This window comes from Panthera uncia, chromosome C2 (genome assembly GCF_023721935.1).
Source record: "Panthera uncia isolate 11264 chromosome C2, Puncia_PCG_1.0, whole genome shotgun sequence".
Taxonomy (NCBI): domain Eukaryota; kingdom Metazoa; phylum Chordata; class Mammalia; order Carnivora; family Felidae; genus Panthera; species Panthera uncia.
In genome coordinates this window covers 57,821,227-57,887,080 of record NC_064810.1, presented here as the reverse complement: position 1 = coordinate 57,887,080, position 65,854 = coordinate 57,821,227, and the positions used below count along the sequence as shown (strand labels likewise).

The window sequence follows — 65,854 nt, the reverse complement described above, 5'->3', positions numbered from 1 at the left end:
TAAGCGTCCGACTTCGGCTCAGGTCACGATCTCGCGGTCCATGAGTTCGAGCCCCGCGTCGGGCTCTGGGCTGATAGCTCAGAGCCTGGAGCCTGCTTCTGATTCTGTGTCTCCCACTCTCTCTGACCCTCCCCCGTTCATGCTCTGTCTCTCTCTGTCTCAAAAATAAATAAACTTAAAAAAAATTAAAATTAAAAAAAAAGATATAAAATAATACATTAAATATTTTGTGATATAGAAGTCTGTAATATCAAAATTCTAGCAGTAAATTTCACAGCTGTAGAGAAAGTTTGTGTGCTACTTTCAAGGCACTTTGCTTAATCTGACTTCTTACCAAAGCAGGGCCTCCATCTAAAGCAGAGGAACAAACTAAAACTCCCCTCCTCACAGACAGGACACAGTTTTCCCTATCTTTTTGAAACTGGCCTCAAAGCAGAAATTTCAACCAATACAGAAGAAAAGTACTCATCACAAAGGTCCCTCGTTGTAATTTTCTATGGTCCCTGCTTCCCAGTATTCAGGTAAAGAGCAAATAAGTAAAGGAGATTCTACCTACACCATTTTGTGGCAAGTACTTGGCCTGCTTGGAGTGTTAAATTTGCTTAAAGATGGGTACACAGAAACCTTAAAAAAGGGACTCATACAAAGGGCATTCAAGCACTTAGTCTAAGAAAACAACTCACCTACAAAAGGAAAAAAAATCCATGCATAATAAAAATAGCAGGGAAACATTTAACTTCTTGGCAACACTGAAGGATAAAAAAGAGATTTCTGATAGAAAAAAATGGGTGACCCAAGAAATGTTTTCCAGGGGCACCTGGGTGGCTCAGTCAGTTAAGCATCCAACTCTTGATTTCGGCTCAGGTTATTATCTCACAGTTCATGAGTTTGAGCCCCACGTAAGGCTCTGCTCTGACAGAGCAAAGCCTGCTTGGGATTCTCCATCTCCCTCTTGTTCTCTGCCCCTCCCCCACTCACTCTCTATCTCTCTAAAAAATTTTAAAAAATAGAAATATTTTCCAAGCAAGCTTTTCTTTATGTTAAATGACTATGTTTGAGCAATATGACAAGAAAAAGCGTGCAGTTAGTAAATAATTGTTAGATGCTAAAAAAACAAAACAAAACAAAACAAACAAAAAAAACCAAGACCTCAGGAAGTGAATCAGCCAAAACCTCTTTCAGAAGAGAAAAACCTCTTTTGTGTCAGCTTTCAGCTGAGAGAAAAATTAGCATTAAAAAGTTATAAATGAGGAAATTATGTCATGAACAAATTAAGTTTAATTAGCTGTGATAATTGGGATTACAAACTAAAAGGCAAACTATGAATTCTTGAAAGAAGAGTTATAGCACAACAACAAAAAATTTAATGAACTTCCAAATTGCAACATGCCTATGACAGCTTCCAAAAGGAATCACTATTTTATGCTCCACTAAGAAAGCACACTGTCAATTAAACATTCTTTTTCATGACTCAGGAGTTTTACTTTCTTACTACTTTATTTCCTTAAAGAGCTTTTAAAGACAACATTTTATATTCTGGTTACATAACAAGGAAAGCTATACGTTAAATAAACTAATTAAGCTATTTCTAAAGAATCTTCCCATCTTGAGCCAACGATCTTTGAATCACTTTCTGGCGCAGAGCTGCAGATGTCTGAAGTTTTCCAGAGTTCTCTGCGCCCTTGAGAGAACTGATGATGATGTAGCATTCCTTAAGTTGCTCGACTGTCTCCAGGGTTTCCAAAAACTTTCAAGCTGTTGATAACCATTTTGCAAAATTCAGTGCTGACGTGTTCCTGATCTTACTAGGAGGGATCGTTGGAAGATTTTCAGACAACAACCAGAGCTCTCACCCTCTCCTCAAATGGTTTTTAAGTGGTTTGCCGACTGAAATGTCATCTGGTCACACCAAATGCCCGCATACACAAGCAAAGACAACTTCATCACCACCGCCGCAAGGTGGCAGCTAGTTTAACCTGCCATTGTTTAAGGCATTCGAATTTCAGAGATGGTAACGGGAAAACATGAATCTTAGAGTAGATGAAATACAGTTTAGCAGACCTAAAGAAAATTCTCGAGCTTATTAACGAAAACCGGGAATTGGGAGGACACAATATTCTATGTTCCTCAACTCTCAGTGAAAGGAGTCAATGACTGTATTTTAACTTTTGAAATTGATAAATGTGTAAATAAGGTTCTAAGTTGGCTTTTTTTTTAAGTTTATTTATTTATTTTGAGACAGAGACAGCGTGAGCAAGGGAGGGGAAGAGAGAGGGAGAGAGAGAATCCCAAGCAGCCTCCACGCTGCTAGCACAAAGCCCGACTCAGGGCTCAAACTCATCAAACTGTGAGATCATGACCTGAGATGAAACCAAGAGGGGGACATTTAACCAAATGAGCCACCCAGGCACCCCTAAGTTTGTTTTTTTTTTAATGTAAAAGTAATTACTAGTGATGAAATAGATTAGAAAAGTGAGTGGAATAAATTTCAAATATTACAAGAAACTTTTGAACTGGTTCAAAATATCAAACCAATACCAACTTTCTCAAAGAAGTTATTGCATACTAAAGGAGCAGCCAAAATATACTTAATAATACAATAAAAAATATACATTTAACAATGGAGAAAAACCTATTCTTACTTTCTAACAAGTGTATAAAAAGTAAAAAATAAAAAAAAATAAAAAAAAAAAAAAAAAATCCCTCAATCCCACAGCCCTTGGCTCAAAACAGATTAGTTAGAAAATAATCATAGTACCATATTTTAAAGTCTTTGGGGATTGGCCTAATATGTGCTCATTCCAAGAAATGTTTCTACTAGTTATAAAAGTGTTCATTATTGAACAAGAAAGAATGAATGTATTTCAAATACATAAGATGGAAAAAGAACATAAAACAAATCTTAGAAAAATGGAACATAAAATAAACTTCAATAAAATGAAAATTAGAAACTGCTGGTTGACTTATTTAAAAAGACTATAGAGAAACCATTCACACACACAATTAAGGAAGAAAACAACTACAGTAACAGAGGAAATTAAAAGAATTCTGAGAATAATTCATAGATTCCTATGCAAGTAAATTTGAAAACCTGGATGAATGACTTTTTAGCAAAACATAAGTGACAGAGAGTAGACCCAGAAGGAGGACAAGGAATAAATAGAGAATGTTGTAGGGGAAAAAAGTGCTCCTCAAAAAGTGCCAAGCCTGGGCAATTCTGTGGGTGAGTTCTTTCAAAACTTTAGGGAACACATAAGGCTGACGTTTTAAATATCTTTCCAGGGCACCGAGGCCAATGGGAGTTGGCAGCCTGACCCACACCACATCCGTATGGGATTGTCAGGGACGTGGGCTGATAAATCCCGGCAGGATTAAGTGCATTACTAGCAATGTCAGCAGGCTTCAGTTATCTTGGCAAAGACTGGATGGAGCTTGAAGCAAATAAAATAGCAAGGGAGGGCAAAAGTTCTGCAGGTCTGGTAGGGGGGGTTATTGTGATTTTATTTGAGCAGAGCAACACCTTCTCACTAAATTCATATTTGCAATGCAAGTCGGTTGGTTTTATAGCTACATTTCTATTTTAATTTATAAATTTGTTTTGGTTTTCATATAAAAACCATAAGCAAGTAAGTTTATACTTCATATTATGTTTGTATGAATTTAAATAACAGCAAAGGAGAAAAAAGCCAATGCTGATCTCTGTGAGAATTTTTTTTCCTTTTAAAAGAGGATGTATTACTCAATTTCATAAAGTCAGCTGTAGGTGTTAGAAGGAGGAAAGCCAGTGTCTTTCCTTTGAGTCTGGCTTTCTCTGCCTCTTCTCCACGCTGGAGCAGTAAGAGTTGGTGGGAAAAATCAGCACAAACATAAAAAAGAACTGAGGAGGACCTGGGCTGTGTTTGGTCGAGCCTGTTGGGCCCGTTCAGAAAAGTGAAGGGATTCCCTGTAGCTCCACATAGTCTAGTCCAGCTCATGCAACAGGGCTTCCACATGGGGATTTAGAGGCAAGCCTTGGAGTTATAAACAAAGTCGTTTAGTCCTGAGTCCCCTCTGCATGTGGACCATGAAAACCTACAGCAACGGGACACAGCTGGCCACAGATCTGGGATCCTGGCTTTAGGCCATCTTTCCCTCTACTACCGGCATCCACATCCTGCTTCCCCTCAGGACTCGGGTCCTAGGACCAGTGACAGAGCTGGAACTAGGTCACTGCAAGCCACACTTGTGGTCCAACCAAAGGCTATTCAGAAACTACGAAGAAAGCAGATTCAGCATATTAGCTGTAGGTCATAACTGCTTAGCAGAGAATCTAAAAATAAGAAGGGACTTCAGAAATCACTTAGGCCAACTTCTCTACCAATGACCGAACCTCTTCTAAAGCATCCTGATGGTACGATCTCTCCTGAAAACTTCAGAGATGGAGAATTTACTAGTACTCTCTACCACTCTTCAGGAGGGACTTTTGTACTGTTGTAAAGAGTCATTTGTTAGGAAAGTCTTCATATAAGGAAAGAATAGCTGTCAACCTATAATTTTCACTATAGTTTGGTTCTTTAGACTAGGAAAGACTACTTTTTCCACGTGACAACTGTTCTTCTCCCCAGGTCATACACTTGACTCCAATAGCACCTGAGATGAAAGGATGTGGTTTCTGGACCTCTCACCTTCCAGTTATTCTCCTTTTAAAGCAGTAGTGCCCACAAAGTAGTACAGTGCATCCACACCAGAACCTCACATTTTAGTTCCAGCTCTTTCTCTCTCATTAACTGGTCAGTTAACACAAGTAAACCTATAATTACAGATAAAGTACTTGTAAATAAGAAAATCAAGCTCTGTGGACCAGTGACATCTACTTAATGTATTTAATGCAGGCAATAACTTTGCGAATAATGTTATAATTTTATCTGTTCCATAATATGATTCGTGTATTTCCCAAAAGTGAGGTCTTCCTATACTTGATTTCCTTACCTTTAAAATGAATTGCCACGAGGCGCCTGGGTGGCTCAGTCAGTTAAGCGTCTGACTTCAGCTCAGGTCATGATCTCACAGGTCATGGGTTCGAGCCCCTCGTCAGGCTCTGTGCTGACAGCTCAGAGCCCGGAGCCTGCTTCGGATTCTGTGTCTCCCTCTCTCTCTGCCCCTCCACTGCTCATGCTCTCTCTCGTGCGTGCTCAAATATAAACATTAAAAAAATAAACAAATAAAATAAATTGCCATAATAGTGCAATCTCCTTCTTTGACACCATGGAGGGGTATACTTATGATTATTCTCAGAGGTCAAGATCGACTGAAAAAGAAAGTCTTAAAAGTTGTTTGAATTTCTTGCCTCAGTACATTTTTTGTAATGAAAAGTATTCCATGTCCCATGTCCCATGACAGAGTGATGACTCAAGATATAGGTTTAATAATTATTTTATTTATAAATCTCCACCAACTCTTGCCTGTCATATTATTCCAGGTATCACAGATGGATTATATAACAGTATTTTCACATGTTCATCTGCATGAAAATTAGGGGAAAGAAGAGATGTACAGACTGCATGAAAATGACACCTTAAAGTTCACATCTATAGTGTAGTGTTCTGTAAACATAGGCCTGTGAGCCAGCTCTGTCCAATTGCCATCCAGCTGCATGATCGTGGGCAAGTCACTTCTGTTTTCTCACTTTTAAATGATCTATCATCTGGATTCTCTATCTCATACTCAATTGACTGCATGCAAAAATACCATGAAAATACCATGCACTTGAAGTATGAATATTACCGTAAAGTACTTTACGTATTACTAGGCTTCCTCATTTTAGAGTAATACTATTCATAATCAGTGAAAGTCATTTGTTTGCAAGGTGATTGTTTTAAAAGGAATTCTTAGGCATTAGTCTTACTGACAATCTGTTATGATTCTGAAGCCAGTGGCTTGATTCTTAGGGATAGGATATGATAGTAAGATATATAACAAACATGAGTTCTGACAACTGATACAATGAAATGGCTCATTAGTTCTCTGAAATCTAATAATCTATGAGAAATGAGGTCAAATTGAGGGGAAAAAGTCCACCATGGCTTAAGTGACTTAAAATCCAAGTGAGAATTGTGGTAATTGGGAACAAACATTCACCTAAATTGAAGCTTATTTGTATAGAAAAATATATCAAAAAATAATCACTGAAAATCAAATTCCCTGTGAATTTTTAAAAATTAAAATTCTAACCTTTCAGCTCTGAAAAACTGCTTCTTCAGCAAAACATTCAGCATAGACTATATTGCCCTCAAATCAATGTTGTAGCCAGATAGATGGTAAGGTCCTTCCACCAAATTTTTTTAGAAAGAGTCACATTACTTTTTAATAGCAAAATGAGCTTCTCTTGGGCTTCAAAATTCAAGGGACAACCTAGGAGATATTTATAATGATAAATAAGGGAAGACTTTGGCATGCAGAGTAGAATTACATCATTATGAATATCTGGCAAGCTGATCTCTATTTGTACATGTCTAGGGTACAGCTAACGTGATTATTACAGGTTTTTTTGGAACCCTGGAGGACGAGGAAAATAACCTGGGAGATAACTTGTAACTTATCAAGTACCATTAATGCAGTCTCCATAATATTTATTACTCTCGTGTCAGTTCCTTAGAACTTTTTAGCCTTTGGGTCCTCTAAGCCATGGATGGAACTGTTTAGGGAGTGGTTACACATATGCAAAGAATTTTCTACTTCAGAAATATTCGTGTTTATCAAAGTGAAAAGATAAATATGACACATGCTGAAAGTGTGCAAAAAAGTTTCTGTGAGCCGCCAATTATTTGGGTACTAATTAGAAAGTATCTTCATCTGAGTCAATATCACTTTTTGGTTTCGTAAGCCTTTCCAGTTCTTCTCCATCCTAAAAAGAAATATGAAATCAGTAATTAATTAAAACAAAACTAGAAATGTAGCATTTGTAATGATTACTAAGGAGAAACCTTACTGGCAAATGTATTTCATTAAACTACAAATATAATCTAGTCAAATGAAATTCAATAAATACTTATGTTCTTAGAAAGTTCATTTTTGACACATAAGGAGATTCACAAAACATGGACAAGCAAGCATCTCAGGACTTGAATTTCAAAGTTGACAACAGGAACACAGTAAGGCGCGCCCTCTGCTGGTCTTCAAGGGAAATAACTAGTGGTTAAAGAAATAGGTACAGTATAAATAAGCTAGGCTACTATCTAAATTGTTACTTTTTTTTACCTATAAAGTAGGGCAAGCAGTGTTATCAGACCACTGGAAAAGAATGCAGGACTTTTGAAACTATACTCTGGCTGAGATAAGGGCATTTGGGACCCATGCTTCTAATTTATTTTTTAAAGCACATTTATTTACTTTGAGAGAGTCAGCATGAAATGGGGAGGGGCAGAGAAAGAGGGAGAGAGAATCTCAAGCAAGGCTCCATGCTGTCAGCACAGACTCTGAAGTGGGGCTCGAACCCATGAATCGTGAGATCATGACCTGAGCTGAAACCAGGAGTGGGACGCATAACTGACTGAGCCACCCAGGCGCTGCTGATTTTTTCACCTTAGGGATCTGTTGTGCCACCACCTCAGTGACATTGCTGATGGAAGCTCTGCCATGAACTCTAATGGGCAAGAGATTGTTTTCCCAAAGAGTGAAATGTTCATTTTGTGAAGTGCTTGGTATTTTGGGTGTATAGGAAAATTGTAAATTTAAAGCTAGAGGAGTTGGTTTCATCTTTTAAATATATATCTAACTCCTTACTTCAGTCTCCAAAAGATCACTGTTCATCTGTCAACACCATGCCTGACAGACCTTCCTAAAACAATTATAAGCAACTGGAAGAATAATGCTTATTCAGAATAACGACATAAGTAGGTTTCTAGAAAATATTTTTCTCTTATGAAGATAGTTTTGAAAATCACCTTCATAGTGAGTTGAGGCCTACCCTTCTGGCACCGTGTGGTTTACAAGCAACTACAGATGGAAAATCAAGGAGCTTACATCTAACAAGACCTACTAATGTCGAAGATGATCAACTTTTCTTGCCAATGAGGCATATTTCTCTGACTATGGCAGAGTGGAAAGAGTAATGGACTAGGAGTGAGACCTCATGGGTTGATCATAGTTTTTTTACATACTATCTATAACCCATTTAGCCTGTCCAAATCTGTTTATTCACTCCGCAAACCAGAAAGACTAGACAAGATAACCTGTGTGCTGTCTCCCAGCTCTGTGGCTCTATAATATTCTAAGATACAACTAATGGATAAGGTCCTCGAGGCTCTGATTCACACTCTTTCTCGACCACTGATGGCATTATCACGAGACCTTGCACATGTAAGTCCAGTGAATGTTTGCTGAATAATTTTTAAAAGTCACAGAAATCTAATACACCCTTTGATAAATAAGCACTGATCGATTTCTTTTCTATGAGCATGCACTGAATCTGGGAAGAGCAGGAGAAAGGCAGCATCTCCATAGACTTACCCCACTGGAGCGCTCCCAAAGGCTGCCACTTAGATCTCGGATCCTTTCTTGCCTAGGTGCATATTCCAGACCTTGAGGCTTGCTGGCTTTGTAAATAAATATGGAGAGAAGAACCGACGGTGCTTCTAAGAAAAACTCCAGGGAGGGCCTGAAGTCAAAGACCAGGACAGACACCGCTGTGATGATGACAGTGGTGACCTGGGCCATCAAGACGTGGAACATGTTATCTAGGAACTTCAGAATAAAAGCCACTGAGAGGCCCTGGAATGCAGTCACAAAAATAAGGGTGACTGAAAACACATTGTGGCCATAGAAAACCCCACAGTTCTTAATCTGTTCACTGTTACTGCTCTGAAGGACCAGTGTCAGTCCATTAAAAAGAATGCCAAAGAAATAGAGTTTGCTATTCTGTATGAAGATGCTTTCAGTGAGCTGGTTCCCTTCCTTCAATATCTTTTCATTATAGATATTGGCCATTGAGGAAATAAAACACTGGACTATAATAAGCACATGGCCCAAGCCGAGACGGATGTGACTGAAAATCATAGCTGTGGTGTTCCACTTAGTTTCAGGAAAAGTCCATGCCTTTGCTGTGCAATTGACTTTTCCGGGACATTCGCTTCGGAAGAGAAGGCAGGAATTGGATGGGCTGAAGAAGGCATCATGATGAAATCCATGTCCTGCCAGGTTATGCTGTGAAGTTTCAGTCCCAGCAGTGAGAGCCACAATAGACAAGAACAGAATCAGAAGGGAAGCCCACTGTATCCAGTTCAGGTGCCTCCTGTTCAGAGAGGAAAAACAGGATATTACTACTTTTTCCCCTCCCTTCCCATATTGACTGTTTCTACTGAAAACTCTGACACTTAACTACTTGGCTGAATAAACTGTACCCAATTTTTGCTAGCATTCCCAATTCAAGTTCAAAGAAGACCTTTTGGTGTCTCTGCTTCTTAAACTTGGTATTTTTATTCTTCTTTACAATAACTGTCCCTTAATACCATTGCAAGTTTCCTTTTAACCTACAGGTTTAACTAAGTCTCTTTTCTACCTCCAGAGCTGATCTTAGATCTTTGTAAAATAACTTTTTATCTTGCTATAAAGTAAGTTATGGCAGGGATTCTCAACCTGGTTTCCCTGAACCTGAATGTGATGAGCTTCAGAAATCTGTGAGTCCTTGCAGTGGGTGCCACATCTATACAGTTGAGTTCCTGTCTCTGCCCCTACCAATCCCACGAGACCCTTCAAAGCTCTGTCAAATTTCAAAGGTGTTCATGAACCAAAAAAGATTTAAGGAGGGAGCTAGCTCCTAGATCCATGGCCTAATCATAAAGCATTTTATAGCAAACTCCTGTTTGGGAAGGCAAGGAAAAAATATTTTTAGTGTTTCAGTTTACAAAGTCTTAACAATGCTTTATTTCTTTATTTATTTTGTCTAACCACAAGCTTGTGTAATATAAATGACACACATTATTGTCAATCTATTTTGTGGGTTTATTTAGTTCAACAGACATTTAGTAAGCAGCTGCTGTGTGCCTGGGGAGATAAAGAAGACTTGACCTCCATTCCCAAGGAATTTTAATAGAAGAGCCATGAAACTAAGTAATGACAATATAATGTGTGACAAGTGATACACAGAACAACTGGGGTACAACGGGGGAGGGAACACTTAAGTATGCAAATAGAGTCAGGTATTGTTTCCAAGACAAAAGGACACTTGAGTTGACACATGAAAAATAAACTGAAATTTGCCACATGAAAAGGGAGTTGGTGATATATCCAGGCAAAGGGAAGAGTCCATAAAAAGGCAACAAGAATGTACAATGTTAACTAAGAAAAGAGGAGTAGCTGACTCAGATTGGGGTCGTCAAGGAATAAAATCTTCAAGTTTAAAGATCTATCAGGTGAAGGAGAGGGTGCTTGTGTGCGCGTGCAGCGTGCGCACGCGTACACACACACACACACACACACACACACACACACACACACACACACAGAATACCAGAAGCAAAGGCAGAAGTGTAAAGCAGCAGATAAGAAATAGAAGTTACAAGATTTTGGAGCATTTACTGAGCGCCTACCATGGATCAGCAATTTCTGTTCCAAGGAAAGAAACAGTACTTTAAGACTGACTTCCCTAAGGTCATGTACTTACAAAAGAGCAAAGAAGGGATCTGAGCGATGGTCTGCATGTTTCTTCCTGGACCAATGACCCTCTTAAGTATAATGAGTTTTCAAGGTTCATATACAGGCAGATGTGTCTGATTTCACTAATGCTTCCATAGAGCTTCATGAGTGGAGACTGATAAATGCATAGACCAGCCTAGATAGCAGCACCATGTGCACAGGATCATGCTTTCTCATGTATACACTTTCAAAAAGCCAGATCAAGCATTTAGTGATGGGGCTAGCATAGCCCGGAAGGTCCAAAATTGTGAACTAGTCACATAAATTTCTAAAGGTGTAGCTGGTACACATTAAGTGGTAGAAACCAAATTGATTGAAGACAGGAAAGACAGATGAAAAGTATATGCCCAATTTATAAATATCATCATGTAACTAATTATTGGACATCCAGACAAATGAGGCAAAAACAATCTATAATTCCTATAGAAGTTTTCAATTCTGATAGCTGTAGACTTTCCACTAACATGGACATTGAGAAAAAAATAATCTAAACAGTCTTAAACAAGTTAATCAGTACCACTGCAAACATTCATTCAAGGTAATGTTCTAGAAGGTAAAAATTATTAAGGGTTAGGCTGAAAATGGTAGATTTTCAGCAAAGAAAATAAAGCTTAATAAATTATCCTATGAAGTCAGCTGAGGATAGGTGCTCTTACAAATGACAGTGCGTGACAGTTTGCTCCTCAGTTTAGTGGATGAGACAGTAAAAAACTCACCTGATCCCTCCACTGCCCCAGTAAACCACCTGTAAACCGTTTGGATTGCTGCTCAGAGTGGAACATGTACAGCCAGAAGGCTCCTCTACCTGAGGGCCTCGACTCCCAAATGAACTGCTTGCCCACAGAGAGACCTGGTTCCTATGTTTTTGCCAGTGACCTCATTATTGTAATTAGATATTTTAATGATTACATAAATGACAAATTATGAGTGAAGGAAAAGGACTGCTGTTTTTATGAAAAGTTGAATGCTCTGGGAAAATTAATTAAAGGCACACTACTCACAAGATAATCTGCCTTCAAACTGGGTACAGGTGAGCTAATTTTAAGATTAGGAAATAAAAATCTACAACAATCTACTTTAAAAGTATTTTTAAGAGCTTGCTCAATTTTTTTTTTTTTTTTTAGTTTATTTATTCATTTTGAGAGAGACAGAGAGAGTGAGCAGGGGAGGGGCAGAGAGAGAGGGAGAGAGACAATCCCAAGCAGGCTTCACACTGTCAGCATGGAGACCAATGTGGGGCTCAAACTCACAAAACATGAGATCATGACCTGAGCTGAAGCCAAGAGTCGGACACTTAACCGACTGAGCCACCCAGGCGCCCCAAGAGCTTGCTCTATTTTAAAGAAACTAGAACCAGGAAGCATGTATGATGTAGATTGAATGTAGCTTCAAGAAAGAAGCCAGAGCACTTGGGTGGCTCAGTAAGTTAAGCATCCAACTCTTGATTTTGGCTCAGGTCACGATCTCAGGGTTGTGAGACAGAACCCCCTTCCCCCAGCCTGCTTGGGATTCTCCCTCTCTTCCTATTGCCCTCCCCATGCTTGCACGTGCACATGTTCACTCTCTCTCTCTCTCTCAAAATAAATAAATAAACATTTAAAAAGAAAGAAGCTAAAACACTCCAATCAGCAAATCCCACACATTCTCAAAGGCCTGAGCTCTTCAGAAGAATGATGAATGGACATTTACATATCTTAAACTGTTTAAAGTATGTATATTTTAAACATGATTCACCATTTTGAGTACTCTTAGTAACTCAACAATTAAGTCCAAATTGTATCAGATAAGAGCATCCCTACCAAATTTGGTGATAGTAAAACAGGGCACAACATGAAAATAATTAAATGGAAAGACTCAGATGACTTTTTAAAACAAAATTGTACACATTTCTTAGTAGCACAGAGTGACCAGTAGCAGATTTATAATGAGAAATTATAAAAAAGAATTATCAAATGAATGATTTTGGAGAAATGCTTGTACTACCGAGTGGCACTGTTATTTCTCTGCTGATTTTGAAGAGTAAATGTTACCATAACTTCTAAGACACCCATCATCTGTGCCAAAATGTTCTTCATTGATTTTTTCCCAACAGCTTTCCTTTGAAGATATCAGAGAAACGTATATACATTTTTTTAGACAAAAATGGTTACCTTTTGCCCCCAGTTCTCAATGTTCAGGTTGATACTACCATTTCCTAAAGACTAATTAAACAATATTATACAACTTCACCAAGCCTTAAACAGCAAGCCAGCAAGGCTTTGAGGGATAACACCTGCAACCAGTCTCCACTGCGGACCAGTGGCTATTCCTCAAAGAGCAAATGCACACATTCACATGGGGTTTCTCTACAACATATGGTAAGACATTTGGACGGTGATCTTTTGTGTACCGCTTCCAAATTCTTCCAGGTAATTCTTGCATTAGTCACTGGGCTTCTTTTTCCCTACCTTGTAGCCTTATACTATTTGTCTGCATGGGAAAGGTATTTGGTGGCTCCGCTAGAGTCAAGTATAAGACAATGGCTTTCATATTCATATTCACCATGAAAAATGAGTTACTTATGGCAAACACATTAAGAATATGACAGAACTCAAGCTTCTACTCCTGGGTCAAAATTTTATTGCTAAGGGCAAAAGAAGAGTAGACTGAATAACAAAAACCAAACAAACAATATATACCACCACCAACAAAAAGATCAAAATAGAACAAAGTTGATTTTAAAATATAATAATAGGGGCGCTTGGGTGATTGAGTTGGTTGAGTGTCCAACTCGCGGGATCAAGCCCTGCATCAGGCTCCCTGCTGAGTGTGAAACCCCCTTAAGATTCTCTCTCTCTCTCACTCTCACTGCCCCTCTGCCCTGCTCGTACATTCACTCTCTCTCTCTCTCTAAAAATAAAAAAGAAATTTTAATTAAATAAGATAAAATAAACTGTAATAATAGATAATACAGTACTTGGAAGACATTCTCATAAAAGACAGTATTAGATTAATTATATTATTTTAGCACTGTTAAGAGTAGCTTCGGTGCTAATTTGTGACTCAAATTAAGACTCCCTTTGGGAGCTAAGTTAGTACTTGTAAAAATAATAAAAAAAATAAATGATTTTATTGTTTGTTTAATATAAATAACTTCAAAGGATTCAAAACATATTAACAACAAAGCAAACACATGTCTAAGAATATTACTGTTCTATTAAGAGGTAAAATATGTGAAAAAGCTTTTTGGAACTTTAGTTCATAACGTTAATTATTATTAAAACTAGCAATAATATAATATTTATTATAACTAATAGTATTATAAAAGCAAACATTTAAAGTTTAAGTATAACTAGATTTAGATTACACTAGGAATTAACTTCCTTTTCCCCTTTCCTTCCTTCCTTCCTTCCATCCATCCATCCATCCATCCATCCTTTAGAGAGAGACAGAGAGAAAGAGAGAATCCCAAGCAGGCTCCATGCTATCAGCACACGGTCCAAAGCAGGGCTCATCCCATGAACTGTGAGATCACAACATGAGCTGAAATCGAGTCAGACACTTAACTGATTGAGCCACAGGCACCCTTAACTTTCCTAATACAAATAGTTAAATGCTTAAAAATTTAATGGGCCATCTCTGCCCATATATTAGCTCTCTCAGCCTGACAGGGGCAGTTCTAGTTGGTCTCTGCCTCTAACCCTGCCACCCCACATACTCCCTTCTCCATGGTCAAAACCACCTATAAATGCTGCAAAATACCCAGTGGTTCTGCGCACAGACACCGCTTGGAACAAATCTACTTATGAATGGGGACAATAACTCCTACCTCCTGGGGTTGTTGTGGGGGTTAAGTCTAGATAGGCAAAAGGCCCTCGGATCAGCCCTTGGCTCTGAGGAGTCTTTGGTGTGATTATCTTGTCACTGTCAGCTGAAAGCCTGCTCGCACTGTTGTCTACCAACCAGTAAGACCAGCCCTGGATAAGGCCTGAGAGGCCCCTCACCTCAACCTCAGAGCCACAGCTCAGGCTCTGGAGTAAACTTATAAATAACAAAAACAAATAAAAAAAAAAAAAACAATAAAAAATATTATATACAACTACAGGCACAGCTAGAGCTATGGGTTAATTCCAAACCTAGCAATACATACTTTGTATTTTTGCTTTGGAAAATTTCAATTTTAAATTGATACAATTTTGATCTAATACTTATGTCTTGTGTAACATAAGTACACCACTACGTGTACCCATAAACTGTCATTTCAAAGGAAAAAAATTTAAAAACCCAACATGTTTTTGAGACCCCTTTATGAGATGCCCTTATTAAATAATGAGCCTTTCATTATATGTCAGAGCCCATTTTTTTTCTTCCATGGACATGCATCTTTAATTTTATCACAGGAATAAATATAAAGATATTACTATATATATATATATACATACACACATGCACACACATATATGTATATATATCTACTTATGAATGTATATATATATATATACGTACTTATATTACTACATGTATATACATACATATATATATATATATATATATATACACATTTTTTTCCCTCAGAAATCAACTCTTTGTCCTATAAAGTAGCTTTTATGTTGATTTTAAAGACTTCAAAACATTTTTGGAATAGCATTCTTTCACTTGCTAGTTGAATTATTTTCACAATTCATAAATTAAATAAAGAACCTGATGCAGAAACAAATTTCAGGGCCACCTCAGTTGGTTAAGCGTCCAACTTCAGCTCAGGGCATGATCTCATGGTCCGTGGGTGGGTTGGAGCCCTGTACTGGGCTCTCTGCTGTCAGCTTTCAGAGCCTACTTCGAATCCTCTGTACCCCCATTTTCTCTGCCCCTCCCCAACTTGTGCTTTTTCTCTCAAAAAAAAAAAAAAAAAAAAAATTCAGTGCACTCTAATATTTAACCTGGATGAAATATAATGTTCATTTTTTTCCCATCTCTCACATCAAGCATTAAATTGAATGCTTCCTCAGGGTAAAAGAAAGTCTTTCAAGAACTCCATATAATTAATGTACTGAATGCATCACGTATTCAACAAATATTTATTGAGTGCCTACGTGCCAAGCCATTCACCCTTACATACACATAAATTATGAAAGCACATAGTATGACATGGCACATTGAGAATAAGAAATTAAAAGGGCAAAGTGAACATAAAATTAAAAAAAAAAAAAAACAATCACAACAAATATAACAAGAAGTTAATTTTATTTTTATCATCAAGTAACAACTTAAACTGGAGTTAAGTGCCCAGATCCCATTACACCTTAGAATAGTCTGGCCTTTACATGGTGGCAGAGACTATTTACTTAAAAATGTTTACTCTATTCAAAGGTCCTCCTGGTGACAGGAAACACTGGTGACAGCATTTTTAAAAGCAAAAATCTATCATTCTTATTTATTGTAATTTTGACTAGATTTCTCATGTAAATCTTCTGCCAATTAGAGCTTAGATCATGTACTCAAGTAGTTTGATAAAGAATTTGCCACTCTTTACATCTCCAAACTACAAGTAACAAACGTACTAACAATATTTAGGAACTTCTTGGTTCCCTACTAAAGTATAGAGATTCTGAAAAAGATAAAAAAGAAAAGAAAAAAAAAAAAAAACTCATGAATTTGTTGAAAAGTTGGCACTGAAAATTAAAGTAAGCTGGACAATTATTTATTTATTTATTTATTTTTGAGATACTAAGAAAAAACTTTTCATACATCTAGTTGCAATGATTTAGATAGGCCAGCACTGGAGCTGCTTTCCAGATGGGTTAAACAAGTTGCCCAAAGCCAATTAGGAATAAAATCCTGGCCTTGGGATTCAGAGGGTTCAGTGCTCCGGGTATATGATCTGAAACAAGGCTGTGCCGTTTTAAAGTATGATATATGCTTTCAGAGCAAGTTACTTACTTCAGCACTATCCTGAATAGAAGAGCTGTTGTTATAATGCTAAAATTTGAGAAGATAACAGCCATGGCCTAGAAAGAAGGAGAAGATAGAATTACAATCCAAACAAAGTAGTGACCTCAGAAATCTCCCAGCCTGCTGGTTCACCTGACAAAAAAAGCTTTTTGGTCAAAAACCTGAGGGGTTATTAGGGCAGCTACTTCACTAGAGGATGAAATTCCATTTTTATTGCTTGTTAAATTTATACAGATATGATCAAATTATTGGACAGACTTTGAAAACTTGTTTAAATTCAGCAAATGCCTGTGTAAATAATCTGTATGTGCAGATCAGGGAATACTTATCAACTCTAAATGTTTAGGTCTAAAAATAATAGTGACCTTACTTATGAAGCATACTTTTTCAGGCTCTTAAAGTGCTTTATAGACTTTTAACACCGTTTCCAGAGGTAGAGAGAAGGCAAGTACTATTAGGCCCATTTATACGTTAAGACAATAGAGGTAGAGGTTTTTAAGCATCTTTACTGTTACAGGAATTGAACCGGTTCTCCTGGTTGAACTGCAGTGATTCAATACCAGTGATTCAGTCCCAAACTCATACCTGACAGTCCTTGGGCTTATTCACATTGCTCTACACACTTAGAAATGTGGTAGCCAGATTTCATAAAGATGGGTTTTTATGAAGTCAGTCATATTTCACATGAGAGTATTAATCTGAACATGTATATAATTTGGCTCAAAAAGTACGAAATTTCATCAGTGCTCCTCCATATTTGGATCTGACAACATTAAAAAAAATTAAAAACAAATCCTACTCATTTACTTCACTCTACCTTCTTCCTTGCTGTCAGTTTAAGTTCACTAAACTCCAAAGAGTATTTTTCACTAGTCTTATATAACCAGCAAGCATGGCTACCATGCAGGTAAATTAAAGAAATAAGAGTGAACCCAATAAAAACCAGCAAAAATTCCAAGAATACATCATTGTTGTTTTTCTACTGAATTTTTTATGAGAAGCACTGTTTTAGGAATTTCACTGTGTCCTCTGGAGACAAATGTTTGTGAACCCCTTGGTAAAAGCAGAGAAAAACCTAAGGAGGAAAGTAAGTGGCTGGTAAGAAGAGGGAGGACACAGTAGCTCTGATCAACCACAATAATGGAGCGGATGCACCTAACCAAGCAGTCTGGCTGACCTGATGATGAATTTAGAACCTACTTTCCATGCAAGTGCACAGAATAAACAAAACACCAGAGCTCTTTGCCCCAAAATTTCTGTGCATCTCTATTCAATTCTTTCCAACTAGACTGGGCACAGCAATACACAGAAAATGCCATGTGATTTCTTTTGTAATATCTGTGGTTGTGCACAATCAGGAAGGAAGAGCAAAGTAATAAGGTGGAAGAACAAGGAAGCTGCAATCTTGCTTTCATGCTGGGGATATAGGAAAGGGATATAAATTTAGAGCTAATCTAAATAAAGTACAACAAATATGTACTCATTGATGCAAATAATTATGTTGTTGGGTACAGGAATTCTCAGATCTGAAAAACAAAGTGGAAGTAAGAATTTAAGAGAGAACACATTCTAACATTCAAAACACTTACTAATAACATGGATCACATAGCTGAAAGGAACTTCAGGCGATCGATCACCTGGCCCCAGTCCCTGCCTTTGGGTTAGTATGGTAATGTTATTCTATTTTACAGATGGTCATCTTAGAGTAGTTGGGCTTGCCTAGTTACACAGCTTCTAAACTGTGCAAAATAATCAAATACCTGTTGTCTAGTTAGTGCTCTACTGATCCTTTTCTTCTCATCCCACTCTCAAACTGATTTCGCTATAAGTAAAAGGCTTCACATGGAGAACTAGGACCAATAAAAATCCTATTTATTATCAAAATGCCTGAATTTATTCTTGAAAGAAACTTAAAATACATTTTGGCAACAATGGCAACAGAAATCTTCATTTTATAAATTAAGGGAAATAAATACACAAATTCCCCCAAACTGAGTAACAGGTAAAAGCAAAAGCCCAAATTTTAATTCTGATTACTAATGGATTCCTAAATTGGCATGGAGAACACCAAGAGAGATGAGAAACATCCCTAGTGTTATCAGTCATAGATAGCATTTATCGTTGGGAGAATGTATTTTCTACCCTTAAAGAACTCGTTGGTTAAATGATAGGACTGACAGAAAAAGAAAATCATACAAACAGAATACATTTACTACATTAAAGCAGGTGCAGGAAAAAGTAGGGCACTGAGTATACAATTTTCTGAGAATGTGGGGCACCTGGGTGGCTCAGTTGGTTAAATATCCAACTTTTGACTTCTGCTTAGGTCATGATCTCATGATTTGTGGGATTAAGCCCTGCATCGGGCTCTGTGCTGACAGCACGGGGCCTGCTTGGGATTCTATCTGTCCCTTTCTCTTTGTCCCTCCCCCATCCCACTCACCTGTGCACTCTCTCTCAAAATAAATAAATAAACATTTTTGAAAAAACACAGTGAGCAGCAGATTGGTAACTCAGTATTCAGATGATTCTGGTGAAACCTCAGGGAGACCACTGAGAGTAATGAAAAACTAACACTGATAAGGAAAATGATAAAAACATTAGTTCTGGGATTCATTTCTCTGTGTTTTTCTAATGCTATTTTCTATCATATTTACTTACAGGCTGAAGGTAGGAAATGACATAGAAGACAATTAAATTATCCAGGAAATAAAGAAAGGCAGGAATGGACCACTTCATGAAATTAGAGAATTCTTTCCAGGAAGCACATCTCAAGTTTCTACTTTGATGATCTTCTAAAGAAAGAAAGACAGTAATAAACAAAGAATATTGATGAGAATGCCCATATTTTTAGACAAAGCAAGTTGTATTTGATTACTGATACAATTCTTTGAAAGAGGTTTTATGAACTTACTTTTATCAGTGACTATTAGCCTTAAGAAATTAAACACAATATAAGATTTCATTTATGGTCTCTCTTTCTTCAACTCCCCACCAGACCTCATCACTGACAATCAGCAACACCCTGAGGAATACTGATTCTCCTAATTCCTGTTAACTTGAGATAGAAACACCACTTAGAACAACTCAGGATACTATGGTTTTATTTACTACTATGAGAGCCTAAAGCAAAGAAAGAAGTTAGAATCCAGAGAAAATAAATCAAGTATTTATGTTGGGATTTTTCCCCCCAGGGGGAATCAGGAAAAGGAGTACCAGGTGAAGATTTATACATACAGGAGCAGAGAAAATTAAATTTTGCTAATCCTGGTATGAGTTATGATCCCATCTCCAGAGTTCCAAGAACTCAGGAAGGTACTGTAACCAGAGAATATAAAATAACATGCAAAAATAGAAAACAATTTAAGTCCTGCAAATTCATGAGATTAAGAAATATATTCCACCAACTAGAATCTTTGCACAAACTGACACTTTTAAGAATAAAACAGAAATCTTCTTGGAAAAGACTTTTAATACTTTGAATTCTGTTTACTTCATATGTGAAGGCAGATCACAGAACAGAGAAAGGTAAGGCTCAATAAATGGGGAACTAAGATGAAGAATTAATACACAGGAAGAGCCACAAAAGGCTAGATGCTTTAGATTTGAGGAAGGGATGAGTATCCCTGCTTGATAATTGATGAGACTGGAACTCAGAGAAGTTAAAATAATCCCACCCTAGAATATAGTCTCCAATCCACTCTGCTACCTCCCTTGCAGGAAATGGGGACTGTTTTTGCAATGTGCTACATATCAAATCAGACAGCAGTGATTTAGAAAATCCTGAATTTGAGTAAAAATGAACTTGCTGTGTGCTCCAACAAAGGAACAAGTAACAAGGTAGAGCGATGGCCAAGACATGAGGAAAACATGGGCTGGAGTCCTGGCTCTGCCCCCTCCTACCTACCACTGCATAACATCTGTTCTTTTGAGCCTGTCCTTGCTTTTGCAAAACATGGGTAACTGTACGTATGTTTGTATCTTAGTGTCCTCATATATAAAATTACTGGGCTAGACTAAATGACATAAAATCTTCCTTTTAGTTTTCCTAAAATGTTTTGATTCTGTGATTTTTAACAAGTATAGGGGCGCCTGGGTGGCTCAGTCGGTTAAGCGTCCGACTTCAGCTCAGGTCATGATCTCACAGTCCATGAGTTCGAGCCCCGCATCGGGCTCTGTACTGACAGCTCGGAGCCCGGTGTCTACTTCAGATTCTGTGTCTCCCTCTCTCTGACCCTCCTCCGTTCATGTTCTGTCTCTCTCTGTCTCAAAAATTAAAAAAAATCAAAAAAAAAAATTAACAAGTATAGAGTTCAAGACTTCAAGACTCACCTTTCTTTAAAATCCATAATGACACAAGCACACAGAAAACCAGTTTCACCAATTCTGAGCACACGTTCACAGTAGTTGGAAGATAATCATACTTGTTCTCTGAAATGTAACAGGCATTTTTTAACTATAAATTTTGTGCTATATAATGCTTGTATACAGGTAATAATTTATATCTGTTTTTAAACTTAAAAGCTGGATTTTAATACTGGTTATATTAAACTTCATCCAATTGGCTTTCTTCTCTTGGAATTTTTTAATCAATTCACCTAATGTATTAGCTATCCCTACCACATTCAGTGTTTTATTATTCTTGAGTTTCTCATCTTTTCACCCAAGTTGCTGATAAATATGTTGAGGAGGATAAGGCTATGGGCACAGAAGGCTTTGTGGTATGGCATTAGACATGACCGTTATTTAGCACTGAGAGCCTGACTCATCAAAAAGCTATGAATTTAACTGGCGGAATTATGACCCAGCTTATGGTTCCTCTTGTGTCATTTGTTTGCCTTGCTACAATCAAAGTAAATGGTCTGTGATAGTCCCTTAACTTGGAATCTTCCTATCTGTTTTGCATCACAGCACATACAGAAAACAGTATTGGTCTGGCACTCTGGAATAAATGGTACGTTGGGGTAAAAGGAGCCAAGAGGCAACTGCCCAGAGCTCTGGCTACCTCTAGGGCTGACAGGAAATACTCTGATATATCAAAACCCACTGATGAGTTGGAAAGATCACTTATAAGTCAATCTAATCAGAAAATGAGGTTAGGTTTGTATGCCTTGGTCTTAGCTGTTACGTCTGTTCCAAATGCTTACAAACAACTTGCTGTAAAATTTTGCCAAGGACAAACATAAACTTTAGTAGGTCCTATTTTAAGGAGTGCATTTTTCCTATCATTTGAAACATTTCCTTATTTTCCTTGGCCATGATATGAAAAACCAAAACTGGCCAAGTACAGGGGGACAATGCCAACTCAACACTCTTTCTATCCAGAACACCTTTTATCTTTTTTTTTCCTGTGGTTTCCCTTGACCTTCTCAACCTAAACACAGTCGATTCTTTATTCATCTCTAATCCTCTTGTGCTACCTATAAACCTTTATAACAGTACCTGTCACATTATATTATAGTTACTTCTTCTGTGTATGTCTTACCCTTGGAATGTAAGCTCCTTATGAGAAAGGGCCCATGTCAGTCATCTTGATAAAACTGGCAGTTAATGGTATTCTGCACTTGGTAGGCACTTGATAAATGTTCTCCTGAATTTAATATTTGCCTGTTAAACTTTCTCCATCATTCAAAGCCTAATTAAAACATCTCCTCCTCCCTTCTCTGAGCTTAAACCTAGACTGAAATCACACTCTACTATCTTCCACTAATACTTTGCATTGATCTCTATGATACACACATGAGGGAACATGCACACACAAGAATGGAGGCAGAGGTCTTCAGATTAGAAGTCTCAAACTCTTACCACTGCTCCAGAACTCACTTTGACTTTTATTTACTTTTAAATCATATTTCTCTCATAGTAGATCCCAAACTATGATTCAGCATCATGTGGTACCTCCTTCCACTTAACCTTCTGCTGACACTCATACACCGAATCGACACTGCATTCATCCTTACTGATCTCCCATTAGTCCAAAGAAACAGGCCATAGCCCCAGGATGACCCCTTCTCCCCTTTAAAACTTTCCTTTCTCTTCAGGAACTTTGCTTCAGTGAGTATTTCTTCTTCTGGCTTCAGTGTATCTCTTTTATCTTTCTATTAACTGGCTTGCTCCCCTTGGCCTTTAAGGATGCTCAAACTGTCCCATCCGAAAAACAAAATATACGATCCCACCCCTGCCCCAGCTACCATACTTTCTCCTTCTTTCCCTAAAACAGCATCAACATTCATTATCTCCATTGTACCCACTTTCCATTCAGGTCTTCTTCCCAAGCAATCAGGTTTCTGATCCCATCACTTTATTCAAACTACCTGGTCTCTGAGATTACCAAACATCTTTTAATTTCTAATTCCAAAGGGCATGCTTGAACCCCTATCTTACTATGATGTTGCAATTTCCTCTGTCTTCAAACTTATTTCCTTCCCTTCTATGAATCATGTGCATTTAGTTCTCTTATTTTTTTAATGATTCTTTCCTAACATCTGAGTGTCAGCATGCCTCTTAAATGTTGGCTTCCTTGGAGTTGTATCCTTGGCTCTCATTTTCTCATTCTGTGTGCTTACCCTGAAAAAGCCCTCTGGCTCCTACGGTTTTAAATAGCAATTTAATATTCATGTCTCCAAATCTGTATTCTGGAACATTAATGCTCACTAAACATATCCACATGAAGTACTACTTCCTATTTATAGATTTAATTCGTATTTCCTTCATATATGTGATGTGCTAGATAGTGCAGAATATGGCAACGAACAAGGACATAGCTCCTGACTTCACAGAAGGTACCTAACTAAAACTGTTCAATCTTTCTGAATTCTGTCCTATCTGCTTATTCCTACTAATAGCTTCCATCTTAGCTGAGAGCATCATCAATCCACTTAGCACCCAAACAGGAAACCTCTGAGCTGTCCAATATTTCACGTCCTTTAGTCTCTACGTTCAATATTCTCTGAGTCCTGTCTTTTCTCATGTTTAGTATATTTCTTGAATCTATCCTCTCTTCTCTATTCCTACCTCCAAAGCCATGGTTAGTCTTCTTAATCTGTGGCTTGTATTTGCAGTAACCCCAACTGGCTACTCTGCATCCAGTCTCTTCCCAAGTCCGTCCTCTATTCAGCTAGTGTAACAGTCTCTCTCATTCTGTTTATAATCCTTAAAGCATTCCTTATTCCCCAGACTCTAGAGCCTAGAAAATAAAGTCCCAGTTCCTTAGCGTGGCATATGAAGTCCCTTAGTAATCTGATCATGACTTCCCCTCTGGTCATATGCATGCGTTCCTTCCTCCTCTCCTTCAAGTCCTTAAACTTTTTGCTCAGTCATTCTGAAGTGCAAGTTCTTACAATCCATCCTGCTTTTTTTTTTAAACATATCTATTTGATTCTATGGATTGTTGCTTCTGTTTTGAATACCACTGCCCACCTGTCCTCTTGTGGATCAACTTCACCTTCTCAGGGAAGTATTCCCTAATCCCTTTGCACTCCACATCCTCCTGTCCCAGAGAGAACATAGCATTTTCTACATAAAACTATCTCCACACCTTTGGTATAGGGCTGCATTTATTATACTGTACTTTCATGACGTTTCAAATGTACAGCTCTCCTCTAATAAACTGAATTCTTGAGAACAACGACTATGTCTTATACGCTTTGAATTTTGTTACTAATATTTAGCCTACTGCCCAAGACAGAAATGTTAACCGAAGTAGAGACTTATATACACATCTGACTCCCCAAGCAGACCATTAAGGGTCATGATGTCATACTTCTATGTGTCCTGAATAACTAGTGAGAGGCTCTCAATACAGCTTTGTAGAATTAAACTGTTTGTCTAAATCCAAATTCCTACATTAAAAAAAACAAAACAAAACACAGAAGACTTCTTAGCTAATAATTTCAAAGATTTCAAAGCAAATAATCTGTACTGCCTCAATGATATAGTAATTAAGACTAACTCACAAATGCCAAGTGACCAAATATATCCTCCTATTTCAAAGTAAGTTATAATTACACATATTGCTATAGGTCCAGAAATACCTGTTGATTAAAATAATAGTCAGATGTTATGATCTGTTCTGTAAAGGGTGTGACACTGTATTTAACCCAAATTTCACTCAGCAGGAAAAATTTTTCTTGCTAAGGAATAAAAGGTTAAAGAATCAAACTTAAACACGCTTTGCCCTTCACATGAAGCAGAGTACTTGCCAGGGTATTTTCTCTATTTTGCATACAAGGAGACCAGCAACAGGAGACGTAACGTGTGATTAGATGCCAGTGTTCCATATATTCCAAGTCTTCACTTACCTTCATTGGCTGAGTATTTTACCAGTAGGATTCGACTTGAGCTCAAAGCAATGAATATGGTGCCTAGTAGGAATGTATACATCGCTGGCAAGGAGCACAATGTGGGATGATCACAGCACTTGCTTTCCATTCCACTGGTTTTTAATGGTCTTAAAGAGAACATATTCGTGAGCAACACTGTTGGTAGATAAAGCATAGTACAAATACCACTGATTAGTGAGGAACAGAAAAGCAATTTTTTATATGTTTGGCTACAGTTGTATCCAAACCAAGAAAATTGAGGAGAGCCAGAGAAAAGGGAAAGTAAATGAAAGTGTCAAAAGTTGTTGGGGGGGGGGGGGACTCCAAAGACAGAAAGACAGCGCCAGACTAGAAGTGCTGCTAAAAGTAGCAAGTGAGCAACTGACATCTGGGGACTGCAGAATTTTGCAGAAAGCCCATTTTAACTTCCATTCCTATTAGCAACTTTGCCCTAGAGGAGAATTTCAGATTTCCCTTCACCTCAGTAGCAGCTCTTCCCTAGAAAGAGGGACAGTTCATTACAATAATGACCGAAAGGGGAATATCTGAAACAGTGTTGTGAATCTGCACCTAACTAGTGTTAAAAGTACAAGAGAGCTTAGAAATCAATGACTCTAGAGTCCTCTCCTGACATGTTGAGGGCACTAAACTCTAGGCTGAGTAACTTGTCCAAAGCCTGCCTGTGTAAGGGATAGCGCATAGGGCCGGGAGGACTGGTGAGAGATGGGCTTGAAACGTCAACACCGACAGCCCACCAGCGCGCAAACGTAGAGGTAAAAAAGACACCTCCCCTACCGAAGGAAGGCAGGTTTCCCTCCAGGCACGGCGTGGGGGGGGGGGGGAGCCTTCTTGTCACACATGCGCAGTAGGGATCTCGAGCGGCGCGCCCTCCCCTCATACGCACGCGCATTTCTTTGCCAGCCGGGCGAGGTTACCTCTGTCCGTCCAAAGGGTTTTTGGTGGAAGAGCGCACATCCTACAGATGAAACAGTAACTGTGTAGCTCTGCAGAGGCAGCAATAGCTTTTAGGGTCCATGGTCGGGGAAACTACGGGAGGGAAAGAAAGGCGAAAACCCCAGCCCCTGAACCTCCTATTCCGGAACAAAAAAGCACAACTACGTCCAGACTAGGAAAGAGCGGACCTGGCACCCATTGCGCAGGCGCGCTCAGTGTTACGCTTCCGGAAGGAGGGGAGAAGAGGACTGAGCCCGCCCCAGTGAGCCCTCTCTCGCGTCACGTGGCGGGAGAGTCCTGTGTCACGTGAGGCCCAGGTAGCGGCGGAGCTACGGCAAGAGAGAGAAGGGGAAGCCGGAAGGGGCGCGAGTGAAGCGAGGGGGAGAAGACAGCTCCCGAGGAGGCGAGGGGTGCGCGTGCGCCCGCCTCTCCCCCCCAACTCTCCCCTCGTCCCCGCCGCCCTCCCTTGCGGCCGGGGAGACACCTAGGCCCCGTCCTCCGCGCGCTGCCTGGGTTGTGAGCAGCGTGCGCCCTGCCCTCGCGATTGGCGCAGCCGCCCCTCCCCCTCGTCCCGTCCGTCCCGTCGCGTCCCGTCCCCTCTGGTGCCGCCGGCTGGGTGCCGATGCGCGTCGGGGACAGCGGGGATTTTTTCTGACTCCCGGTCCCTGCCCCCGCTGCCTTTCCCACCCCATCGCGGGGCCGGCCGCTTCTCCGGCCCCAGGATGCAGAATGTGATTAACACGGTGAAGGGAAAGGCACTGGAAGTGGCTGAGTACCTGACCCCGGTCCTCAAGGTAAGCCAGGCCGGGCTTGCCCAGGGCTGTCAGGTACACGCTCAACTCCGCAGGGACTGAGGACCCGGCGCCGGGAGGGACACCGTGTTTTCCGGAGGGGGAAAGTGTAGGAAGGTGGTAAGGGTGGGATGGGACACAGGCAAAGGCGCAGCCCCACCGGAGGTGTTATCCAGCTGCTCTGTAGGGCTTTCGGGCTCTTCAGGTAAACTTGGAGCACTGCTGTCGCCACCCGTCAGAGCTCAGCGCGTCTGGGTACGTCAAGTTGGAAGGTGGTCCGCAGCTAAGTAGATTTGAGAATGTTAAATCTTAACATCGGAAGTCTTTTGAACTTTTTAAACGAGCGTATTGCTTATCTTTTTAAAAACGAAATCAGTATTTGGTATTAAAATGACATGTCACTATTCCTCAAATTTCATAGAAAGTCTCTTATGATTAGGAGTTTGAAATAGTAAATTGTGACTGAGGTCTCATCTTGTTAGATTTCAGAGAACACTGTGAAGTGCAACATTATCTCCAACAGTACCATTGAACCTACCAGGCAAAACCTCCCTTTCCTGAGTTTTTTAAATAGCCGAAAAACTATTTGTAAATCTTGGATTTAAGTGATAATAAGGAGCAGCTTGACGCTCCTAGATATACTTTTTTTGCATTGTCAGTACGGCGTTTTTAAAGTAAAATTTGTAGCATACTGGTTTTAAAGCAGTGACTTTATTTTCAAAGATAAATTTCTACAAGTGCGTTCAAGTTTTGATAAGTCTTAAAATTTAAGTTTGTTGTCATTGTTTTTCCTTTCTGAAAACTGAGCAATGAGAATAAATGAATAGGGAGTTCTTAAGTGCTTTTATTATTTTTTTAAGCTTTCAGTAAAAATTTTACAAATCTTACGGTAGGGATGAAATACCCATGGAAATGGTTGGTCCTCTTTATTCAAGAAGTTATTCTGGTATGCTAGGAATAGTGGGTAGCTTTATTTTGCTCCCTTTCCATGACAAAGGGAAATGTTAGCCCTGTACTTACTTTTTTAATATTTATTTCCAAGACTGATTTTAAAATGATACCTTGTTGGGCCAAGTAAAAAAAAAGGGGGGGGGGGATAAGTTTATAAATGAGAATTCCAACTCTTGCTATGCTTTTATATATGTTATATGATATATATATATTTTTTTTTTTACAGTGAAATCCCTTGTAATTAAAATAACTCATTCAACTCTGAAATTGAAAATAATTTTGACATTTAAATCAAATGATTCTTTTGCATATTATGTCATTTTTCAGAAATATGTCTACCAAGGTATGTAGCATTGAAATAATACATATTCTTAAACTTTTTTTTTCCAGGGAAAAGAAAAAGAGTTCCCAAATTAAATATAAAACTACTGTTTTATTGGCCAGTTGTATTTTATTGAACTTAGAATTATATTTTGAAGAATCATTTTATTTATTCCCCAAACTGAAAAGTGTTAGCTTGTCAGAATGTACTTGTTAGTGTGTATTTTTAGTAATAAGGAAAGCAGAATTATTGATCCTTTCCTTGCCTGTCCCTGTTTACAGAGAGAATCCTGTAGTTTCCTACTAGACATAAGATGGCAAGGAAGAAAAACCAAATCCCTTGAAAGAAACAGTGACTTATCCTAGCAAGTAGAAATTAAGAAAAGTCATGGTACAGTAAAGGCCAAAGTCCTTTCAATGATCTTCAAGCCTCTACTTGATTGGGAGAGACCCTTATCTCAACTGCTACTTTATTCCTTGCTCACTTTGGCTTAAGCCATCTAGTCTGTCCTGTTTGTTTCTCCGTTTAATGCTCTCTTGCCTTGTGTTTTTGTATTTGCCACTCCATCTGCCTAAAATGCTCTTTTACAGCTATGTGGCTTGTTCATTTTTTTTAAGGTCTCTGCTCAGTAGTCACCTATCAGGGAAGTCTTTGTTTTCTCACCATCCTATTTTAAATAGCCATCTCTTTTCCTCCACCCCTGACCAGTTTCCTCTCTGCCTCATTTTTCTTCGTGGTTTTCATTACCATTTGGCTTTTCTCCCTCCACTAGAGTTTAAATTCCTTATGAGGACAAGGATCAGTTTGGTCTATTTTATTCACTCCTGTAGCCCCATTACTTCAAATAGTGCCTGGCACATATTGGTCATTCTAAATACGTGTTGAATGAATAATGTTCATAAATGAATTCTTTCATTTTTGTAGACTGTACTACAAAATCTTACATTTAACTTAAAATTTAGAAACATTTGGTAAATAGCATCTTTGCTTTGGAGGAGAAAATATTGTGTCAGTATCTTGGTGATATAATAATGGGAAAGGACTAAATAATTTATGACCTCTAGATTTGGGTTCTAATATTACTCCATTGAAATGAGATGTTGGAGATGTTGACTAAATAGTAAAAAGTCTAAACATTTTTAAGACATCTTTATCGTTCTGTAAAATAAAGATGTGTACAAAATCATTGTGAGACTTAATGTATAAACCTTTGGATGCTTTTCCAAAGAGCTTTGCTCTATTATAGCACTGATCAAATTGTAATTATTTCATGTCAGTTTCCTTCATTAGACTTGTATATTCCTCTAGGTACCAGTGATACATTCTTTTTTGTATGTGCTCCTTTGTCTAGAAGGGTACCAGGCAGATACTTGCCCACAAACATCTTTAATTTGAAAGCGAAAGTGTAATATGTTAATTCTTTTTGCTCTTTTTAGGAATCAAAATTTAAGGAAACAGGTGTAATCACACCAGAAGAGGTGAGTGTTAAAGATATTCTGAAACTGTTATGTCTTACAATTATATTAAACTGTGTGGCTTTTTTGTTTTATAAGAAAATATCTTAAAGTTTAATTTTGATTTGATTAAAATTAGATTCTTTTGACTATATTAGCAGTTTTATAGGGACTTCTACTTCCTATGTGAGAAGAAGATGTAACTTCCCTCTCAGTTTGCCACTTCTCATATTTCTCTGTAGTTCCTCTTGATTTAGAAATGGTGGGAGAGGGAATGGAAAATATTCCTGGTCACTTACCCCTCACTTATATTTGTGTTATATTGAAGCTGTGCAGGGAGCTCTTGTGGTGTTTGCTGTGTCTTGCCTTTGTCTGCATCAAACATGAGATTTCATGGCTTTTCATTTGGAAACTTTGGTTTACTGCTTGTATGTTTTCTTTCGGTATTTAGCTTAAATATTTTATTGCTACATACTTAAGGCTGACTTTTTTCTCACAATTCTTTAACTTTTTCTACTAACCAAGTAATGTTGAGTCTACCTAATGCTGAAACTGATGGCTATTTTATAGGCCAGTTGTGTTTTATTGAACTTTTAATATAGAATTAGGTTTTGAGGAATCATTTTACTTGTTCACCAAATCTATATAATAAAAATGTTCTCTTTTTTTAGGTAGTTTGTTTTGTTATCCTTTGAGAAATAAATACTGTCCTAAAAATCCTTTTACATTCCAGTTTCATGAATAGTTACAGTTGCATCAGACTTACTTTCTTGTCTTAATAAATGGCGAAAATTTTAAGCTTCACCTTTAACTTTTATTAAAAATACCACTCGTTGGCAATAGAACTTTACTTACTGTTTTGAAAGAAACATTTTGAATTGGGCCATGCTTTGTGATCTGGCTGTTGCTAGAAATTCTAAGACCCCACCTAAGAATTTATTGATCTTTCAGTTTTCAATTGTGATGGAATCTCTTGGGTTCCAAATCCTTGTGAGTTCTGAGAATGGTGTGCTGAACTGATCTTTTTATCTGAAATTGTCTTTATTTTTAGTGAAGACAGATGGCGGTATAGAAAGAACCTGGGAGATCGACCTTCTAGACCCATTTCTCTTAATTTCTCCTTTTCTGACTTGGGCAAATCAGTTAAGCTACTAGACACAGGCCTCATGTTTTCTCGTCTATAAAATGAGGGGTTTTGGCTAGACACTCTCTAAAGGATCGATTCTACCTTAGGCACCAAGAGTTTAATATTTTGAATACCACATAAAATTAAGTTTTGATATTCTTAACTTTCTTGCCAGACAAATGTATAATTTAGACATAGCTCTTAAAACTATCTGAAATCAAGAGCAGGAATGAAAGTATGCTATTCTTCTTCCACTCTTTGGCTTTATATATGGGAAGATGACTAATTGGTAAATAGACAGTTGGAGTGAGAGATGCAAGTCTGTGGTCATTGGATAGACTTAAGCTAACTGTTTTAAAACAGCTACTCACCATAGAATGAATAACTAACAGTTATACTCCAACAGAGTTGTATCATTAAGTGGTTTATAAATTTCCTCCTTTAAAAAAAAAATGCAAGGCAAAACTAGCTCAGCTGGGTACCAACTACATAATGCTGGATTGAGATAGAACACAGTTACAGAGTTCAGTTTGATTAGAATGAGTCTCCAGGAGGAAAATAAGACATAATTTACTTCGGATAAATGATATACTGAGTTGATCTATGTATTTGTTTTCTCTTACTGTTTCTGGGCTTCTGGCTGTTAGTCTCCAGCTCTCTTTTGTTTTCATTGAGAGGGATTGGAAGTACTGTGTTTAAAAAGAGAGGTAGACATTATCTAATACAGAATTGTCTGACTAAAATTAATATATATATGTGTGTGTGTGTGTGACTGGATTATCAGTAATACAATAGCTTGAAGGATAAAGTTGCTGACTAAAATGTTAATATTGGTTCTGTCTTGTTGGAATTATTCAGTACAGTGCAATTTTTAATCACTGAGAGAAACTACAGCTTGAGAAACTTGAGTCTGCCTTGCATTTGTTTCATTTGAGCATATAAAGCATGCAATAAAGGCCATTGCTAATGAGGATAAATGTGTACATATATTAACTATCTGTACAATTCTTTGTTCCTTTATAATTTTTCTTACCTTCTAGTGTTTTTTAGTTTTTTTAATTTTTAAAAAATTTTTTAATCTCTACACCCAATGTGGGGCTCGAACTCATAAACCCAAGATCAAAAGTTGCATGCTCTACCAACTAAGCCAGCTAGGTGCCCCTGTTGTTTTTCAATAGATGCTGCTGGAGGTGCCATGGAATAAAATACTAGAGTCAAGGCAATATCATTAAAGAATTAAGTTTTTGACTGTTTTTGTATTGTATTTTGTTGAGTTAATACTTTTTCAGTAATAAATTAGTTCCTGATAACCACAGAGTTAATGGTAGCATTGGTTACAGTGAACTAAAATGCTTAAAACTTTGGGGAGAGAGTATTGTTTTCATTTGGGTTTTTTGTCTTTACCTAACTAGTTTAAATAATAAAAAGATTCTTTGAAATGAAAGAACAGAAACATTTGAAAAGGGAATATGCTGCTAAATCTTATCTTGTTAATGTATCTTCTCTAAAGAAATTACTCTTAGAATTCTTGTTTTATAAAATTTTACTTTCTTAAACGAAGATAGAGTATTAATGTAGACATTGTTTTCTCAGAAAAGCATTGGAAGATTAAAGGTAACTTTTTTTTTTTTTTTTGGCGTGTAATAACCCATGAACAATGATTTTAAGTTAGAGCTGTTGTGAAACAGAAGTAATTGGGAAAATATGTGCATGTGTATTGCTTGAGTTGGGACACTGCGGTTACGCTTAACAGACTTTCATTTTCTGCTCTCAAGAATAAGCCTGATTCCTGTCTTATAGTAAGATCAGTTCATGCTCATGTATAATGGAAATTCTCAAAAGCTTAAACTCTTTTCTTTCTCAGTTTTTTATTTCTGAAGAAAAACAAAAACTTGTGCAGTGTTCAACCTGCCCAGAAAGTCCAAGGTGTTAGAGGATTTAATTTCTTAACTGTGTTGGTGTTTTCTGAGTCAATCCAAAAGCTTCTAACCTCTTCTCCATTGTTTGGCACTGCGTTTCTCACTCTTGTTAATATGAAAAAGCTTTCAAAATGGGCTGTTATCTGAATTTAAAAAAAGAACAAAAAAAGAGAAGTGTACACTGTGATGTAGTAAACTATTCTTACATTGTAGGCCTGTGTCTATTTAGTAATTTTTCACAAAGATCTTCTTTGAGTTTTCAACCACTAGCAAGAATCTCTCTTCATCTTATTTATCCATAAAATGGTTTTGACATTTTAAATCCTGCAGTGTTACCTTTGTTCATTTCATGATACAGTATCCTTTTGGCATTATTTAATCCGAAGATAAAAATTGAATTTAAAATAAATAAAGAATAAAAAATAACACTCAATACTTTTTTTCTTCCAAAATTTAAACTTTATGGATGTAAAAAATTTTGCAGTTTTAGTAATAATAAAAAATAAATCACCAGACTGGTAGAGCAGGTTTGGTGTTGTTTGCATTTATGTGATTATTGTGTAACAAGATTACACAGATGGTCACTTTGGTATTTTACCATCTAACATTCAGTGATGTTCAATTTTTCTTTTTCCTTTTTCTTTATATTCCTTCTAAATCCTAAATAGTTTGTGGCAGCTGGAGATCACTTAGTCCACCACTGTCCAACATGGCAATGGTAAGTAATCTTGAGTGAGAAATCGAAAATTAGTAAAAGGTATGACTTCATAATCACGGCAATTTGCAAAATAAATTAGGGCATGAACTTTAGAATGACCAGTTTAACCCTCTTCTAGTAGATTTCTTTGTTAAGCAGTGTGCCCATGATACTTAAAGTAAAATACAGGCTGACAAATTGGGTGTTATACCTATTTTGTTTTGCTCCATTAGAATAAGAGATATTTTTGAGATAAATGTCTTCCTTTATTAGTATTCACTTTCTTTGTAGTGTCTAGGTCTGATCTTACGGTGGATCTTTAAAAATTAATGTTCAAGAGTTCAATAAATTTGACCAGCTCACTTTTTTTTTTAACTAAAATGTTTATTGAATATTTTTATAACATTAATAAACACAGACATGTTACAGTCTTATGTTTTTTAATCATAAAACTTTGTATTCACGTTCAAAAGTATGTTCCCATTTTAGGAATTAGCCGAAAAGAAGGTTCATGATACTCATTAAGGTCTTAACTGGAAATTTGCTGGTAATAGGCTTTTTACATTTTAATTTTTTCATTAACACTTTTAATTATAAAATTAATTTAAGCAACTTAGCAGATCTCATAACATATTTTAAATATTCTGAATAATAACAATGTTTTAAAACAAATGCTGTTTCAGTACTTTCAAGTACTTACAGTAAAACTACCTGTGGCTGAAAAAGTGATCCCAATACTGACAGAGCTGTTTTAATTTAAAGGCTAGAATTGTTTTGGAATTACCATCTTGTTTGGATATAAGTGGCTCAACTCCTTCTCCCCCGCCCCCTTTTTTTTTTAAATTCCCCCAATGACACTTTTACAATTGTTGTTGAAAGGCGTAGTTTTGATTTGGGAGCAGGGGTTCTAAAATTAATAAAGTTAGAACTGATACTGTTTTCCTTCATATCTAAAAAGCTTTAACAGTTAAAACTGTTTTAAGCCAAAGTTGAAACTCTCTTTTATCTGTGGCCTATTCTCTTCTTAATTTTTATATTTGACACATACCCAAAATAGTTGTTACTGCTCTTTGTCAATTGCTCTTTTAGAACGCTGTTTCTTAATGTACAAAAAAAGACCAAAATGTCAGGTTTATTTTTATGTCCTTGTCTTCCTTACGTGTATTTCTGTTTTGTATTTAGAATTGAGTTAATATGATAGCAGTTGTCTGATGTAGTAAGGGTGATTGATTTTTTTTAGATTACAAATTGTTAAAACTATATTTAACTTGGTTCTAGCCTACAATTTTTTATATTTCAAGTCAAATAGGTATATAAAATTTAAAATAATATACATTTTATAAAAGGAAGTAATTTAGGATTTTCTTTAATAGGTATACATTTTCTTTAGGTTTCTTAGTCATAGTCTTTATTTGTCTAATTAGTTCAAACATATGATTAATAGTAGTATTATGGAGGTTTGGTATATGGTCAGGCTCTTCCTTTAGCAGGTAGTTTATAGTTTCACTTTATGAAATGTGATAGTTGAAATAGTTTTATTGTAACTTAGAAGTTAGTTACTCCAGTGTCCATACTGGCCGAACAGCTGGAGCCAAAGGAGCAATTCATTTTAAACCTGTGCTAGAAAAAGATAATTTGTATGTTACAGTTTTGTGTCTGCAGGCACCATCATGACCTTGTTGTATATTCTTCACTCAGAACTTAAGGCATTGCCATTTCATTGTTGAATTTGACAGTTGAGAATGGTCTAAAGAAGCCTAGGAGGCTACTAAAAGGTAGTAGGTCATTTCCTGGCTTTATTTTGTGCTCAAATGTATTAAACTTTAGACTGAAGCTCTGATAAGGCAGCAGACTCTCAGTTTTTGCAATAAACCACATGCCGCTCCAGCTCTGGCCAATTCCATTATGAGACCCACAGAAGAATCTTTGAACCAATTCTTGATAGTCCAAAGTAGCTATGAAAAATCAGAAATGGTTATAGCTGGCTCTGACCCACAGAGGGAATAGTGTTGAAGAGCAGGAGCCCTGCTGTTCTGTGTTTTGGTTTTATGACTGTGAGCCATCTGACTTCTTTAAGCTAAAATGGAGATGTTAATATTACCTCTTTGAGTTCTGAGGAGTAAATAAAAGTTAGAGTTTTAAGTCTTACACTTAATAAATACTTGATAAAAGGATTTTTTCTGTTTTCACTCATTATTTTTAACATTATCATCTTGTGACTCAAAGCATCTTTTTTCTCTTAGTTCCAATTTTAATAGAGTGGAAGAAACAAGGATCTTGCCAACCACCTACTTTGTTATGTAATGTCATGCAACTATTTTTCTGGCCTCCTCTTGGTCTGAAGATGTCTGAAGTAACAATACTTTAGAACTCAAAGTCTGAGATTATACTCACTAAGGAACAACATTTTCTTTTTGTTTGAGGCAAACATAATAGTTGTTTAGTAATTCTGTATTGTTGTCTTTTTTGTCTCATGTGTAATATAAATTCTGTTAGGTCTGTCTGTGTCTCTTAGTACATTTTACTTAGAATGCTGTGTCTTTCCATGCCCTAACATACATCACTTAACAGCATCCTTCCCAAACCAGTCTTGAGACCGTTTTCTCAAGAGTGTGGATTGTGTAGTTTTGGTATTTAGATGTGATAGCTTCTGTTCTGTCTTTGCCTGTTAAAATAGTTCTCATATTTGGTCCTTTTTACTCTTTAAAGGGCTACAGGGGAAGAATTGAAAGTGAAGGCATATCTACCAACAGGCAAACAATTTTTGGTCACCAAAAATGGTAAGAATTACATTGTGTATATCAGTGAATCTTGCACAAAGAGTTATATTTAAAAAAATAAAACTTAATTTATGCTTGAAGCCATACTTACAGCTTCTCTCAGACAGAAACTTAAAAATTTGATGAAGTGCTGTGTTTTCTGTTGCTAGAGTATTTTTTCCTTATTTGGTTTTTACCCTCTTCCTTTTTGTTACTTCTTTTTGCCAAAAAGATCCACTTGTAAGGTGTGGAGGAAAAGGACCCGAGCAGAGTTGGAATTTTAATGGCCTTTTTTAAAAGTTGACTTCATAGTCATAATTTTTTTAGCTGTTTGATTCTGATCTCCTTTAGACTTAAACATTTGTCATGAAAAATGAAATTGATACTACCTTTGACATCTAAAAGCTCCAAGCTAAAGATTTTATTATCCATTGTGTCTTTTAAAGATTGCCTTTAGGAACAAAATTGTTTTTTGAAACAAGTGGTTTCTTATTTATGAAAACAGCCTCAGAAGGTTGTTATAGTCCCTATCTAATCACAAAACAGCACAGTGATTTTTGTTCTGGTTTATCTATTACAGCAAAGGAAAACATGTATAACATACCAGGTTTTTTTTTTCTTTCCTCCAGCATATGTTTTATTAGAGTTGATCATTTATATCCTGCTTGTTTTTTAAAGAAATCAGGAGATGAATAGCAATTTCTCGACTCTACATCATGTTTTTACCTTATAATTGTTCAGTTCTAGGTTTATGTGAATAAAAATAACTGTTCACACATATGCTATGTGAAAAACTTGGCTCCAGTATTATAGAAGATAGTAAAATTTAGCAGTTACTGACTTTTACACTAGCTTATCCTTTATGAATAGCTGGAACTTAGGTATGAATTATGAAATACATATTGAAAGTTACTGCAGCATTACAAACTGAAGGTCACCTCTACCACCTCTGAGAATGCCAGGTGGTGCCTTCATGTTTTGAGAGTAAAGCCATTAAAATAAGGTATTATTATGCATTAGCCTGAAATTGTACAGTGTCATCTCTGGCTTTAGCCTGCTGTTCTTCACAGACCATCAGGGTAAAGAATACACAGAAACTTTCAAGTAGAGAGGCACTTGGATGGCTCAGTGAGTTAAGCATTGGACTCTTGATATTGGCTTAGGTCATGATCTCATAGTTTGTGGGATTGAGCCCCATGTCAGGTTCTGTGCTGACCGTGTGGATCCTGCCTGGGATTCTCTCTCTCCCTCTCTCTCTGCCCCTCCACCTCTTGTGCTCTCGCTCTCTCTCTCTCTCTCTCTCCCTCCCTCTCTCCCTCCCTCTCTCCCCCCCCCCCCCCCCCTCCCTCTCCCCCTCCCTCTCCCCCCCTCCCCCTCTCCCTCTGTCAAAATAAGTAAATAAACAAAAAAAATTTTCAGTAGAACTTTTCTACCTGTGTTCTGACAGAGGTATTTAGGGAAAGATAAGTGTGATCATTATGTATTTGTGAGCTGAATATAACTCTTTAAACACTTACTTAAGCACTTATTAGAAATGAAATACAGTATTTCCTTAAAATGGAATAAATTTTCTCTTTTTTTCTAATGGATTCATAGGAAGCAGATTATGTGCTAGTAACTGTATTTGCCACTTGTTTAATAGTGCCATGCTACAAGCGGTGCAAACAGATGGAATATTCAGATGAATTGGAAGCTATCATTGAAGAAGATGATGGTGATGGGGGATGGGTAGATACTTACCATAACACAGGTAAGAGGAGAATAAAATACTGTATTTTAGTCTAAATTGTTTTAAACTCTTTTACAATCTTTTATAACAGCATTGATTTTAAAAAACAACAACAACAAAGGATACATAAGGCACAGTTGTCCCAATACACTTTTACCTGAAAAATAGCAGGAAGACAAATTGGAAAAAAAAAGAAAAAGTGCCTTTGGATAATACCAAATTTCTATAGTACTGCTACTTCAGTAGCAATTTGAAAATATCCATATCATTTTCTTTATTTCTAAAGAAAGAAAGACAATTAGTATTGCTGAGTATGCATACTGCTTTGCTTTAGAGTTCCTTATTTACGTGTCATTCCATTGCTGTGTGATGAACTTTAGGACAGGAACTATGCTTATATTTATTGTACTCCAGAGACCCACATTTAAAATTATTTAATAATTATTTGTTCAGTGACAAACACTGTATACTCTGTGGAGGTAGAGATTCATTGCTGAATCCTCAGTATCTAACATAGTATCTGATACACAAGTTGATCAATAGATTTTTGTTAAAGAAATTGACTAAATTTAAGCCTTTCGTAAGTGTGTTTGCAGAAGTTGTAAATCTGAATATGATTTTTTATTCCAAGTCCTAAACACCGATTTTGCTACTGTATTTAACTGTGTAAACGTAGATTAGTATATGCTGCTATAGCTAACTACCATTTATGACAGGGACAGCAGCATATACTAATGTGCGTTTATGTAGTTGTATGTAGTTACATAATATATAGTTACATGAATTAATTAATGTTAGTTAATAGTTAACAATTAATAGTTAATTTACACAGTTATATAAGTGCCATTTTTGGCTTAGTTTTAATGGAGAAAATGTGTTCTGAGTTTAAATCTAGGTACTAAAAATAAATTTTCTAAGTCCTAGAGAGTAGCAGCTGTATCAAAAGTAGTACTAGCACAGAGTTTCTCAGTCTTAGCAGTACTAACATTTTGGGCTGCGTGATTCTTTGTTGTAGCATTTCCTGTACATTGCAGAATGTTTAGCAGTATCTCTGGTACTAGATGCCCACTAGATGCCAGTAGTACTTACCCAATTGTGGTAATTAAGAATGCCTCCAGACAGTACCAAGTGTTCTGTGAAGGACATATTGCTGCCATCTGTTGAGACCCATACAGTAGTCAGAGGGCTAAGTAATCTGCACAGGAAAAAGTACCTTGTTAGGTCAGTTTTTCTCTACCCTTAAAAAGGGACACTGCCATGTGTTTCTTCATGGTGATAGAAGCATAGATTCAGTGCTTGGGCTTCTTCATTTGAAACCTGTTTCTTTTTCTTTCTTCCAGGATTTTATTTAAATTCAAGTTAGTCAACATATGGTGCAGTATTGGTTTCAGGAGTAGAATTTAATGATTCATCACTTTAAAAAAAAAAAAAAAAAAAAAAGGTTAGAGTGGGAGAGAGCCAAAGCATAAGAGACTGCTAAAAACTGAGAACAAACTGAGGGTTGAGGGGGGGTGGGAGGGAGGGGAGGGTGGGTAATGGGTATTGAGGAGGGCACCTTTTGAGATGAGCACTGGGTGTTGTATGGAAACCAATTTGGTGATAAATTTCATATATTGAAAAAAAAAAAATATATATATATGTATATATAAAACAAAAATAATGATTCATCACTTAATATATAACACACAGTGCTCATCCCAAGTACTCTCCTTAGTGCCCATCACCCATCTAGTCCATCCCCTAACCCACCTCCCCTCCAGCAGCCCTCAGTTCTCTATAGTTAAGAGTCTCTTATGGTTTGCCTCCCTCTCTGTTTTTATCTTATTTTGCCTTGCCTTCCCCTGTGTTCATCTGTTTTATTTCTTAAATTCTACATAGGAGTGAAATCATATATTTGTCTTTCTCTGACTGACTTATTTCACTTAGCATAATACACTCTAGTTCCATCCATGTTGTTGTAAATGGCAAGATTTCATTCTTTTTGATGGCTGAATAATATTCTGAAACTTGTTTGTTTAACGTGTTGAGTGTTAATTAGTCAAGGCCTTAAGAAAATGTGGTTTGAAAACCTTTATTTTTTGACCTTTCCAAAATTGTTCAGCTGCTCTGCTTTAGTTTTCCTGTGTCTGGAAGACATGAGCAGGACCTCTATAGGCAATTGTTGACTAACCAAAGCCATTAGTTGTATCAGTATGTTTCTGATGTGAAGTAAATGAGCTATTCTGTTGTCTGGTTGTATTCTATTCCATAATCACTAGCTCAAAATTTGGTGCATATTTACAAAGGCATTCATTACAGAGGTAAGTAGGTGTTAGTACGATTGGATTGATGAAAGTCTATTAAAGAAATTCAAAACTGAAAAAATGTTTGCCCTGCTGGAGAGATATCCTTAGAATTTTAGTTTAAATTCTATCCTGATCTGATTAAAACACTACTTCCGTTGGACTCAAAAGGCCATGTGCCTGGTTCCTTAGTTACCTCAGTTCTCTTTGCTTCATCCTTGCTTCTCATAGGTTTCTTTTATTTCTCTTAGCCCTTGTATTAGTCGTGGTTCTCAGAGAAACAGAAACAATATATAGATATAGATTAGATTATAGAGGTAGATACAGGTATAGATACATAGGTATACGTAGATTTATTTTGAGGAATTGGCTTACATGATTGTGGTAGCTAGCAAGATTTCAGTTTATAGGATGGACTGGCCAGCAGGCCGAAGACCCAGGTAAGGGTTGATTGCTTCCGCCTGAGTGTGAAGATAGTCTGAAAGCAGAATTCTTTCCTTCTGAGCACTTCAGTCTTTTCTTATAAGGCCTTCAACTGATTGGATGAGGCCCACCTACATTGTGGGGAGTGATCTACTTTACTCAAAGTCTACTGATTTAAATGTTAGAGTCTACAAAAATCTAAAAACCACCTTCAGAGCTACATCTAGACTGGTGTTTGACCAGGCATCTGGACACAGTAACGTAGCCAAGGTGACATAAAATTAACCATCACAGTCTTTGAGAATGTTACCCTCATTAGAGTCATTTCAGCTTTTTTTTTTCTTTGTCCTACATTTAGAAGAGTCTAGTGGCATACTACTGCATTATTATATATAAATGAATTGAAGAGGTTTTTTTCTTTGTATCTATGTATTGGATTCAGGGAATCATTTTGTAATACCAATTCAGTATGTTAAGATTTGGATCTTAATGTTATGAAATAATCGTATCTATTATGTAATAATTTCTAAAAAAGGATGAAGTAAAAGCATTGTGCTAGAGCTGTGGATTGTGATATTTTCTATTAGTAAAAAGTGAGTTATTCTTTGGACATGTTGAACAGATGTATCAAAGTTTTAGAAGATTAAAAAGGGAGCAAAGCATATTTTGTATGTAGAGTTTTTTCTCTAGTGTATCTCATCCTTCTTAAACTATCAAATTAGGGGGGCACCTGGGTGGCTCAGTTGGCTAAGTGTCCGACTTCAGCTCAGGTCATGATCTTGCGTATCATGAGTTCAAGCCCCACATCGGGCTCTGTGCTGACAGCTCAGAGCCTGGAGCCTGCTTCGGATTGTGTCTCCCCCTCTCTCTGCCCCTCCCCTGCTTGTGCTCTCTCTCTGTCTCTCAAAAAATGAATAAATGTTTAAAAAAATTTTTTTTTAAATAAACTATCAAATTAGAAACATTGACATGTTCTCTCTCTCCCTGTCTTTCTGCCCCTCCCCCACTCATGTTCCCTCCCTGTCTCTGTCTCTCTTTCTCAAAATAAATAAAGAAGCTTTTAAAAAAGTGGTGGTGGGGACGCCTGGGTGGCTCAGTTGGTTAAGCAGCTGACTCTTGATTTCAGTTCAGGTCATGATCTCATGATTTGTGAGTTTGAGCCCTGCATCAGGCTCCACACTGACAAAATGAGGCCTGCTTGGGATTCTCTGTCTCTCCCTGTGTCTCTGCCCCTCCCATGCTTGTTCTCTAAATGAATAAATAAATAAACTTAAATAAACTGACATGTATTTTAAATGAGAATGTACTTAGCTGACTTGTGGTGCTGCCATCTTCTTAGTGCCACCTTCATTGAGACAAGTATGCGAGGTAGTTGCTTAATGGGGTGCAGTAGACAGAGCATTGAACTAAAAGGTAGCACATATGGATTCGAATCCCAGTTTCTTCACTGTGAGACTCAGCAAGTCTCATTCGTTTCTTTATAAGGAGAAATGATTACCTAATTACCTCAAAGGATAGTGTTTATAAGGATAAAATAACCTATGGAAACAGTAAAATAGAAGGGTGCATGTAAGTGTGGTATGGTATTACTACTTCTGGCTCTCCTAGATTTCTGAAACAAATAACATTAATATCTTCTTGAGAAAATTTTAATGCAGGTTTAAATGAAATATGAATATGAATCCTATAGTCTTCTAATGTGTTCACTCTGAGAATGAATATATATTTGATAAAGACACTCACAGGGAAAGTAAATGAGGAATGGTAAATGAGTGATAGAATAATTCATGGTAAAATATAAAAATGGTATATTTTTTAATTTGAGAAGTGCTTTTGGCATTATTTATTCCTATTAGAGTTTATTTGTAAAAATACTGCTAACATTGCCTCCTTATTTCAGAGGAGTTGTAAGAATTTAGGTAATTTTAAGTGTTAATTTATATGTTGCTTGAATCTGGGAAATGGTAGATGTTTACACTTTAATCCAGGTATTTTTTTGAACTTTAAACAGGTATTGCAGGAATAACTGAAGCAGTTAAGGAGATTACATTGGAGAGCAAGGTACTGGTTAATTAGTTACATTTCTAAATTCAGTGTTGTAATTATTTGCATATATATATTCTTATTCAAGCTTTTTAAAATTCGAGTTATTTTTTTCTCCTCTCACTTTTTTATACAACCATATCAAAACTAGTCCTTCTTAGTGCTTATCTTCCTAAATCTGTGTATGATAAAATTTTTTTTTCAGATTGTAACTGGTAAAAACAACTAATTTTCACTAATTGGGAAGGCTACTATGCTAGTTTAAAAGAAATGTTTTTATTTTTAAGTATAAAATTTTCTGTGAATAGAAGTTTTTGAAGAGGTTTATGTACTTAGTGATTAGTAGCTACTAATTTCAAATTTTGTAGTTTAAACATTGTCTTAAGTAATTTACTCATTCCCTCTGTAATCTCTTAATTTATTGTTGTTTTCAGTGGAAGTTTTTGTTTTTGAAAATTTAAAGGTAAATTTTAACATCATCCAGAATGGATTTTGACTGAGTGGGAGCTAAATCAGTTGAGTTTTATTGTATGGTTTATTGTGGGGAGAGGGGATAAAAATCTGTAACGGGGTGGAATTTTTCTGCTTGAAAATTTTCAGTTAATTCAAGCTAACTTTATTATAGAAGCTTTTCATTTCTAAAGAGAGGATGATTGCAGCTGTCTTCATATTTTTATATTTGAAATAATATGAAAAATACAAAATGCCTTTATTCTTTTCTTTATTATTTTGTTAATAGTCAGATCTCTTAGAGAGCAGAATGTTTGGACAGAATAATTGCATTTCTTTTGTCCTTAGGAAACACTTGGTACAACATTTGCTACAAGTTTAAGATACTCTTTTTTGTGTGTTTTTATCATTTAGATCTTTTGGGATTCATAACTGAGTCTTAACAGGAAGGGTTAGAAACTAAAACAAGTTTTCTTTTTGTTTTGTTTTGTTTTTTTAATGTACAGTTTTATGCTTGCTAGGGATTAAGGTTCAGTTCATTGTCCTGAAAATTCAGCCTTTTGAAATTCTGTTTTTTGGAGAGTTTGAATGACTGAAAAACCCCAAAATGGCTTTGGCTACTTTAGAAAATCTTGTTTACTCCGGCTATTAATTATGTATCCTTCAGCCTTTGGGAATGATAAATGGCAGTGTAGTATGGGGTAGCATTTTATGATAGGTTGATGATAATTCTTGAAAGAATTGTTTATAAATGCAGTAGTGGTTAATATGGTACTTGATATCCCATCTAACATCCTTATGTCCTACTAAAGTGTAAATACTTAGAATAATGGACAACTGGAATATATCTTTCCTGTCATTTCCTATGTAATATAGAATTTATATTATTTTTCATAATTTAATGCTTAGAATATTTGTTGTCCAGACCCAAATATTAATCTTTCTTGTTGATTTCTACTGTATTCTGTTTCAAGTATGATCACCATGACATCAACATGATTAAAATTTCTCTTAACAATCACTTTGTCAGATATTGGCTCTTCTAATAATTACCCAGATATTATCTTTCTTCTCTGGTTTCACATTTTGAGTGTAGTAATGATACATACAATTTAAGCTTCTAGTGGTAAATAAAATCTTCCCTAAGTAAAATTACGAATTAGGTGAAACTAGATATCCAGGATTTTTTTTTTTTTTTTTACTTTACTACATTGACTTCACTTTTTTAGAATATTGATTTTGTGAAATAATTCTATATTAGGCTTGTCTTTGGTTAGCATTATTCTTTTATTCTAGTGCAAATATAGGTTAAAAATTGAACTGAAATCTTACATATTATAGTAACTGTAGAGTCTGATAATTTTACTTAATTCAACTGAAGATATTGTTAACAAATTAGAACATAATGTTTGATTTCTAATAAGTTTAACTTATAAATGTATTGTGATTTATAAAATATGCCTTTTTTTTCTTTTAAATTATGTGTGTAAGTTATAACTATGAACCAGTTTCCTAATACTAATGAATTGGTTAAATAAAAATACAGTTTTTTGGAAGTGCAACTGACAACTATTTTTAAATGGAGAGCTTAGGTGATTCTTGGTACTTCTATAATACTTTTATATTTTTCAGTCACAGCACTTAGCATATCATTTTTAATATTTGGCTTATGGGTTTGTCATCTCCAGTGGAGTAGGAGTTTCTTGAGGATAAGAACTGTCTTTACCACTCTCATTTTCACGGTGGTTTGCACTGTGCTGATGCATGAGTGCTCAGTGTGTGAACTAATGGACATACTTAAGTGACTTTAAATATACTTATTTTCAAAGGACAGTATAAAACTTCAAGATTGCTCAGCAATATGTGAGGAGGAAGAAGAGGAAGATGAAGGAGAAGCTGCAGATATGGAAGGTATTTGTGTTCTAGATTTGCTTTAATCACACTAGAATATGGATTTTGGAGTATTTGTAGTTGAGGCGGACAAGAATTCTACTCCATTGTGTTCTAGATTTTAACATTTAACAGCCTACAGAGGCTTTTATTTAAACTTAAGTAGTGCAGAACTTACCTTATCTTGGACTCTTCTACTTTACCTAAGGCATAGCCTTGATAGCATTATTTCTAGTGGGATACATCTTAGTCATAAATCTTTAACACTGGGGACAGCTCTAATTCTTTTTTTTTTTTCTTTAATGTTTATTTCTGAGAGAGAGAGAGAGAGAGCCTACACATGTGGGCACATGCTTGAACAGGGGAGGGGCAGAGAGAGAGGGAGACAGAGAATCCCAAGCAGGCTCCATGCTGTCAGCGCAGAGCTGGATGCAGGGGTCAAACTCACAGACCAAGAGATCATGACCTGAGCCAAAATCAAGAGCTGGACACTTAACCCACTAAGCCACCCAGGTGCCTGCTTAAAAGCTAATTCTTGAAAACTATTTCAGAGCAAAGTGTGCTCTTGTATTATGCATTTACTTTTCTTCTTTTGACCAAATACATAGAATTTATGGTGAGATAGAAATGTTCTGTAGCACGCAGAAGTGGAAGATGGTGCCAAGGAGAGTCGAGGCGCTGTTAATAGCAAGTGGCGTTTGCTCATGAGGAGATGACGCGTAGCTGAATTGCCAGCATAGTCTTGACTCAAAGTACTTTTCTGTTTTGTTTTCTAAATTACTTTTGAGTCTTCATGAAACCTAGCTGTATATCTGTTACTGAATTCTAGTGAGAGTTTTGTCCTTATTCTTGTGGCAAACACCCATTCTTGGAAGAAATCTGTATGAGTTACTTGTAACCAGAATTGCTCACAGCAGCCTCACATACCAACCATCCCAGTGATCGACTTCTGTATCTAAACCTCCAGTCCAGATCTCCTGAACTTCAGAGGTACTTGTGTAGTTTCCTTTGTACCTGGATATCTCATAATTGTCAGAACCACCTTCTTGCACAAATACTTTTGTGCATTCCATCTGTCTGAATGGTGTACAGTTATCCAGGCTGGGGTAGAGGGTAGGAAGAATACAGTGAAGAAAGCACTGTTTTTAGAGTACAAGTTGTGGGACTGCCTTAAATATCTGACCGACAGCCTTTTAGTGTGTTTGTGACATTTCCCTTGGATAGAGCTGAAGAAAAAATTGCTGTGTGTGGAATTTTGCTTAAAAAACTGTGTTGATGGTATAGGAGGTAATATAATAATTAATATAACAGGCAGTTTTCATTAGTCAGCAAATATTTATTGGGCAATATAGTATCTATGTAGCAGGCACTGTTCTTGGTGCTAGAGATAAAGCAGTAGACATCTTACGGAGCTTATATTCTAGTTATGGGAGACAAAAAAAAAACAATAGATAAGCAATATACTTTATTAGGTGGTTATAAGTATTAGCAAAATAAAGGAGGGGGAGGGGACAGAGAGTCTTGGGGAGGGATGAGTACTATTTAAAATAGGTTGATCAAGAAATTCATTGAGAACATGAATTTTAAGTAAAAGCCTGGCAGGAGGTGAGTGAGCAAGCTATTTGGATATCTGAGGCCCTGAGGAAGGAGCTTGTGTGGCTTATATAAAATACTGTGAGCAGGGGCACCTAGCTGGCTCGGTCGGTAGGGCATGTGACTCTTGATCTCGAGGTCATAAGTTCAAGCCCCACATTGGGTATAGAACTTACTTTAAAAAAAAAAAATCCTGTGTCCAGAGATGAGCGAGGGCAGAGAAGTAAGGCATGGAGTCAATGAGGTAACCTTGGGACCAGATCATGTAGGGCCCTGGCTTTAACTCAGTGAGATGAGAAGCCATTGGAAGGTTTTTGTAACTAGAAGAGCAACTTAGAATAAGATTTACTATTTTAACAGAATCACTGTAATTGTTGTATTGAGAACAGGCTGAAGGGGATTAGGGACAACAGGATACTGTTTGGATAATCTAGGCAAGAAATGATAAGAGCTTGGGCTCGAGTGGCAACACTGACAGTGATGAGAAATAGACTTCTGGACATATTTTGAGGGTAGGGTCGAAGGGATTTGCTGCTGAGTGGGAAGCGGCACGGGAGAGACAGAGAAGCCAAAGATTTTTGGTGTGAGTGTCTGGCAAGGTGTCTTGAACTGAGATGAGGAAAATTGTAGGACCAAATAGCTTTGGAGGGGGAGTTTAGGAGTTCAGTTTTAGATGTGTGCTGTTTGCCATGTACATTAGTCATTCCATTGGAGCCATAAGTAAAGAGTTAGATATTGTGAGCAGGGGTAAATTTGGGGATCAGTAGCATTTAAAGCCATTCAGACTGGATGAAATCATCAAGGGAGTAAGGGTAGATAGAGAAAAGACAAAGTCCAAAAACTGAGCCCTTGGTTACTATAGAGTTTTTTTAAAAGAAAAGAAAGAAAAAAAGGAAATAAAGTTGAGATGAAGAAGAACCAAGCATAGAAGTTAGTAAAGGAGAAGCCACTGAGATGAGAGGCAAAGCCAAGGAAAGTGTTCAGGAAGGTGGGAATAAATCATCCAGATGGTCTTAGAAGGTCAGTTAAGATGAAACCTGGGAATTTACCCCTGGATTCAGCAAAGAGGAAGTCACTGATGATTTTAATAAGCACACTTTATGCAATTATATAAACAGCCTTATGTTATACAGTGGAGTCACTGAGGGTTCTACAGTATCATGCCATTTGGTATTGCTAATAGACAGTAGTGTGGACCAAGCCTTGCCATGCTGATGTTCTCTGGCTTTGTCAGGTATAGTGCTGCTTTGGAAGTGTGGAATTAGCCCACTCATACCTATTCAGTATCTTCAGTTAAAAACAAAAGCAGGGGTGCCTGGGTGGCTCAGTCGGTTAAGTGTTCGACTCTTGGTTTCGGCTCAGGTCTCGATCTCATGGTTTCGTGAGTTTAAGCCCTGTGTCAGGCTCTGTGCTGACAGTGCAGAGCCTGTCTCCTGCTCATGCTGTCTCTGTGTCTCTCAAAATAAAAAAGTCAATAAATAAGTAAATAAAGTAATAACAAAAGCAAAAACCCAGGTTTTGAATGATACTCTGAAGTAATATATGTTATTTGGTTTAAGAAATCTTGTACTTGATTAATCTTTTGTTGCTTTTTATAACAGAATATGAAGAGAGTGGATTGTTGGAAACAGATGAGGTTTGTAAATTGAGTTTTTAGTTAACTTTTACTGAATAAACTTGCTGATTAATATTTCTAATAGTATCTTGATCTTTCCAGTAAACTTTTATTTATATGTTTACATTGGTTATAGCGTATAACATTTTAGCTTTGACTTTTAAGTTCTATTTGTTTTTGGAAAAAAATACAAGGTGGGAAAATTACCTTTTATAAATTGTTACATTCATACTAATTTTAATGGCTATAAATTTTTCTCCATTATTGCTAGGCTACCCTAGACACAAGGAAAATGGTAGAAGCTTGTAAAGCTAAAACTGATGCTGGAGGTGAAGATGCTATTTTGCAAACGCGAACTTACGACCTTTATATCACTTATGATAAATATTACCAGACACCACGGCTATGGTTGTTCGGCTATGATGAGGTACAAACAGAAAATATATTTATAATTTTTGGATTTACTTCCTTTGTCATTAGGTCCATGTGTATATACTGTGACCTTTTAAATTTTAGAAATCATTTGTTTTATAATTTCATGATTAATACTGAACTTGATTCTTATTTTAAAGAAACTATGAATTATTCAGTGTGACAATAACACTACTAAGAATTAAACAGAAATAATCTGCTACATATTTATTGCTTTGTTCTTGAGGTTATTCATTCATAATGTAAGAGAAATTGAACTTAGTTTCTTGTATTAAATTTTGGGGGTATTACATTTGTTGCGTACATAAGACATTTACAAAATGATCATGTTGCGTGTGTTTTTTTTCCTTAAGACGGAAAACCTTTTTTTTTTTTTAACTTGTTTACGTAATTGAATTAAGGGATAACTGAAATAAAATCAACTTGTTTTAACATGTATGTCATTCTTATGACTATAAATGGGAAAATAAAAAAGTAAAACAAAATAGGCCCCAAAGATGAATTAAAAAGTTATAAAATTGTTTCGACAGCTATGAACTTACTTTTTTGTGGAATCTTTACTGCAGCTGAAGTTATATAACCTTGGTGTACAGACTCCTTCCTCCTTTCCCTAGTATAAATAAATTGTAATTTCTTCCCCAAAGAGTCTGGTGATTCTAAATAGTCTGTAATAGTGTATTGCAGGTGATATGGGAGGGAGGGATATATCTATTTTAAACATTGAAGTTTAGGCCTGAAATTTTTTAAGTGTTTTTTCTTTGTTTGTTTTTGTTTTTGTTTTTTGAGAGAGAGCGCAAGCAGGGGGTGGAAAGAGGATCTGAAACAGGCTCTGTGCTGACAGCCGCCAGCCCAATGTGGGGCTTGAACTTCTGAACCACGCAAGATCATGACCTGAGCCAAAGTTGGATGCTCAATTGACTGAGCCACCCAGGTGCCCCAGGCTTGAAAGATTTTAAACAGTGATTTCAAAACATTTTTTATCATTTCAGCAAAGGCAGCCTTTAACAGTTGAACACATGTATGAAGACATCAGTCAAGATCATGTGAAGAAAACAGTGACCATTGAAAATCACCCTCATCTCCCACCTCCTCCTATGTGTTCAGTTCACCCGTGCAGGTGTGTGTGTGTGTGTGTGTGTATTGTGTTGTGTGTCCATAAGGATTTATTACTTGAGAGTCTGTAAACAAAGTGTCCTAACAGAAAAGTTTAATAAGCAAGTAAAATTCTCTTTTGTCTTTTTTAGAAAGGTTCTTGTGCTTAAATATGTAAGAACAAAGGAAAAAGACCAATTTATTTTAAGTTTAATTAATAAGACTATTTTTTATTCTCTTTGTGTGTTTAGCTATAGTGTAGTATAGATCTTTGTGGTTTTACTGTTTTCAGCTCCAAGAATAGTTTAGGAGATGCTTTTTAGATTAAAAAGTACTCATCATTTAGACATGGTTTGCCCTATTGTGACAAATCTTGCTATGAATGTGGAGTATAAAGTTATCCTTGTGTTTTTTATTTATCTCCTTTTATTGGTTAGTGAAGGAAGATGTATTCAGAGTTTCTATTTTCCTTTAGTCTCCAGTTAAGAGATATTCAGCCCTACTGTTTGGGATTTTCTTTGCATCATTGTGTTTTCTTAGGGCCAAGTAAGTGAAGCGGGCTCTATATGCACAATTTACTCTGTTATTTCTAATGGGTAACTCTTACAAATCACTGAGAAATTCTGGTAACAATATTTTTTGGATGAAAACTTTGGTATTCCATTGACTAATTAGATGCAACATTCTAGTTTTTAAAAATTCTTAGTATTTTCTTCTTATTTTTTGCAACCTCTTTGTCCTCATACTTTATCCAATAGAAAGCCTAGTTCATTTTTCCAGTTTATTTATGTCAAGAGTTGTTAATATTGCTAACTGAAAAGTAATTCAAGAGTCATTAGTTTTAGTTTTGAATTATCTGAAAGGTTTTCATTTTATTTTGTTGCCTTCTCTGATGGTTTGAGGTTTTAGGATGGTGCTTATCAAACTGAGGCATGTCTCTTTCTTAGCTGTGTTAGGGAAAAGAGATAAGTAATTTAACTGGTAATTAATGTTAAACGTTTTAATAAATGGCTGTATTATACAATGTAATGTAAGTAGCAAAAAGTTGGGGGCCTATAAGGTAAGATTTCAAGTACATTTTAGGCCTGGCCATGGGCCACCTCAGATTATGTTTTTGGATTCTCAGGACTCTGAGAATCCTTTATTTTTTTTTTTTTTTTTTAAACTGTATTTTATTTTTATTTTGAGAGAGAGTGAGCAGGGGCTTATTCTCAGCTAAATATTTGAGCAGCTGAAATCCCAGCATTGTAAATATGTCTTTGTTTTTTTTTTTTTTTTTTTTTTTTTTGATTAGCTGTTACCATGTAGGTTTTTTGAATTTGCCTGGTATAATTCTTGTTTCTTAGAGCACACAGCCCTTGCTCTGCAATTATACCCTGGCATGGTTTCCCTTTTCTCTAGTTTTCTGCTGCACTATCCCCCAAACTCCTTCAGCCCGCATTGTAGGATAGCTAACTAGTGCCATTGTGTTTGTGACTACCATAGCTTTTAAAATTTAGCCTGAGCTCCAGTAAAATATTCTACATGACTCAACAATCTGATTTGTTTGGGAAGAGGAAGGAGAATATTTTATAATATAACTATTACGTTAAAATTAATTCACTGACACTAATAAGGTAGATTCCTTGCTTTTCCTATTTTGATCTAATCTATGCTGATAAGATTTATTTATTCTTTTGCTTTTAGGCATGCTGAGGTGATGAAGAAAATCATTGAGACTGTTGCAGAAGGAGGGGGAGAACTTGGTGTTCATATGTATCCTTACCTGTGTATGTCATTAGTGGCACATTGGCTCCTAGGATTGTTTTCCTCTTTGGGACATGTAGTATAATGACACAGTACCTATAACTGTTTTAGCCCCTCATATCTGGAAGTCTTAATGGGAGTCTTTATTTAGAAAATGCCATATTGTGATAGTTATGCTTTGTCCAGATGATGAGCACATGTTCCTTTGTGCTCCCATCAGCCCTGCCTTATGACAGAACCTCGGTCAGTGTGTTTGTCTAGGTAGCAGCTTGCTAGTTGCTTTTGTTTGTGGAAGAGGCAATGGCTAAGAGTATGTCAATATAGAACCATTGCTCTTAATGGAAAAAAACGGGCAAAAAGAAGAGTAACCTACTAATTTAGAGGATAACACATGAGTATCTTTTCCCTAAGTATATTTCCAGTTTAACTATTATTAAAAAATGTGCTTCCCATCAGGTAAAAGTAAAGTTAGGTTGTGTCATTCTGAGGTCTCTGAAACAGAATTCAGCTTAATAGGTTAATAAAAAGTAAAGCACACGAAGTATATTTCATATATTCTTAAAATATAGTATCTTTTTTATTTTAAGAGCACCCTTCTTATATCTTACTATGGTTTTCCTACTTCTGGGGTTGACAAGAATAAACTAAACTGCTGGATCCTGAAATACATGTACCCATAGCATGGATTTGGCAAAAGCAGCCAAAGTCAATAATGTAGATGCCAAATAGTTTACATAAGTTTGGTGCTAGATTGATATAACACTTGGTTCTTGCCACTCAGTGTTAGATGTAGACTGTGAGGGGTCACCCCTGTCTTAGAACTGTAAAGGACCTAAAAATTGCTAATAAAGTGTGTCCCTCAGAAGAACACTGGGCTTATTTGACACTGAAACAAACCTGGAACCCTCGGACCAAGCCAGTCTGATTCCTGAAACCCTATTGCACATAACTTGAGCATTCATCTCTGTGTTGGAGACTGGGTAGCGACTTGTAAGACTCTGTGTTTAATAATTGAGTCATCAGTTCCCCCAATAAAAATTAAGGTCTTAATATTTTCAGGTGCAGTGGAACATAGAAAAAAAATTCAGGATTTTATTAAACACAGTCTAGTGTAGCAGATTGTATGGCAAGTACATACACTAACTACAATCAATCCTTATGGAGGGTTTCCACTTAATTATTTTTTTCTCTTTTGCTTCAGTGCTTTTATATTTTTTACCCTATGTTATTTTCTAACAAACTAATAGGCAGTAAAGGAACCATTTCCCACTCATTTAAACATGAACAACCTTGTTCTCACTTTTATATAAAAAAAAAAAATGGGCTCATGCAAACTCATACTTATTAGGAAGTTTCACATTTTAATACTAAATGGGAGTAGATCAAGCAGTCTTCAAGTTACAGAGAACCTCATGTTGAATAGACACAAACTTCCATGAATTATTTTTTAATATACTTAAGATTTTGTCTTATGTATTTTTTCTGAGAAATTGTTTAATAAGGATAATTACAATGTTAGCTTAAATCCTAGTACTATTTACCAAACAATTTTCCTTAGCTAAAGACCTTTAGGTATCTTCTAATTTTCTTGAAGTTCGTACAAGCTGTCATTCCAACAATAGAATATGACTACACAAGACACTTCACAATGTAACGAAGAGAGCATAGAATTTATCCTAATTACTGGTTCTGATTTTTAAAGAATTAACCCATAGATGTGACATTGACCATATACACCAATATGTACAATTTCTCTAATAAAGGGACTTATATGTTTATGCATTAAATAAAAAAAGTTCCACTACCAGCCTTATTTGTTTAATAAAAATGAGTGTAAAGAGACTGTTTTTCTTGCTTCTTATCAAAAGATGATAGTAGTATTTTAGAACTCTGGAAATGGGGGGTACCTGGGTGGCTCAATTGGTTAAGCATCTGACTCTTGATGTCGGCTCATGTCATGATCTCACGGTTCCTGAGATCGAGCCCAACGAGCTGTCAGTGCACAGCCTGCTTGGGATCCTCTCTCCTTGCCTCTCCCCTAATTGTGCTCGTTCTCTCTCTCTCTCTCTCTCTCTCTCTCTCTCTCTGTCTCTCTGTCTCTCTCATCTCCCTCTCTCAAAATAAACATTAAAAAAAAAATCTCTGGAAATTGCATGGTAGAATATTAGAATTTAAAGGGATCTCTTGGTTGTATCACATCAGTGTATAGATCTGGGTGTAGAAGTTCAGAAAGGTCAAATGCATTCTACTGTGGGACAACTAGGGAGAAGGACCAGAATGCCCATTAGGATATTCTCTTTGTACTTCGCCTCTTGGCTCTGTTCTTTCCATTCTGCATATAATGGAATGGCTAACCCTGCCTCTAAGGAACTTTTCTTGTTTTGTTGTTGCTGTTTTCTCATCATTCAAGAATACTCTCCTTTCTTTCAGCGCCCCTTTACTTTTCTCCTTTTCCCATTTGTAGTTCAGTTCTTTTATTACAAGGAAATCTCCATTATAAAGATAATGTTTTGGTAGAGTTAAGATGCTGTCTGATAGGGTGTCATATGGAGATACAAAAATGAGCATCATCGAATACACTTCAGATATCCTGCTTGCTCATAAAGCCAGCCAGCTCTTTTCCTTTGTTAATCTTCCAAACTGATTTTACTGAAGTGTTCTATTTTTGAATACCTTTAATCTAAATTATGTCCATTATTAGATATTATCACAGTCAGCACTTTTTCCCAGTTAGTCTTAATAATATAGATAACCTCAAATCTTTTCAAGTAAAAGTCATATTTATTTCAGTCACCACTAGGTGGCATAAGCCATTAGTTTCAGTAATTTTTCCAATTGAAATCTTTGTATAGATCCGTAATACATACAAAATGGATGTGTTAATGGTATGAATGTGTTTTTAAACTCATGAATTTTATGAGAACAATAATTGTATTGATGAAATTTGGATCATGGATGACAGTCTTAAAGCCTTTGCACCTAATTTACTTTTTATATTAGCTTCGTGGTGGTATTTTTAAACTCTGATTTGTATAAATAGTAGCAAATGGCAATAGTTTTCTTTATTTTTTAACTTTATTTTGAAATAATTTTATATTTACAGAAACATTACAAGTCCTGTATACCCTTCACCCAGCATCCTCTGTTGTAACATCTTATGTAACCATGATGTTTATCAAAACTAAGAAATTAACATTGATATACTATTAACTGCAGGTTTTATTCACACTCCCCCGAGTTTTTTTTTACTTAATGTCTTTTTTCTGTTCCAGAATCCAATCTAGGATGCACTGTATTTAGTTGTCTTAAGTCTCTTCCAATCTGTGACCGTTTCTGTCTTTATCTTTCATGTTCCTGATAGTTTTACAGAGTAATAGTCAGAAATTTTGTACAATACCCCTCCATCTGGATTTATCTGATGTTTTCTCATGATGAGACTGAGGTTAAAAAATTTGGGAAAGAATACCACAGAGCTGGTGTGCCCTTTTAACATCATGTTAGGAAGCAGTTGATTAAGGTGGTATCTGCTAGGTTTCTTTCTTTCTTTTTTTTTTTTTTTTTTAATGTTTGCTATTTATTTTTGAAAGCAAGACAGAGCACGAGCAGGGGAGGGGCAAAGAGAGAGGGAGACACCATCCAGACCAGGCTCCAGGCTCCGAACTACCAGCACAGAGCCCGACGTCGGGGCTCAAACCCATGAGCTTAGATAATGACCTGAGCTGAAGTCAGACTAGGTTTCTTAATTTCAAATTCCAATTGTTTATTGCTTGCAATACAACAGACTTTCATATACTGATGTGTTCTGTATCCTTGCTAAATTCATTTTTAATTCCTGTTTATTGCAGGTCCTAAAGATTTTCTATATAGACAATCATATCATCTGCATATATAGATAATTTTACTTTTTTGTTTCCAATCTATGTGTCTTGTATTTTTCTTACCTAATTGAACAGTACAGTGTTGATTAGGAGTAATGTGAGTGGACATCCTTTCCTGTTCCTGATCTTTGGGAGAAAGCACTCAGTTTCTCACCATTAAGTAGGATGTTAGTTGTAGCTTTTTGTGTTATGCCTTTATTAGGTTAAGGAATCTCCCTTCTATCCCTAGTTTGCTGAATTTTTGTTATAAGTGTTAAATTTGGTCAAATTTGTCTTCTGTATCTATTGAAACAGTCATATAGTGTTTTGTATTATGCCTGTAAAAAAGGATTACATTGATTATTGAGATAGCCTTGCATTCCTCAGATGAACCACATATTTTTATTATGACCGGATTCAAATTTGCTGAAATTTTATTGATGAATTTTACATTTATGTTCATGAGGGATATTGCCAGTGGTTTTCTTCTAATGTCTTTAATTTTGATTTTGGTTTTCCAGTAATGTTAGCCCAATAGTATGAGTTGGGAAGTGTTGCCTCTCTATTTTCTTGAAGACATTGTGTACAAATAGAATTTTCCTGTGAAATCATCTATCTGGGCCTGGAGATTTTTGGGGAAGTTTTTTTTTTTTTGTTTTTTGTTTTTTAATTTTTTTTTTTTAACGTTTATTTATTCTTGAGACAAAGAGAGATAGCATGAATGGGGGAGGGTCAGAGAGAGAGGGAGACACAGAATCTGAAGCAGGCTCCAGGCTCTGAGCTGTCAGCACAGAGCCCGACGTGGGGCTCAAACTCACAGACCATGAGATCATGACCTGAGCCAAAGTCGGATGCCCAACCAATTGAGCCACCCAGGCACCGCTGGGGAAGTTTTAAATACAAATTCAGTTACTTTGTTTATGATATAACTACTCTTGAGTTTGGTAATCTGTATTTTTTGGAGGGATTTTGTTCTATAGTAGAGATAGAGGGGAACAATCTTGGTGGAGTTTCTGCCCCCCCCTCCCCCCGTGCATAGCTGCTGTTCCCCCACCCTGGGTCAGCACCACAGCAGATACTTCTTAAGGCTCCTTCTGATCTCTTCTGTGAGTGCCACATGGAGTCCATGGAAGAAGAGGGTGTGGACTCCCCCCAGAATGTTTGGCCCCAAAGGTTTCACAGTATTCTGCATTCTGGAGTCTGCCTTCACTGCTTCCCAGCCATACCAGTTTACTCCCTCTGGTGGGCTTGTGCCACCCTCCTTTCTTGCTGGAGGGAAGCTTTTGGACCAGGTGTTTTCTCTGCAACCTCAGGTTTCCTGTGGGTTTACATAAATTCTTAAATTTGAAGCTAGTTTTCTTTTTTTGCTGCAAGGACAGAAGAAATACTTTTTTCAGCTCTCTACATCCTGAGGCAGAGGTCTTTATGTTTTTTACAACATCAATTTCTGGGGTGCCTGGGTGGTTCTTTTGGTTAAGCATCTGACTCTTGATTTCAGTTCAGGTCATGATCTAACAGCTCTATGAGATTGAACCCCACATGGGGCTCTGTGCTGAGCATGGCGCCTGCTTGGGATTCCCTCTCTCCCTCTCTCTGTGCCCTTCTTCACTCATGTGTGCCCTCTATCTCTCTCTCTCAAATAAACTTTAAAACACTAGCTTCAAAATATACTCCTCAGCTAAGCCAAATGGAAGAACGTTTATTCTGACCTCTGCACATGAATGATTTATTCTGGAAATACATGATGATGTGATAATGACTTGAGAGCTCCTAAAGTACTCTGTGAAGCTCACTTACCTAAATAATGCTTGATTTATTTTTTAGGATATAGACTTCTATTTGAAGTAAGGACAGACAACCAAGCAACTCAAGCCTAGATTTTCCTAAAATACTAGGTAAGAATAACAGCTTGTTAGAAGGAACTCTTAAAAGCATGTGAGCTTTATAGGTAAAGCTTATTACTTGTTAAGCTACAGAATGGAAAATGCTTTGAATTTATAACTTATACTCCTTCTACTTGCAAAGATTTGAAGGAGCATATTCTTGCAGCAAAAAATTACATATGCCTGAATTGAGGTAAACCTTCCCTGAAGAGAGGATGAAGTAGGCCAGAACAGCCATCACAGGTAAAATTAAAAACTTTCTAGAAGAAAGTCACCTTGTGACCTAGTGACCTTGTGACCTAGTATGTAGAAGTCTCCTTGAAAACCAGTCCTTCCCCCTACCCAGCATGAACCATAATTCAGCAAATAGATGAATTTTACTATATCAAAATTATGAATTTGTTTTAAAAAGACAATACAGACAAATTTTCTATTAAACAGTAGTCTGGAAAAGGATATTTATAAAGTCGAAAACTGACAGGAGACTCATCTTTTTAGACTATCCAAGGAAATCCTACAAATCAACAACAGAAAAATCAGGGTGTCAGTCCATTGCATAACAAATTGCCCCAAAATGTTAGTGGCTTAAAACAGTAATAATCACTTATTGTCTCACAGTCTCTGTAGATCAGGAATTTGGGAGTGGCTTAGCTGTGTTTCTGGGTAAGGTCTTAGTGATGTTGCCAGTCAGCATGTTGGCCGTGGTTGCAGGTGCTTGAAGGTTTGATTGGACCTGGAGGATCCACTTCTAAGATGACTGTCTTGGCAGATGACCAGCAGGTTGGTGCTGACTAGTGATTATTTCTCACCATGTGGACTTCTCCATCAGGTTTCTTGAGTGTCCTCGCGACACGACGGGGCTTTTCCAAGAGCAAGTCATCGAGAGAGTACGGCAGAAACCACAGTATATTTTATGACCTAGTCTGAGAATTCACACAGCGTGGTTTCCTTAGTATCCAACCCTATCTAGTGTGGTTTCACAGGTCAACCCTATCCAGTGTGGTTACACAGGTCAGCCCTATCCGGTGTGGTTACACAGGTCAGCCCTATCCGGTGTGGTTACACAGGTCAGCCCTATCCGGTGTGGTTGCACAGGTCAGCCCTATCCAGTGTGGAAGGCAACTATACAAAGATGTGAATGCTGTGAGGCAAGGATCGTTGTGGGCCACTTTATAGACTCAAAGTCCACAGCCAGGAATTCTAAATTTTTTTAAAAAGATGAAATATGAATAGGCAGTTTATAGAAGAAAAACTCAAAAAGCTAAGATGTGTAGATACTCAAACTTGGAGTATCTGGGCGATTCCATTGGTTAAGTGTTTAACTCTTGATTGCTGCTCAGATCTTGATCTCACAGCTTGTGAGTTCGAGCCCCACGTCAGGCTCTGCACTGATGGAGCGGAGCCTGCTTGAGATTCTCCCCACCCCCACCTTTTTCAAAAATAAACAAACAATAAAAAAAAGAAAAAAAGATAGTCAAACTTACCAGAAAGACGTTAAAACAAGATGCTTCTTTGTACCTATTTAGTTGGCAAACATTTTGTTGGATAATGGCAGGCATTCAAAGACATGTGAAGATATTGGAACCAACCCTGTACACTGCTGGAGTGTAGACTGACACAGCCATTTTAGGGATGAATCTGGTAATACCTGGTCAAATTAAGAATGTCTCACTCTTGAGTGTATAATCCAAAGGAATAGATGCAGAAGATCTTATAGGGATATATTTTGCACCTGTGTTTCTCCTTTACTGCTTGTGTAGAACATTTTACTTCTAGTCACCAAATGTGTGGAGGTTTTTCCCCACATCAAGCAATTTTCTGTGACACCAGTTAGGCGTCCTGTAATTCAACTCAGTTCTCACTACCTGGAGATGGTATCAGTCCGAAAGGTTAAAAGCTCAGTCCCATAAGACTTATCCACCCTACTTCAGATCCCAGTTCCAAGTAATAGGTCCCCAGGTTACTCACAACTTAGTCCAATTTGGCTACAAATTATAGGTTCCCACAATGCCCTCCTCGGTCTCAATTTTCTAGAGTGGCTCACAGAACTCAGAGAAACACTTAATGTTTTACCGGTTTATTAAAAGATATGATAAAGGATACAGATGAACAGCCAGATGAAGAGATCTATATAGCATGAGGTCCGGGAGGGTCCTGAGTGCGGGAGCTTTTGTCCCTGTGGAATTGGGATGCTTCACCCTTCCGGTGTGGCTGTGTTTGGCCAACTGAAAGTAACCCTGTACTATTGAGATTTTATGGAGACTTGCTCACATAGGCATAATCAATCATTAACTATTTCTAGCCCCTCTCTCTCTGGAGGATGAGGGGTGGGATTGAAAATTCCAACCTTCTAATCATGGCTTGGTCTTCCTGGTTACCAGCAGCCAACCAAGAACCTACCCAGAATCACCTCAGTAGAACAAAAGATGCTCTTAGTGTTCTTATCACTTAGGAATTTCTAAGAGGTTTAGGAGCCTTGTGTTAAGAGCTGAGGGCAAGGATCAATATATATTTATTATTATTTTACAGGGAACAGATAGGAGGATGCCATTGCTGTATTGTTTGTGGTAACAGAAGTTGGAAGCAATCTGGCTATTTTCATTGGTAGGGTTACGAGGTACTACATGGCTATTAGAAACAGAATAGATAAACATAACACAACATGGATCGATCTTACACAGTTTTGAATTTAAAAAAGTAAGTCTCAGTTATTTCCTTTGTAGTTTCCTCTGTTTTCCATTTTTATTTGGCTGTCTGTTAGACATTACAGACTTAACATGTCAAAATCAAAGCTCCCAGTTTTGTATCCACTGCCAAACACCCACCTATCACAAGTGAACTGCTAAAAACCCATTCTCTTCTTCCAATTTTCCCCATCTCAATTAATGTCATTACTACCAATCCTGTTGCTGAGCCAAAAATCCTAGGAATCATCTTTGATTTTTCTTTCTGTCCATCCCTACACTAGTAACACATGATGCCATAGTAACGTTCTGTCCTCTCTACCTCCAATAGTACATCTGGATGCCTGGGATTCTGTGTACTGAACAAGTAATTCACATGATTCTGATGCAGGAGATTCATGGATCACACGTGAGAACCCCTAAGAAGCACTCTCCTGCTCTTGATTGAGGAGTAAACTTTTCCTTTTTGAATAATTTGGGGGCTTCCTAAGAGGGAAAACTTAGAAGATATACATTTGGGCTTTTAGAATAAAGGTCATATTCTCGATTCCATTGTTAGTGAATAAACAGGTCTCAAATGAAAATACCTTTCCAGGTTTATTTCTAATACAGTTGATAGTATGAAAGTTTTGTATTTAGTGAACAAGAGGTAGCTGAGAGCTGGGTTCTAGAGCCAGTATTTAATTCCCAGTTCCCTTTCGTTAGTTGTGTAAACTTAGTTTGCTTGCCTTTGAACCTCCAGGTTCCTCACCTACAAAATGAGAATAGCATTTTCTAGCCATAGAGTTATTAAGAAGATTGAATTCAATAGTGCATGTAAAGCACTTAGCACAGTGCTTGACCTTTAATGCTGCTGCTGATATGATAATGAGCACTATTGCCACCACTCTAGACCTAGTTTTGAGTATCACATACGTCCAGCAGAGGGCAGAATAGCACAAGAATTAAGTATTTAAGCATACTGGAGATGTCAGTTACCAAAAATCACTACCTCTCTCTCCTGGTATTTCTTGTGGTGATGGAGGAAGGAAATGGATGATGTTGGTGAACATCCTTTGCGTTTGAGATTCTCATCCGTCCATTTATTGAATAACAGTGATGCATGCAGTTTATTTTGGTTATTAACCCTTTATCAAATACGTGGTTTGCAAATATTTTGGTTCTGTTTTTGTAATTATTTGCAGTTTCAATCTCATAACACCTTTGCTACCCTTCATATTTATCCTTCTAAAATTAGGGAAATGGACTCAAATTATTTTTGTCTTATCAAAGTATAATTGTGTTTACTGTGTACAAAGTGATTATTTGATATATAAATCAACTGTAAAAGGATTCTTAGACTTAACACATCCATCACACCCATCACCACATATTTCCCTTTTTTTGGGTGAGGGTAGGTGGGTGAGAACACTTAAAATCCATTCAAGTATTGGCAACTGTAGTCACCATACAATTCATTAGATCTTGATACCTTATTCATCTTATAACTAAAAGTTAATGTACCTTTTTACCAACCCCTCCCTATTTCCTCCAGCCCCTGATAACCACCATTCTACTCTCTAGTTCTATGAGTTCGGCTTTTTTTTTTTTTTTTTTTTTTAAGACTCTACATATAAGTGATAATGTGTGGTATTTGTCTTCTATCTGGCTGATTTCACTTGGTGAAATGCCCTCCAGAGTCATCCACGTTATTGCAAATGACAAGATTTTCTCGTTTTTAAAGGCTGAATAATATTCTATTGTGTATATGATGTGTGTGTGTGTCACGTTTTCTTTATCCATTATCTTTCGAAGGACAATTAGGTTGTTCAAGATCTTGTCTATCATATATAATGCTGCAATGACCATGGGAGTGTAGATATCTCCTTGAGATAATGATTTCATTTCCTTTAGATACACAACCAGAAGCGAGGTATCGGGATCATATGGTAGTTCCGGTTTTAATGTCTTGAGGAAACATCCATGTTGTTTTTCATACCATCTATACCAGTCTCATACCAGTTTCATACCAGTTTACATTCCCACTGACAGTGTATTAAGTCTTTTTTCTTCACATCCTCACCAGCACTTGTTATCTCTTTTTGACAATAGCCATCCCAACAGATGTGAGGTGATATTTTATTACTGTATTGATTTGCATCTCCCTCATGATTAGTGAGTGATGTTGAACATCTTTTCATGTATCTGTTAGCCATTTGTATGTCTTATTTGGAAAAAATGTCTATTCAAGTCCTTTGCCCATTTTTTAATTGGGTCATGTGGGGTTTTTTGCTATTGAAGTGTAGGAGCTCCTGTATAATTTGGATATTAACCCTTTTTTGAATATGTGGTTGTAAATATTTTCTCCTACTCCATAGGTTGCCCTTTATTTTGTTGATCGTTTCCTTTGCTGTACAGAAGTTTTTTAGTTTGATTTAGTCCCATTTGTTTATTTTTGCTTTTGTTGCCTTAGATTTTGTTGGCAAATCCAAAAAAAAATCATTGCCTAACCAATGCCAATGGTCTGCTGTGTTCTCCTCTAGGAGCTTAATGGTTTTAGGTCTTATCTGCAAGTCTTTAATACACTTTAGTTGATTTTTGTGTGTGGTATAAGGTAGGGGTCCCAAATTTCATTCCTCTGCATGTGTATATCCAGTTTCCCCAACATTATTTATTGAAGCAACTCTCCTTTCCGCACTGTTTATTCTTGACACCTTTGTTGAAAATTAATTGACCATGTATGTGTGGGTTTCTTTCTGGGCTCTTGATTCTGTTCCATTTGTCTGTATGTTTGATTTTATGTCAATACCATACTGTTTGTATTACTACAGTTTTATAATAACAGTTTGAAAGCAGGTAGTGTGATGTCTCTAGTTTGTTCTTCCCCAAGATTGCTTTGGCTGTTCAAGGTGTTTTGTGCTTCCATGTGAATTTTAGGATTGATTTTTCTATTTCTGTGAAAAATACCATTGGAATTCTGATAGGGATTGCATTAAATCTATGGATTGCTTTGAGTAGTATGGACATTTTCACAATATTCTTTCAATCCATAAACACGGAATATCTTTCCATTTATTTGTATCATCTTCAGTTTCTCTCATCAATATTTTATAGTTTTTGTGGGAACAACAGATCTTTCACCCCCTTGGTTAAATTTATTACTGAATATTTTAGTGGTTTTGAATCTACTGTAAATAGGGTTGTTTTATTAATTTCTTTTTTGAATAGTGCACTATTAGTATATAGAAGAACAACTAGTTTTTGTGTATTGATTTTGTATCCTGAAATTTTACTAAATTTATTAGCCTAGTAGTTTTTTGACAGACACTAGCCTGTTCTATATATAATATTATCTACAGACAAAGAAGATTTAACTTCTTCCTTTACTATTTCCATGCCCCCCCCTTTTTTTTTGTCTGATTTCTTGGGATAGGACTTCCACTACAATGTTGAATAGAAGTGATGAGAGTGGGGATTCTTGACTTGTTTCTGCTCTTAGAGGAAAACTTTTCAGCTTTTCACCATTGAGTATGATGTTAGCTGTGGGCTTATCATAGATAGCCTTTATTATGTTAAGATGCAGTCCATCTGTACCTAACTTGTTGAGAGTTTTTATCATGAAAAAATGTTGAATTTTGTCCAAAATTTTTTCTTCATACATTGGGATGCTCATATTCTTTTTATCCTTAATTGTATTAATGTGCTGTAACATATTTGTTGACTTGCATATTTTGAAACATTCAGGAATAAATCTCTCTTGATCATGTGTATGATTCCTTTTTAAAAATGTTTTTAATTTTTTTTTAATTTTTTAATGTTTATTTTTGAGAGAGAGAGAGCATGCACATGAGTGGGGGAGGGGCAGAGAGAGAGGAGACAGAGAATCCGAAGCAGGCTCCAGGCTCCGAGCTGTCAGCACAGAGCCCAACGTGGGGCTTGAACTCACGAATTGCAAGATCATGACCTGAGCTGAAGTCAGATGCTTAACTGACTGAACCACCCAGGCACCCCTTAACATTCATTTTTTGAGAGAGTGCATTTGCAGGGGAGGGGCAGAGAGAGAGGGAGACACAGAATCTGAAGTAGGCTCTAGGCTCCAAGCTGTCAGCACAGAGCCCGACAAGGGGCTCGAACTCACAAACTGTGAGATCATGACCTGAGCCAAAGTTGGATACCCAATCGACTGAGACACCCAGGTGCCCCAGATTCCTTTAATGTACTACTAAATTTGGTTTGTTGAGGATTTTTTGCATTTATGTTCATCAGAGATATTGACCTGTAATTTTCTTGTAGTGCCCTTGTCTGTCTTTAATACCAGGATATTGTTGGTCTTGTAAAATGAATTTAGAAGTGTTTCCTCCTTTTTTTTTTTTATTTTTTGGAAGAATTTGAGAAGGATTGGTATTAATTCTTCTTTAAATGTTTGGTAGAATTCACCAGTGAAGCCAGATAGTCCTCGAGTTTTCTTTGTTGAGAGAGATGTTTTGGTTACTGATGCAATTTCGTTATTTGTTACCAGTCTGTTCACATTTTCTATTTCTTCCTGCTTCAATCTTGATAAATTATATGCCTCCAGTAATTTATCCATTTCTTCTAGTTTATCTAATTTGTTGGCACATAATTGTTCATAGTAGTTTCCTATGATCCTTAGTATTTCTGTGTTATCAGCTATAATGTCTCCTTTTATTTGTGATTTTGAGTCTTCCCTGTTTTTTTTCTTAGTGTAGATAAAGATTTTTCTATTTTGTTTATCCTCTTAGTTTCATTGATCTTTATAATTGTCTTTCTAGTCTCTTTCTTTTTTTTTTTTTTTCTGCTCTGATACTTGTTTTGCCTTTCTTCTGCCAATGTTGAGCCTAGTTTATTCTTTTTCCGGTTCTTTGAGGTGTAAAGTTACTATTTGTGGTCTTTCTTCTTTTTTAATATAGCTATTTATCATCATAAACATCCATATTGCTACTTTTCCTGCATCCCATAAGTTTGGGTATGTTTTGTTTTCATTTGTGTTTGTCTTGAGATGTTTTTTAATTTTCTTCTGATTTCCTTTTTGACTCAATAGTTGTTCAAGAGTTAATTTTCATGTATTTGTGAATAGTCCTGTTTTCTTGCTTTTATGGAACTAGTTTCATTCGATCATCTGATGCATGCATGAGAGAAATCAGGAAAGGGTATTGTATTAGTCTGCTTGGCTCGCCATAACAAAATACCACAGACTAGGTGGCTTAAGCAATGTCTCACAGTTCATGATCAAGATACTGGCAAATTCTGTTTCTGGCGGGGACTTTTTTCTTGGTTTACAGATGGCTGTCTTCTCACTCTCTCTTCATATGGCTTTTCCTCTGCGATGTGCAGGGAGAGTGAGAGAGATTTCTTCTTCATATAAGGATGCCAGCCCTAACATATCAAGGCCTCATTGTTATTATTTCTCCTAACCTTTATTACCCTCTTACAGATCCTATCTCCAAATACAGTCACATTGAGAGGTAGGGCTTTAACATATGAATTTGGAGAAAGGGGAGGGACACAGTTCAGTCCAGACAGGCATTTTTCAGAGATGTGAATCACAATTCCTACAGCAAATGACAGGAAACAGGTAATTTCTTCAAGGAATAAGTGCTAGGGAAACACTGAATAAAGAGAAACTTAATGTCACCCTGGGGTGTGGAAGGCTTTTGTAGGACATGAGGCATTCACCTTCATTCATTTATTTACTTGGGAAAGAGTTGTTGGGCATTTACTGTATGCCCGTTAGCAAGAAGATAAACAGGATATGATAAATGCCACTGACCATCTCAAATCGACTGGGGCATGTGGAAATGTGCACACCCTCAGCCCGGTGCAGGGTGCTGGTAGCCTGGAATCCTGAGTAGGTGAATCATGGATCCTGTTATGTAAAATGGCTCTGTGATTCAGGTTAAGGTTTTTGTTTTAGATTTCCTGTGGTTTTGATGTACCATGATTAGAGACAACTAGAGATTAGTTCAGAATAGTTTTGCAGAAAATCTGGCTCCCTGAGGCTCCTAGCCTCAAAATACAACAATACACTTTAAAATATTAGGAGGGGGGAAATACTCCAGGAGATGAAAACAGTTCTTTCCCACTTAGGCACAGAAGTGAGAATGGGCAGAATGATAATTTAATCAGGCCATTGTGGTTTCAACTAACATTTAAACACCATACAATCTAGACTTCATAGGACAGATTTAATCCTCTTACTTTACAAACAAGGGACTGTAAGCTCAAAGAAGTTAAAAGGGTTGTCA

At 36.8% G+C, this 65,854-nt stretch overlaps 2 protein-coding genes across 8 annotated transcripts; one reads left to right on the top strand and one right to left on the bottom strand.

Annotated features, from left to right (window-relative positions):
• Positions 1-5,396: 5,396 nt before the first annotated feature.
• Positions 5,397-30,310, bottom strand: SLC35A5 (solute carrier family 35 member A5). 7 transcript variants are annotated; one of them, XM_049628172.1, is made up of 9 exons: positions 30,248-30,310; positions 26,826-26,948; positions 25,825-25,967; positions 24,900-25,048; positions 20,932-21,030; positions 19,261-19,394; positions 16,588-16,655; positions 8,488-9,268; positions 5,397-6,883 (listed from the first exon to the last, which is right to left on the bottom strand). In XM_049628172.1, exons 3-9 carry the CDS (start codon positions 25,893-25,895, stop codon positions 6,815-6,817), a joined length of 1,371 nt encoding a protein of 456 aa, XP_049484129.1. In that variant the 5' UTR covers positions 25,896-25,967; positions 26,826-26,948; positions 30,248-30,310; the 3' UTR covers positions 5,397-6,814. The 7 variants fall into 7 exon arrangements, with proteins under 7 accessions (XP_049484129.1, XP_049484130.1, XP_049484133.1 ...); XM_049628173.1 differs by lacking the exon at positions 30,248-30,310 and having other exon boundaries at positions 25,825-25,896; positions 26,826-27,047; XM_049628176.1 differs by lacking the exon at positions 30,248-30,310 and having other exon boundaries at positions 24,900-25,076; positions 25,856-25,896; positions 26,826-27,046.
• Positions 26,239-53,031, top strand: ATG3 (autophagy related 3). Its single transcript, XM_049628180.1, has 12 exons — positions 26,239-26,668; positions 29,375-29,416; positions 33,106-33,155; positions 35,844-35,914; positions 37,536-37,643; positions 42,339-42,388; positions 44,650-44,731; positions 47,905-47,939; positions 48,190-48,345; positions 49,340-49,467; positions 51,129-51,197; positions 52,761-53,031. Exons 1-12 carry the CDS (start codon positions 26,597-26,599, stop codon positions 52,840-52,842), a joined length of 945 nt encoding a protein of 314 aa, XP_049484137.1. The 5' UTR covers positions 26,239-26,596; the 3' UTR covers positions 52,843-53,031.
• The last annotated feature ends 12,823 nt before the right edge of the window (positions 53,032-65,854 follow it).

Excerpts from the sequence above, each read along its gene's own strand:
- SLC35A5 (XM_049628172.1), bottom strand. The coding sequence starts at position 25,895 with ATGTGCGCTCTTCCACCAAAAACCCTTTGGACGGACAGAGGTAACCTC. Across the intron at positions 21,031-24,899 it reads AAAATACTCAGCCAATGAAG|AGAACAAGTATGATTATCTT; the intron begins GTAAGTGAAGAC and ends GTTACATTTCAG. Across the intron at positions 9,269-16,587 it reads CTATTCAGGATAGTGCTGAA|GAGGCACCTGAACTGGATAC; the intron begins GTAAGTAACTTG and ends CTCTCTGAACAG.
- ATG3 (XM_049628180.1), top strand. The coding sequence starts at position 26,597 with ATGCAGAATGTGATTAACACGGTGAAGGGAAAGGCACTGGAAGTGGCT. Across the intron at positions 47,940-48,189 it reads GATTGTTGGAAACAGATGAG|GCTACCCTAGACACAAGGAA; the intron begins GTTTGTAAATTG and ends CATTATTGCTAG. Across the intron at positions 48,346-49,339 it reads GGTTGTTCGGCTATGATGAG|CAAAGGCAGCCTTTAACAGT; the intron begins GTACAAACAGAA and ends TTATCATTTCAG.